We start from the raw sequence: 72089 nt of genomic DNA on the forward strand, positions 1-72089 counted from the left end.
GCAACCAAAAACAACAAATGTGAATGCAACTGAAAATAAATAAACTTACTTTTGAAGTGTTCAATCTGGAATGAATGAAATAATTGTAATGACATCAATGAGATCAAACAGTATAAGGGACCAACAGACACAACATCAACAATTTTCAAGTTCCTTTCAATGTCGACTCTTTAATTATGAATTTTGATCAAGAAGCCTACCATTTTGTGAAGCCTATAAAAACTGTCAAATAGCTCATTTAGATTACCCACCTTGAAAAAAATCAAGTTGAATATTAATATTTTTATACACTACACACTCTATGATGAAGGGCCATCCAATTTCAACCACCTCTTTGCTGAAGAAAATAAAAGTTATTAATCTTCCTTGGGGTCATCCATCTTTCTCACAAATAAGATGATGAAGAACAATCTTCAACTGTACAACTAAAATTTGGCCTTTTCCTTAATTACAACTCTTAGATAGCCTTTTCTTTTGTTGAACTCTTTGATATAATGTATTTTTTCGACCAATTTGTTTTGTCCACATGGAAATCTTGATTTTTTCTAACACACGTTTTCAATTGCTCCTAATGTGATGGTAGACACCAAAGTGATTTAAGAAGAGCATTAAAATGAAACCCTTGATTCTCAATGAACAGAACAAACTTTAGACATTAACAATGAATTAATATTATAAAAAAATTCAACAAAAGTCTAAACATGAATTTGCAAAGATTACAAGCAAATATACAAATAATATAGAATGCAAATATCAACCATTCCAATATTTAGGATAAAAAATACATTATAAAATATAAAATACAACTATATAGGCCTTTAAGAGCATGAATCAAGATCATGATAAAGGTCATTGGTTGAACTCACAATCACTCCCAATGCAAAGTGAGTTAACCCAATCTAATTAAAAGGTCAAATTTGAACTATCGATCAATGAATCAAATCAACTCAATATCACAAAAACAAAAGTAGTCTTGATTAAAGAGGTAACATGACTACCATCAATCAAATGTTGATGAGGCAATAGTAACAGTTATGCATCTCAAGTCATAATAAATATGTCATTATTGGCCACCTAAATAAAAATAATTATATTCTTAATATCCTAAGCAATCTTACCAATAGATGCAATCTCACACCAATATAACCTATGTGAACGCAAGACAAAAGATGTCAATTAGTAACAATAGACACATTGCATTCAATTTCTAAAATCTATAACATGTAATTAAACAACATTGTAACAATAATGATTTTTGCATGTAAGAAAAATTAAATCTATTTTGTCATTGTTTTGCTAAAAAGGGGTATGTCAAATTAGAATGAAAGTTTCATGTACAATAGGCCCATTCAAGGGCAGTCAAGGGTAGATCCTTCTATCCTTCTAATGAGCAGAAGAATAAGGTGGGATGGGAAAAGCTGAATCACAAATGGGTAAAGATAAACTTCAACGATGCCTCTAAAGGAAATCGTGGAGTGCCCAAGGCTGGATGTGTGGCCCGAAATGAATATGGAGTGATTCTAGCAATCAAAGCCCAAAGAATTAAGGAGGGAACCAATAATGAGGTCGACACCCAAGCGATCTTGCTTGTAATTAGACTCGTGAGACACCTTGGTGTATCTAGATTACATCTAGAAGGCGACTCGCATGTAATTGTAAATGCTATAACATCAGGCGAAGCTCAAAATTGGAAGATTAATAGATACATCGGATTGATTCGAAACCTCTTAGAACAATATCGAGATTTTAAATTGTCCCGTATTCTAAGGGAGGGAAATGTATTTGTGGAGAGCTTCAAATTGGGGATGTAGACTAGACAAGGTGGATGAAATTCAATGGTGTGATGAGAAAGATGTTTCCCTTTCCCATTTGTTGAGGACGTCGGCAGTGAGAATAAAGTGATGGGCGAGGGTAAGTAAGGTAGAGCCTTTAATCGATATGAAATGGCATAAGTAAAAGATGCTTGCAAATCAAACTAACTATTGTATTATAATATAAAAAAGCATTGACATCTCATCACTATATAAATAGGTTACTTAAAGTCACACGTTTGACTTTTTAATATATTAGAAATTAACATGTATAGCTTCAAGAATCAACTGTGTGAATTTTTTGCTTGACATTTTGTATCAAACTCCATAATCTATCATGGGGAATAAAAAAGCAAAACAAAAAAAACAAGAATAGAATCACGGATCATAGAGTTTGATGTGAAATCTCGGGGCAAAAAAATTAACAGTTGATTCCTAAAGCTATAAATAATTTTGATTAAAAAAGTAGTGTTTACTAGGACACCGACCCCTTACATAGTTTGAGACTATAAAAAAGAAAAACCTGCAGGCAATAAAAATCAACACATCGAAGCAAGCCCGGAACAAGCAAGGCCGAACATAAGAAGCAATACATGTTTTCACTATATGTGGAAATTTATATCTACAATATTAGAAATTTAAATTTTATATATTTTAAAATTTATTATTATTAAAAATTAAATGGCTTCACTTATCAAGTATTGCATGTTCAAAAGACAATACAATTATTATTATGTAATAGTGACACTTGTTTTTTATTAGAAAAGCAGCGTTAACTAAGACACTAACCCTTAACATAGCCAAAGACTATCAACATTACAAAAACAACAGACAAGGTTGCTGACCCTTGGATACACACCCCTTAAGCAATAAAGAAAACAACAAAAAAGGGGTACGAACCCAAGGAACCAAAGTCAAATAGGTGAAAAGAACCTATCAAACCTGCAACAACCCAAAACCAAGCTCAAAGATGGGGAGAACCATCCCCAAGCCATACTATCATTAAGACCATCAAAAGGAGGATTGGGCGGGGAGGGCCCCAAAGAGTAACAGTCAGCATCGACAGTAGGTTGCTACAACAAAATGACAACAAGCTGCTACAACATATCAGCAAGCTACTGCAACAGAACAACATCAGGAGCAGAATCAACAGAAGTGGATCGATGATGTAAAACGGGGGCAACAATCATAGGGCCAAAGGAGGTCAAGTCAGTAGCATCAAGGGGTTCAACAGAAGCTTCAATAGCAGTAAGGCACAACCTCATCCCGAAAGAAGTCATCAATATCAGCAACATTGACCATCAAATGATCAGCAATAGCGTCCTTCCACCAAGTAGCAGATCTTGTGTCAAGAGAGAGAACAATCTGAGGCCAAGTGACCCATACAGAAGCACCTTCGACAACGAAAGGGGACACCCTCATAGTCCAATTATTGAGTCCAAAGCCTATCCTCAACCATAAGAACCACATCCCCAGGAAGAGGCATGCGGGCAAAGGTAGAATGACCCATGGAGGAAGTGGCATCATCAACCTTCAAGAATCGGCCAATAGAGTTACCAATGGCCTCATCACAGGAGTGCTCCCAAAAATGAAGAGGAAGATTAGGTAGGCAAATCCAAACCGGACCCACATTGAGTGGTTCGATAAGGAGGTTAAAGGAAGTTGACTGAGGTTTGGCATTGAGAAAGTGATCTCCCCAAGCCAACAGCTTGCCCAACAGCAAATCACGATCGTGGGAAGAAGCAAAAGCAGCAATGAAAAAGCCTTCAACACAAGGGAAAAGCTCAATACTACAAGCAACCAAGGGTTTCCAGGGAGCACTCACCCAACGATGGAGATCTGGGAGAGAAGGCCAAAGACCCGTAAATCTGCATTGCATTGGTAGTAATCAATATTCTCAGCAACTTCCAGACCATAGACCACCACAGAAGAGGTCTTCGCACAAGCAAAAGTGCGGATCCCCTTGGCAGGATGGGCAGCAGAATGAGCCACACGAGCAAAACTATGCCCACCGGCAGAAGGTCTAGAAACCTTAGAACCCGCAATATTGGCAGCAGCAGCAGCGGTATCAGATTGAGCAGCACCGGTACCCACGGCAACATCCTCAGCAGAAAAACCAGGGATCATGGCATCCCCAGCAGAAGGGAGGGCAGTATCGGCACCCAGCCAAGAGGATGTGAGTGCAGAAGGGTGAGCACAAGGCAAATCCCCACGGGGAATGGCAGCATCACCATTAACCCGGGGAGAATCACACCCAGACCCAGCAACACTAGCATCAACATCCACTGGCACGGCATCAGCAGGAGGGCACGCAGCACCAACCTGCGAGGCAAAAGGCACAGGCGGGAGCAATGGCAGGTCGCAGGAAGCAAAGGAGCACTGACCGTTGGAGCCATGCTGACACTATTGTTAAATAATCTTTTGAAATAAATTTTGAAAAAATAGAAATATTAAGAAACTTAGCCAACCTACTTTAATTCTTCTCTAATTGATTTATGCTTTGACATTTAAAAAACCTGATGAATGAACCAATAAAACGTATTGAACAAATGGCAAAAAAAAAAATCAATAACAGACATGATTTTGCCAGTTCATTTTAATAGAACTTCTTGGATAAAGCTATGTGCGAGTTTTTTAACATCAACAATACAGATACACTCCATAAGCCATCAACAAGATGAAGTAGAGGAAAAGTATGATAAAAGATGCAAACCAAATCCTAATAAAGAAAAGATGAGAGGAAACGAGGAAAGCTAAATCAAAAAAAGGTCTGTAAAGACATAAAAGAACTATCAGAAGATATCATAACAGGTGTCCATTCTAGATTTCTTACATATTGTAAAAGTGTAAGTAAAAATAAAGCAGATAAAATATATACATCGCCGAACAGCAAATAAAAGAACACAGTTTCACATAAATACAGCAAATTACATTGTTCACCAATATTGATTACATCCACAGGAAATGCAGTAATTAATCTCTTTAGTGATTGCAGCAAATTACAGAGAAGTTCTTTTCTTCAAATCTTACAAAATGTCTCAATCCCCGAAGAAGAGTTCAAAACAGGGAAGGTGAAGAGTTTTATTGACTCAATGTTTGACAGTATGACTGATTGAATTCACATATCTGAACAAAAATAAGCCCCCTTATCTTTATTACTCAACTATATGATAAAAGTTAAATGCATGTTTGTATGTGCAAATTCTTCTTGTCCATTAAAAAGTAAAATTTTGTGTGAATCAACAAAAACCCTTCCCGACATGCTGAATATATTGCTGTCAAATGTACCAAGAACTTTCTATTAACCAAAAAGATATCTATGACATACGATTACTACCATTCTATTTTTCAGTTGTAGAATAAGATATCACAAAGCTTTATAAGATAAACATTGACGGGCCAAGAATTTAATATTATCATAAATTGCTCAACGCAAGTTTATGGCACTTTACAATATAAGCACGAGAAAACCTCAAGTAATTCACCTGCCCTCCCTGTATTCTATGGTTCAGAACTCCAAAAAAAATATTTCCGAAGGTGCATGCTGATCGTAGTTTTTGGTTAAATGTATCATGAATAAGCAATCAAAGAATTATCCTGCATCAGTCAAAATTTGAATTTCAAAGTCTGCTACAGAATCGTTAGGTACTCCGTAACATGTAGAGGAGTTGCTCAAGATACGTATCATGGCAATAATACATGTAGGAGAGAAAAAATTACTCCATCAAACTTTTAGGGCCTTACAAGTACATAAAACTATTAAACAAGATTATAAGGTTTATGTTCTGTTCTGCTGAATATCACCTGCAATTTCAAAAAAAGAATGGAGACTACAAGGCAACAAGACTTTTCAACCATCCAATACTTTTTCAAATGGGCAAAACCTTTTTGTCATCTAACTTGCGATAATTTTCTATTTCCTCATTGATCTCTTTGTTTTGTTACAGCCACACTGTAAAAACTGACATGTGGCAGATCTTGATAGTTGTCAACTCTCACATGGAAAGGGCCATTCTCAAGAATTGATTTATTTCTGAATTTGTACTTCTTCATATGCACCATAATGATAAGGATCAATTGAAACATCAGAAAACTACACGGACTTCTAAGTACCAATTGAAGTGCCCAGCACGAAATAAATATGGTTACCTGTCTTACACAACTTATTCAAGACCTTTCGTTCTAACCTTTGTTTTGCAATTGCCAATTCTGACAAAGTTATTACATTTTGCAAGTTGCCTGCTTGGTTTGACAGCTTGGCCTTTGAGATTTCTCGTTGCTCCCTTTTCCTTCTGAAGGGAGGCTTGACATTCTGCATCATGTTCCAACATACCATTAATACTCTCATATTCATCAGAGGAAACTCCAAATGCTCCAACTATATTATCCTTGAGACAGGCAGTAACAGGTGACTAAGACAGTAGTTGGTTTTTGTACTGTCAAGTTCAGATTATATATATATAATTAGCGAGCTAGAAATTTAGGTTAAAAATTATAATCATGTTTTTGTACGAATGATGCTAATAGGATACATACTCATTTTATTTCTCAGGTAAACCGGTACTGATAAAAGCTTCCTTGACCTCTTTCATGTCACACCCAGATTTACCATGAGACATGGGTGTCACTCCTTTTGCCGAGATTATGCTTTTACTGTCAAGAATATGCACACTGTAAGAGTAGAGGTTACTTAAATACACATGATTATTTGTACGCAAAGGCAAGTAGATATTAGATAGCCATAACAACCTGTCTTTTTGCAGACTAGCCTTTCTGAGTTCTCCCTTTTGTTGAAGGTTGGCATAAAACTTTGACAGCATACTTGACCCATTTTCTTTCTCAGCCTGCCAACACAAAACATCAAAAATTAGCTGCACATTTCATATTTAAAATACAAATACACCATTCTGCTTGCAATAAGGCAAGTTTACAGACAAGGACTACACACCTGAAGAAATGAGCATACAGCTGCATGATCTTTTGGAGAGAATGATACCTCCTCACGCTTTTTTTTCACATACTCAACATTGCACTGAACCTATGACATGTGAGAGCACTTCAAAACCCGTTGATGAAAAAAATAAGTAAATGCAAAGGCTCTTTGTTTTTTCTCTTTTAGGAAATATTTTATCACTACTGAATGCTTTGAGGAAAATAGTTGCACTTGAAGGAATATTTTTACTCTTAATTAAAACAGCATAACCATACCAATGGAATACTCTGTATAAAGTGTTTATACAAATTTTAATTCATCTGGATATCACACATATAATACCTGATCCATTAATTGTTTTACTTGGCGTCGAAACCTATCAAGGTTGGTCTTTTCATGGAAGCGCTGTAAATGAATGAGTGTGATAAATGCTAGCTCCGGAAAAGCTATGTCATGGCTCCATTGAGCTAAATGTTCAGTAAGATGATTGAGCACAGAATACATGCATTCCTCTTGGAAAGCATGAGCTTTTAACATTGCTTTTGGTACCTATTAGGATAAACATCCAGTTACTTCATGAAAATAGGCATTACCAAAAACACTGACATAAAATGTTAAGAATTATAAGATACCAGAGACTAAAATTATCCTGTTTTGTCAACCTTCAGCATTGTTGAAAAGTCACACACTATCCCAGCTCCACTTGTGGTCGCTTTCTCCAGTTCTTTACACTCTAACACTTCAAATAGTAGAGAAGCAACAGGAATAAAAGTTCCACTAGCAGATGCAAGTGTGTTTAACATTTTGACACAATGCAGTTTAAGAGGAGCATAGTGTGTAGTAGTCACTAAGCGAGAAACTCCAATGATAATCTGAGCCATTGCATAGGATAGTGACTTAAGATCAATGCTTTTGGCATATGCACAAAGAAATTTAACCCAAAGATCAAGGCAATTTATGTATTGCCAACTGCAAGCCTTCTTAATTGCTTCCTGGAAACAGTTCATTGTGAGTTCTGTATTAGTTCATCACAGAAAGAAACTTATATATATAACTGTATCTGTTAAAACCTTAATTACAAAAGTTAACATTGTAGAGCAAGCAATAGTAACATCAACCAACATATCAGGAACTCTTCAACATGAATCTATTTTCTCACTCATGGATGATAGGAATTCTTTCTATGAAGATCGGATGATTTTTATGTGGCTTTGTGGAGGTGTTTTGGGTAATGGCCAGCCTATGGTTTGACCTGATGAGATCGACTTTATGTTAACTGCTGTTATGCATAATTTATGTTTGTGAATTTGCTTCAGACAATTTATCCTTTTAAGACACTATAGTCTAAGGTGTATTGCTTAAGATGGGCTTTATAGCAAGATCTACACCATCTAATTGATAGTGGTAATCCCTCTTGACTGAATAGTAACTTGAAAATAGAATGTGATATTGAAAATCTGCATGTGTTGCATGATATTCTAGATAGATAATTGTAAGGGATCTTGGATGCTCCCATTGAACTTAGATTAACAATAGTGAGGAGGTCCAGGTTGAGATCTTTCTATCCTTATTGAAAGTTCTTAGCATAGGTTTGCTCTAAGCTGAACTTGGTTCCCCAACCTACTGTTAAGCATTATTAGTTCATGTGAATTATTAAATGGAACCTTGTCAGGATACTAAAAGCATTCAATAATACTCAATTGAATAGAGCCATATTGTAGTGGGACCTTACTTGAACCCGTGTCGAAGCTTTTGCATATTTGATGCATAGTGATGACATTTTAACTACTACTTTATATGCATGTACACAGCTTATCAATGTCCTATTCTTAAATTCAGTCGGGAATACCTAGAAACTTTGTCCTAGGTATGGTTGGATCTCTATGCCTAGAGAGAGATATCTTGGATAGCCTTATAATTGACAAACCCTAGTTGGCCATATTTTCATTCATAAGAGAATTAACATTAAGAAGTATAGAACCTTAGTAAATAAGGAAGACAAAATGACTATTATTTTGGTGAGGTATCTTCCTTATGCATTTCATAGAAGAACTTGTGGATACAATTAACATATCTACACTAACATATCTACACTGGTTCAAGTTCTATTGTACAGTAATGAAGGAACCAGGTCCCACAGCACTAGAAGAGGGATATTAGCACTCGAAGGAGATGTGGACTCTCGGAGGAGAGTTGTTCTCTCATTGTGCAGCTCTAGAGGAGAGATTTTGACACACTTGAGGGAGGTGTGGACTTTCAAAAGAAAAGTTGTTCTCTCATTGTGCATGGAAGATGCAAATATTTTATGTTCACTCATGTTATACAGAGATTTTGCAGGTTTGACAGTCAGGAGATCCAATGATGGAGTCAATTTGGTGTTTCAAGGATGAGTGAGGAGAATAAGTGAAGCCGAAGTTGTTTCATCAAAGTATTCAAAAGGGCTGTTATGTTCAATCCTTGTAGGGTTTCATCCTTTGCTTGGATTGATGTAAGAGGGGGAATTTTGGAATATTACATTAGTAGTTAGATTATAGAATAGATAAATAATGAATAAATTAGAATGTTAATAAATAAAAAAATAATCTTAGTTTTATTAATATTTTTTGTGAATAAAACAAATATTAGTTTTTGGGAACTTATTCCCATTGGGTAGTTGGTAAGAAAATGAAAAGAAGATTTATAAAGCCAAATCTAACGAAAAGAAATCATCCGATGGAAATCAAATTATCTTTTGTGTTTTGATATTTTGTGCAACAATGGTTTAATCTATGGTTGTTCTATCATTTTTTCAATACTTGGTAAGCTCCCAAACAGCCCCACATATTTTTCTTTTTCTTAGCTATAAGTACTTCATGACTCTACATTCACATAGAGGTGTTTTGTTATTTTCTCTTCCATACTTTCGTTATTTCATCTGCCTTAAATAGCATCGACTGATTTTTATCATTTCTAGACATCTCTTTTGCTTCCCATTTTGTGTCTTGCTTTCCTTGCGTACAGACAAAGCAAGCTCAAATAGAAATGTGATTTTTCTATCATCCTAAGAAGATAGCTCACAAGTTTGAATCAATGCAGAAACAAAACAACGGTGTGACATGCTAGTGTTCTAGCCAATGAGCCCCATCAGTCCTATTCTAGGTTCCTCATCAGTATTTATGTTTTGTAGTTACGTTTCAGATTCCATTTATGTACTTCTAAGTCTTCCTTGTTTCCATAACCCAGCTCTACTAATGTAAAAGTTTAGCAATAGCTTAAATCCTTATTTACATTTTGGTCAACCTACTATTTCAATACACACGAATATTTCTTTTCTCCTTCCATTTTCTTCCAAAAACAAAAACAAAAAATTTCCTCAAGAAAAGAGATTTGAGGCACTACCTGAACCCTATTCCATATAGTCCTAAAGGATAAAAAAGACTTAGGTCAGATTATCAACACCTTTGTTCATAAACCTTATCTTCTATTCTCACTATGCTTTTATCATGTCACCCATTACCATGAGTTGTTTTGTCCCTTATGACAACCCTCTCTTCAATGAAAACTTCTCTCTTACCAAAAATGAGTCTCTCTTTTCTCCTCCATCTCATTATATGACGTCTTCTCTATCTCCACTCATTCTCTTTCTTCAAAGGGGGCTCTTTCCTTTTTAAGGACAATCTAGAGAATAATAACATCATTGATAATGTCCTAAACATAACCTTGCCTACTCTTCCTGCAAATGATCTCCCACCCAATGATGAGGCATTGTTCGATGTCAACTCTCATCCCACATCAAATAATGTGCAAACGAATCTTGAACATACTTTTTAAGCTCCTTTCTACACCTAATGTTCCTAACACAGATTCTCTCCTAGTTAATATGTGCTTTGTGAATAGACTTATTGAACCTATTGTCCCGATGCTTAATAAGTACATCAACATCAAAAGTGCAAAATCTCCTGCTCTTCCAAACATTATTGTGTTAAATGCCTAATCCACTCCCACCTGCTCATCCAATTATCACTATCCAAGTTTTTCTTGATGAGCCCATGACTTCTCTTACCAACTTTCATGTTCTACAGCACAAATACAAAAACCGACAAAAGAGGCAAGTTAATCCTTTGTTTGTTCCTCTTCCTCCAATAGCTCCTTGTCTTCCCATTAAGAACATCAAAGAGTATGTTGATCAAGATCCTTCAGGAACCATTACTTTATTAATGTAATATTGTAATTAGTTAAAATGATCACATAAGTTGACGGGATATTAGTTTATAATGACCAAAAAAGTCATTGGGATAGACTTTAGGAATATTCTTGGTTTTCTTAGTTGTTAGTCTTATCCTCTGCTTTCTTAGTTGTTAGTCTTATCCTCTGCTTTCTTAGTTGTCAATCTTATCCTTATCAGATAGATCTTTGTAGCTGTTATTTAAGGAGTCTTTTGCTCCTTAATAAATATCAAAATATTCTGGTAATCATTTTGTGTTTGTACTTTCCGCAATATGATATTGGAGCTCGAGATTTTAAAAATCTTAGGATCGATCAAGGTGTGAATTCTATGGATTGTCGCAATGACGAATTGCACATAGGTACCACAAAAGAACGTGTTAAAGGAAATTGAACGGATTCGTACAAAAAAAATTTGCGAATTCTTTCAACAAATTAAAATGGGCTTCTCGGATTTCCCTATCAAAAATCACACTCCAAACTCAATGGAAAATTCACAAGGGTTGTTCAAAAAAATCACGCCTTATTTCTAGTGAAGATTGCAACATGTATTCTTGCACATCACAATGCCATTTTTAGTCAAATTTGCAACCTCCGATTTGTGAAGGAATCATGACATCAAGGTTTTCTTTGAGATCATGCGATTTTTTCTACACTTTTTTTTACTTATCAACAAATTGCACCAATTTTTTATTAAAAAACGTGGTGGCTAGAACACTATTTTTGTTTACTGAGCATGCCAAACCTGTTCAATGGGTTTTTCAAAAAAAATTTGGCGATTTTAAATAATAAATAGTGGGTTTTCTTTTCTTTATAAGAATGCATGACAAAGTCAATTCAACAAGACGAGATTTTTGTCAGCTTTTTTTTTGAAATGTGGCACAAAATAATGACATGCTAAGGCACGCCTAGCTTATTTCAAAAGCAAACATGGAGTTTTTCTATCTTTTTGCAGCTAAGATTTTAGACGAATTTCCCAAAAAAATTATTGCAGGTTTGGCCAATTTTCTGCTAAATCGTAGGTGTTGGTTGCTGCTTGGGTTTTGAAATTTTTTCGTAAAAAGTTGAATAGTCTTCTTCAAAAAGCAACAAGTTTCTTCATTTTTTGTGATTTCATATTGTGGGAGGGATGGCTTCAATACCCAACATCATATCGGAAGGCAGCCAATCATTCATTGGCAAGAATGATAACACCTATAAACAATGCATGCTCACTATCTTCAAGTACAAATGCCTCGATAAGATTGTCCTTGGTAATAAAACTTGGCCAACAAGTGCAGGTAAAAACCAGGACAAGTTCAAAGAGCGTAATCAGGAAGCCATCATGCTGATAAAGTTATCAATAACAGATGAAATGCTTTTAGAGGTTCCGTCATGCAAAACCTCTGTGAAGATTTGGAAGCACCTACATGATCTGCACAAGACATTAGATAAAGGCAAGGACTTCTTCCTTAAAAATATGCTTCTCTTCATCATGATGGATGAGAAGATGTCCTTGCAAAAACATTTAATGAATATCAAGGACATTTGCGATCAGTTGGCAACTATTGGTCACAATATGGAAGAAAAATATATGATGGTCATTACACTAGAGAGCTTATGACAAACATATGAGCATTTCATAGAAACACTCAATATCACATCTACCAATGTTCACCTATTGTTCGAAAATTTATGCAACACGCTCTTCCAACAAGACAAATAGAAGAAGCAATTTGGTAGTAGCAGTGAAACATCGAGTATAGAATAGGCCTTTGCAACCAAGGACAAGGGTAAAGGCAAGTGACCTCAAAAGAAATGTCAACGGAATTCTAATGATACTTTGAAGAATCTAAAAACTATCACGTCATTATTGTACCAAAATTGGTCATATGAAGAAACACTACAAGAAGAGGTTGGCTGAAAAGGAATCCAACCAAAGAGGGCCTCCACAAAAGGCTCATGTCATAGAGCATTCTGAGTAGGAGTCAACACTCTATGCTCTCATGGCCAAATGACAAGCAAATCAGTCAAAGTCTTTTGTGTGGTGCATAGATTTTAGAGCATCTTGACATTTTACTCACAGGTAATAATGGTTCACTGAGTATACAGGTTGCTCAAATTCAGTGATCTTTGATGGTGGCAAGGAGTATATAGTTCTTGGAAAAGGCAATGTCAAGATAACCTCTAGAGGGAAAAAGATTATTTTCCTTACCGTATACTATGTTCTACATATAGAGCTCAATTTGCTGTCACTAAGTCAAATTATGTGCAATTGTCCCAAGTAGGATGTCATTTTTAGCACACACAAGTGCTATAATGTTGCCAAGGGCTCCAGGCAAGAGTTGGCATAGAAGATGATGGGTTGTATTGGTTGGTTGATAATGGAGAAGCTCATGGATGTGCATGGGCAACCAAGAGTGCATCAAATATAATTACACTATGGCATTAACATTATGGGCATCTCAACCTATCTATTAAAATAAAATTGTAATATTGATATAATGGTCATCTTAGTAAAATAGTTAGTATTTAGAAACTTCCATTTATGTCTTTCATCTTTCGTCTAAATAAGAACTAACTACGAAAAGGAAGGATCCTAAAATAACTAAAGACAAAAGATATAGATGGAAGTTTCTAAATACTAACTAAATGACTAAGATGGCCATTATATCAATATTACAATATTATTTTACTACTATCTTCTCTCTGAATTGGCTCGAGAGAATTTGGTAAAGGTTCGCCTAAAATCCAACAACAAATACAAGGTGTTTATGAATCTTGCCAAGCAAAGAAGCAGCACAAAACTCTGTTTTCAAATGGACAGGCTTGGAAAGCCTTGAGAGTATAACAACTAGTTCATGCAGATGTTTTAGGACCAATAAATACAACATCAATCATGGGTGCCAAGTATTTTCTCTTGTTTGTAGATGATTTCAGTAGGAAAATGTAGGTGTTTTTCCATAAATAAAAATTAGAAGTGTTTAAGGAAATTCAAAAGTCCAAAGCATTAATAGAGAAAGACTCTAGCTGTTCAATTACTCTTAGGTCTAATAATGGAGGCAAATTTTGTTCAAACAAATTCATGATCTTTTGAGCTAAACACGGAATTAAACTTCAATTCACAACACCCTATACTCCATAGCAGAATGGAATAGTTAAGAACAAACCATACAATTAAGAAAATGGCCCATTGTATGTCGGAGAACAAGAGAGTTGCCCAAAAGTTTTGGGCTGAGGCAGTTTACACAGCAGTTTATATTATCAACAAATCTCCCACACAAGAAATGAAGGAGAAGACCTCAGAGGAAGCATGATCTAGGAGGAAACCAAACGTGAGCTTTTTTAAGGTTTTCGGTTCTACTACATATGTTTGGATTACAAATGCAAAGAGAACCAAATTTGACTCCAAAAGGCAAAAGTTTATGCTTACAAGGTACAGTGACAATCATAAAGCCTATAGGTCAATTGATGTTGACAATGACTAGCTGACATTCAACAAGGATGTAATTGATGAAGAAGTTGGGCCTATTGAACACACCCAGATGCTGTGAGGGGGAGCAATGAGGGGGATGAATCAGCATAAATCAAATTGTAACCATTCATTACCTTTTAAACCTTTAAAGAAGATCTGCAGAAGTAAAGAATAAAACACAACATGCACAACACAAGAACACAAAGATTTTTAGGTGAAAACCCGAAGGAAAAACCAAGATCAACTCACAATATAAGAAACAAGTTATTACAATGTTCGTTTTAGGCTCACTACTCCCTAAATGGACTTGCAGGCTAAGGCGCACTGCCCTAGGGCAAGATACAATATTTGCAATCTAAAGATCATTTCTCCAAAGCAACATACAATGAGATTACAATAGCATACATAATGTGAATTGTTGTAGAAAAAGCATCAAGCAAATGTTGGTAGTGCAATCCTCTTTGTGGCGCAATTACTCTATCATACAAATTTTGCACACTTCATCATCATCTAAGATATTATTGATTTATTTCACACATCACATCAACTCTCACATCTTCACAAGTGATTTAACCTTCCATATATATTCTTTCTAGCATCCAAAACGTCAATTAGGTCGGCTCAAATAAGACCTAACAAATGAAACGTGCGACCTAGAATGGGTAGGCTCCAGGCATATGCATCAACCACAAAATTAGGTTGTGGATCAACCTAGCACTTAATTGAACCTTAAGCATATCATAACACATCTTTCAAGGCCAATGAAATAGATCTAGATAAACCACAATTGAAGGAACATACCTAGTCGACCAAATATCAACACCATTGTCAAGATTGCTAACTATTTGCCTTTTTTACCATTAGGGAGAGACTCAAAACATCTTACGAACCAAGATCAAGGCATTGGAGACCATCTAAAACCTTTCTACAATATCTCCTAAAGAAATCAATCATCAAGTGCTAGTGCAAAAGAACATCATCACTCAATTAGTAAATACTATGCAGATCGGACCGACAATATGACATCAACATAATAAATACTATGCACCAGAGCACCAACACACTTGAAACTCATGTCATGTGTTGCGCTTTAGTGGATGTTGTTTAATGGCATGTGTAGTATTCTCAGTGTGTTTCTCAAATGGTTTCTTTGTTTCGCAAGAGAGCTTTGTTGATTTATGTTCAGGATATTCAATTATGTTATGACTCGGTGCGTCCGATTAAGTTATCTTGATTGGATCATATTCTTTTGGTCCAAATATGAGTTGGAAGTATTGAGATGTTGTTTTGAGTCTCACCAGGGCATGTGAAGATCCGCATGAAATATTTTGCATCATAAGATGTTTTGTGGCCAACTGATTGCTATATCTACACATTACGTTCGATAACGACTTCGAAGAATGTATTAGTGTGTGTGGATCATTGGATTAATCTTGAAAGGATGTATTTTGGTTCCCTCTTTCTCCTGGAGTGGATTGATTTGAGTATTTTTGGTCCAGGTGGCTTATTTTGTTTTAACTAACCCTCAATTAGGTTTTCAATGTTGTATCTAGTATTTAAGGAGTGCAGATGGATGAGATGAGTGTGTGGATTGTGTGTGAATTGATGAGAAGTGTATGTAAATGATATGCAAGCAGATTTGAGTTTGTGAATGTGCAAAAGTCAGATAGAGAAGAGCTTTCAAGGTGACATATTCAGCAAGACAGTGTGTTGTGACAGTATAAGTTTTTAGAGATGTTTGCCATGATGTTGGTTGCGTGATCCAGTTGTTCAAGGACAATTTCATGATCAGGAGAATCCTTCTCAATTTCAATTCAGCTATTTTCTTCATTGTTGATTGACAATGAGTCCTTTGGCAGCAATTTGTATCTTGCCCTAAAGTAGTGAGCCTTAGTTGTGCAAGTTCTTGTATCTTGCCCTGAAGCAGTGAGCCTTAGTCGTGCAAGTCCTTCAGATGTTGTTTCTCCTTGGCAATGAGCCTAAAACTTTGTAATCATTCATATTTATATTGTGAGTTAGATTCTCACCATAGTTTTACCATGTTTGGGTTTCCCACATAAATGGAGTGTTCATGTGTTGATGGTTGATGCTCATGTGTTGATGATTAATGTGTTGTTACTAAGTTAGTTAATGCTGTTTATAATTAATTTGTTTTGAAGTTCCAGACTGATTCACCCTCCCTCTCAGTCCTACCATGTGTTCAACAACCTCTTGGTGTTTACTCCATCCCACTCGTATAAATTTCTTCTTCTCAACTCATGTTTTGGTTACAAATAACATTCCTTAAACTATTGAACATAAGGTCGACCCTACTCACTCAGACATTCCTACATGGAACATGGACCCACACTCTTATGGTGGAACCATTCCCTCTTCCATCTGCTTCTCTAGCATGTGGATATGTATCTTGTTTTGACAAGCCCAATGATGTGGATCCTCCTCTTTCTGAATTGGAAAAATATTATGGATTTAGGTTGAAAATTCTTTTCTAAACATTGCTACAATGCAAATGGTCTTGGGTGCATGGGGCAAGGAGTTAAGATCCCTATGCAACCTACACCACACCTTTCTACTACAGGTTTAGGTTATCAAGCTTCACCTTTGTCTAAATACTTTCTTTCTCTATCAACTAATATCTCCATGACTTATTCTTTTTGTGAATTACACCTGTCTCCTCAACAAGGGTTAATTCCTCCTCCATCTACTTATTTTAAACCGGTTCAAAATATTCAACCTCCCATTTTAATTTTAGGTGATCAGATTAGATAGACAAGAATTAACACAATTGCACAAAGATTATCCTGGGAAAACCTTCCCTTGAAGGTGAAAAACTCAGTTATGAAAGATGTCTTTATTATCTTAATTATCCTAATAGTCTTTACAATAATTTTACTTCACACATGAAGCGACATATGACAACAATACATATACAGAAAGTCTGATCTGCACCAAAGTCAACCTCCCTGATTGACTTGCAAACTGCTGTAGATAGAGATCTGTCTTCTGTAGATGAATGTCACGAGCTGTTGTATGAACAAATACTGTAGAAAGTATATGCTTCGATCTGCTTAAGGTGTATAATTGATCTTCAAATGTATTCGATGTGGCTGAAGAATGAATCTGATCTGCTATGTGAAGACAATCTGCTGTAAGTAGAACACGTATTGTTTTTCACTTCTCATTGATGTCAAATGGAGGAGATATAGACTTCCCTTTTATATCCCACGATAGTGACCCTTCCTCAAGGGTCGGCTTTCTTCAAAGGAACACATCTCAATGAAAAGGTTTTGGCAGACTTACCAATCGACCTAATACAATATTAATTAATCATTAACAAATCGCATAAGTGTTAGTATCATTTCATATAATTAATAGATAGATAAATAAAGGCAAATTGGTATAAATAAATTCTCTAAGGCCGAAAGGCCAAATAGACAATTTAATTGTCTATGTTGGCCCACAAGGATTCTAACCGACGCTATCACATTAACACTCCCTCTTAGCTAGGGAGGAATCCTTCTAAATCTCTAAAGTCACATCACTTCATCGTGATGACTAACACAATGACTACACTCATGTGAATGAAGGAGGCTTATCACCTCAACACGATAGCATATGACCTAATCGTGATGTTTTGACCACTATGGCTACTCCCATAAGTGGAAAGGAAAGATATCACCTCACCGTGATATCAATCATCATGGCTTCTCCCATGGATGGTGTAGGAATAGATATCAACCATTATTGTGAGATCGTCACCTCACAATGATGGTAAAATGCACAAGTGTTCATCATTGTGAGATCCTCACCTCACAATGATATTCATCATGGCTCATCCCAGAGGATGAACACACAAGTACAAGAAAATCATCACGGACTCTCTCACATGATGTTGTCATGGTGTCACACACATGACATCCACCATGGCTCATCCCAGAGGATGGAAATAAGAACTTTCACCTCAAATCTCTCTCAAGGAGAAATACATTAACAAGAGCTTACATTTTTAAACTTCTCTCTCAAAGAGAAAATGCATTAGTATGAAATATAAATAGATCAATGATGTTGAGACTCAATCTCAACTAGGGATTCATTCTCCACCATACCAAGCTTATCTCGAAAGTAGTCAAACTTTAACCTGGAGAGAGGCTTGGTGAGCATGTCTGTCGTCTGCTCATCAATAATAATGTATCTCAGCTGAATAGCATTCCTTTCCACCATGTCTCTAACATAGTGATACTTGATCTCCACATGCTTTGTTCTGTCATGAAACACAGGATTGACAAAGAGCTTTACACAACTTTGATTATCACAATGGATAATTGTAGGCTCTAAGGATTGTCCAAACAGTCCTGCAGGAAGCTTCTGAAACCACACTACTTCTCGTGCTCCCACACATGCTGCAATATACTCGACCTCTGTAGAGCTTAGTGCCACTGAAGACTATTTCCTGTTGTACCAAGAAATCATGGCAGAACCCAAACTAAAACAACAACCAGAGGTGCTCTTCCGATCAGTGACACACCCTGCCCAATCGGAATCAATGTATCCATGCAGCTTCAACTCCGCATCAGAAGAATATCTCAGGCCATATCCAACTGTGTCGCGCAAGTATCTCAAAATATGTTTTGCTGCAACTAAATGTATTTGCTTTGGTTTACACATGAACTGGCTAAATGCACCCACTGCATAGCAAATATATGATCTAGTATTGACTAGGCACATCAAAGATCCAATCATCTACCTGTATAGTGTAGAATCCATCATATCCGAAATAGTTGCAGCCTCTCTTAACTTATGCAAGTTGGTCTCCATAGGAGGGACATAGATTTACAATCCATCATACCAAATCTCTTTAGAATGTCAATGGTGTACTTCCCCTGACTCAAAATGATCCCATCAAATTTCTACCAAACTTCTAACCCAAGGAAGTAGTGCAATAACCCAAGATCCTTCATCTCAAATTCAGAAGCTAACTCCTTGCATTTGATAATAAGATGATCTTCTCCAGTGATAAGTAAGTCATCAACATAAAAAATTAGGATTAATGCTTCCCCATTAATTACCTTGAAGTACAAGTTTGAATCTACATCATTCTTGGAGAAGCCCAAGCCTATCAGGTAAGGATCAATCCTTTCGTACCAAGCACGTGGAGCCTACTTAAGGCCATACAATGCCTTCTTCAGCTTGCAAACATGAGACTCCTTCCCATGTACCACAAATCCTTCAGGTTGCTCAATATATACTTCTTGCTCAATTACACCATTTAGAAAAGTCGTCTTTACATCCATTTGGTGAATCTTTCATCCTTTAGATGTTGCAATAGCAATGATGGTCTTGACTGAAGTATATCGGGCAACTGGAGCAAAGATTTCCTCATAGTCAATTCCCTCCTTCTGAGAGAATCCTCTAGCCACAAACCTAGCCTTGTATTTCTCAATACTACCATCAGTAGCATGTTTGATCTTAAAGAGCCATTTAGAAGAAACAACAGATTTACCTTCCGGTCGCTACAATGTCCCAAACATCATTCTTTAGAATTGATTGATACTCTTCTGCCATGGCATCTTTCCAAACTTGTTGACTAGTAGCTTCCTCAACATTGGTAAGTTTTGATTCAATGATTTGACTCATCAATGCAACATAGCTAGAGAACTTATGAGGTCTCTTACTTTCTCTAAATGTTCCTCTTGGGGCTGCAAAACTTTCAGCCTCTTGCATCATTTTCCTCGCCCAAAGAGGTCTTTTCTTACCAATCACAATGTCAGTAGGCCCATCAGTAGGTTTCAAGGGCTCATTTGGATCATCATCTTCTTCATGTTCATGAGTCTCCCTCTGAATCTCAAAAGTATGGTCATCTTCCATATTTTGAGGAGGCTCTTGATCTTCATTGTCCATCTCATGGATGCTCTTGGATATACTGAATGCAACATCCTCTTCAAATGTCACATCCCTTCTTAACTCAATCAATTTCTGCCCTAGAATATAGATTATGTAGGCTCTTGATGTTTCACTAAAGCCTACAAATATTCCCTTCTTGCCAAAAGGTTCCAACTTTGTCCTTTTATCTTTGGGTATATGTATATACACTTTACAACCAAAGATCCTCAAATGACTTACATCCGGCTTCACCCCTGTGAATGCTTCTTTGGGTATCTTATTCTCCAAAATACGGTGAGGGCATCTATTTTGAACATAGACAGCAGTTCTAGAAGCCTCAGCCCAAAAAAAAGTTTGAAGATTTTGATCATGGATCATGGCTTTAGCTGCTTCCACAATAGTTCTATTTTTTCTTTCCGCTACACCATTCTGTTGAGGATTATAGGGAACTCAAAACTCCCTCTTAATCCCAACTTCAATGCAAAAATTACAGAAGTTACCAGAGGTGTACTCTCCTCCATTATCAGATCTCAAGACTTTGATCCTCTTCCCGGATATGTTCTCTACTTGAGCTTTGAATTCCTTAAATCTCATAAGTACCTCTTCAAATTCTTTACTCTTCAAGAAATAGATCCAAGTCTTTCTCGAGTACTCATCAATAAAAATAACATAATACAAGAAACCACTCAAGGACGTAACAGACATAGGACCACATAAATCTGAATGAATGAGTTCTAAAATAAATTTGGAGCTACTTTCACTACTATGAAATGTACTTTTAGTATTCTTACCCAAGTGCCTTCATGCTCCTGGTTGAGTTTTGGAAGGCATGTAACCATCTTCTCCATTGTAGGTAGTGCACAAAAGTGAAGGTGACCCAATCTTCTATGCCAAATATCACAAGTACTTGATGAGTCATGAAGTAAGGCTTGAGGAGGATGAGTGCAAAGTCTGTAAAGACATCCATGACGAACTCCAATGACTTGAGTCGTCTTGATGTTTAATTTCTTTGGCCATGCAAGGAGTTTGCCATCTACGAATGCAATTCGATATCCTTTGTCTTCCAAGGCTGATATGGAGACAAGATTTCGCTTAATTCCCAGAACGAATAGTACATCATTCAATTGCAAGGAAATGACTGAATTTAAGTGAAGAGAGGAGGTCCCAACTCCTTTCATGGAGTAACTAGTATCATCTCCAATGATCACTTGTTCATTTGAATTTCTCTCTACCAAATCATTTAGATGTCCTCTAAATCCGGTAATGTGGCGAGATGCACGACTATCAATTAACCAAGTATTGTGGTCGGTAGGCACATTACTTGAAAGGGCTGAATAGAATATGAATCCATCTAAATCCTTTTGTGGAAGAGTCTCACCAACATCCACAATTAGCTTGAGGCATAGGCCTAGTTGGACATTCCTTTGTGTAGTGACCATATTTGTCACATCTAAAGCATTAGACTTTTGAAAGATTCTTCCTTCTTTTGAATGTAGGAGCATCATTGGATTCCTTATCTTTCTTCCTTTTGAAATATCCTTTCTTACCCTTCTTTGAAGAGTGTGAGGCAAGAACATGAATATCTTCATTTGTAGAGCTTTGGCCAATGCCTCTCGTAGCCAATCTTGACTCTTCTTGAATTCAGTTTGTCTTCAATCGATCAAACTTAGAGAGTTTTGATCTTGCGCTTATCCCTTGTATAAATGACTCCCATGATGAAGGAAGACCATTAAGTACCAACATGGTTAATTCTTTGTTATATATAGTGTGTCCAATGGTAGAGAGTTGATCTCTCAATTCGGTAATCCTCACGATGTATGAGATGATGGATTCTCCTTTCGTCATCTTGATGTGGTGAAGTTGTTGCTTTAGTGCAAGAGCTCAACTCGTGTTGTTGATCTCATACATCTCCTCTAATGTCTTGAACATGTCATATGACGTCATCAACTTGGAGATGATTGGCACAATGTGATCTTTCACAGAGTCAACCAACATTTTATTTGCTTTGGTGTTCTTTCTCTTCCATTGAAGCTTCTCATCCTCTTTGATTGGTTCTGGCACAGCTTTCTCCACGAATCCATTTAATTTGTTTTCCTCCAAGGCAAGCATAACTCTAAACTTCCAAGAGACAAAGTTTGATGCACCCTCAAGTCTGTCTTCAACTTTAAGTCCATTCACCATCTTGACGTTGATAGATGTAATCAAACTCAAAGGCAATAATGGAGGATAACCCTGCTTCTATGAATCTGATCTAATCTTTTCTTAAGCCTTCTCTGATACCATGTTAATTTTAGGTGATCAGATTAGATAGACAAGAATTTACACAATTGCACAAAGATTATCCTGGGAAAACCTTCCTCTGAAGGTGAAAAACCCAATAATGAAAGATGTCTTTATTATCTTAATTATCCCAATAGGCTTTTACAAGAATTTTACTTCACACTTGAAGCGATACATGACAACAATACATATACAGAAAGTCTGATCTGCAACAAAGTTGATCCTCCCTGATTGACTTGCAAACTGCTGTAGATAGAGACCTGTCTGCTGTAGATGAATGTCACGAGCTGCTGTATGAACAAATACTGTAGAAAGTATATGCTTAGATCTGCTTAAGGTGTATATTTGATCTTCTAATGTATTCGTTGTGGCTGAAGAATGAATCCGATCTGCTATGTGAAGACAATCTCCTGTAGGTAGAACGTGCATTGCTTTTCACTTCTCATCAATGTCAAATGGAGGAGATATAGACCCCCTTTTATATCCCATGATAACAACCCTTCCTCAAGGGTCGGCTTTCTTCACAAGAACACGTCTCAATGAAAAGGTTTTGGCGGACTTACAAGTCTGCCTAATACAATATTAATTAATCATTAACAAATCGCATAAGTGTTAGTATCATTTCATATAATTAATAGATAGATAAATAAAGGCAAATCGGTATAAATAAATTGTCTAAGGCCGAAAGGCCAAATAGACAATTTAATTGTCTATGTCGGCCAACAAGGATTCTGACCAATGCTATCACATTAGCACCCATTCCATCCCAATAAGACGACAACTCCTACACAGAACCCATTCATACTCCTAAACACATTCTTGATCACTCTTCCACCTCCCACATGCATGAAGTATCCTAAACACAGACAATAAACACTTCCCTTCTATGCATATCATTCAATACTAGATCATTTCACCAACCAATGTTGAGTGTTGCAAGATAAAATACAAAACCTAATAGATACATTTGTCGTCATTGTTGTTTCCATAGATGCACCCTTCTCTTCTTCACATGATACAAGACATTGAGAGTCACCTTTGTCCCATTCATTCTAGACTATGAGATTCCTTTCTATACCCCCTCTATTATGACATTGAGATTCCCTTTGTTAGAATATTGAGATCACCCATATTACGCCATTAAGATTACATGTATTGTCAAAATGAGACTACCTCCATCATTTTGATTACTAATGCATGGCATTGATATTACCTCTACCTTGCTCTACCACTCGTTCATCCTCTCTCAAGTGCCTTAGGCCTCTCTTCATTTGTTGTGTTCTTACTAACTATGTGACACTCGTGCATGTTATCATATATTGTTGGGGCACAGTTCCAAGTGCAACCATAATCCATCTTATTTGGTATCATCACAAACATCTTCATATGAGTAGTCCTCAACTACATTTTGGGGGCACGCATCTTTCCTAAAGGTTCATTTCCTTTTCTCCCCCCTTCACACTACTTTTAAATATTTGCATATCATACATGCCAATATTTTTAGGTGGGGAGGAGAAGGCAAGAGCATGTATTCTAATCACATGTGCAAATATGTCTAAATTCACATGTGCAAACACATGATATCAACATGTTTTCCAAATTGAAGTGCAGGCAACTGATCGATTCGAAGTGTTTAATCCCTGACTATATATCTTGGATCATCTAGCAACAAAGCACACAAGTCTAAGTGATCCTGCATTTTGTCAAACATCACAATCACCTAGCAATAGAGAACACTAGCACTTGTGATTTGTTGATTCTCAGTATTCCTAGCAACAGAGTAAGCTAGACCTTGAATCATGCATTCTCTTCTCATAATCCCTATTGACAGAGTAAGGTGGATCTTAAATCAAGCATCATTTCTCTTAATATGCATTAGTTTATTCTTTCAAAATCACATGTTCTCTTTGTCACATTCTATTCATTGTAATTGATCTCCTCTATTTCTCTTTTCTATGTATATGTTTGGAATGATCTAACAAAATTTGGTTCATGTGTTGCCTAGTGTTTCCCTGTCTTTGTTTTATGTTTTGTTCCCATTTTGTGAAGTTTCTGAGTGTGTTGTACTTAGACGCTGGCAAACTGCTTAGATGTTTGTGTGACACGCTAATGACCTCCAACTATACAATTGTAGAGCATCTGTTTTCTAACTTGCTAGTGTCCCTTCAGCTTCCAAAAATTATTTTGTAACCATTGCCTACCTAGTTTTTGGAAGTTTAACAATCACTTCGGCATTGTGAATGTCTATTGTGCGTCTCTCTCCTTTCCCAAAAAGACTGATCCTCCTTCCTCATGCAAACTTGGGCTCTTCTATGCAATATACAACATTTTCCAGCACTTACAACACGTTGCAGCATTCCATCATTCTACTACACCTCCTTGGCCTCATGAGCATTCTCCATTGTCATCACGTAGACCAGTTTGCTTTGATTTATCCTTTTTTCCTTCATTACTTTATAATGCTGTTATTTGTTTCCTTTGGCATTATAGAGCTCTCTCCTACCATACACACTAGGATGTTTCTCCCAATAGGTGAATTTTTTAATAGTATCACTAAAGTCTATATTACAAATATCGGTGAACAGAGATTATTTGGTAAATTGGAGGTTTTCCCCATCCTATAAATCACTACTAAGTCAAACCAAAGGAGAACTATGTGGCCCACAAAAATTACACGGGACTGTCAAAATGTGGCCAACTCATTATCTTACTCAATGCAGTTAATGGAAACAAAAGTCTAGATAACTTGGTTAGCCTTTTAGAAACTATAATGTTGATATAGTTGTATTGATAAATGCAAGGGCATCTGAACATACATCACTTACAGACACTTGACATTTTACAGTAGTGCCCATACTTTGCTAAGAAAGTCATCTTCTTGAATGTGTACTACCTAAATTACCATTTACCCAACACTATAATTCTGGTTTATAGTTTTCACTTTTCAGCAGTCTCAGAAAAAAATTTACCGTCCAAATAATTATTTATTCCATTAAAATAATTAATACGTATCTGTAATTTCAGAGGTTACTGTTTGCTGAAGAGTAGATGTGAATTGTTTTAACTGTTCCTAATTTAATTAAAGTTCAAACTTTAAAGGGCTGGATATTGAATCTAGTTTTATGTTGGAAATAGTGTGTGCAATCACTGGAATGAAAAGCATGATTGAGACAGCAGAAATCCAATCGAAAAAAAATCATAGCACAAGGTATTTTAAATTTTTAACCCAGAAACCTCTAAGAAAAATCAGCTTGGAAGTGTCATTTGATCACTTCCTCTAATTCCTTTAATCTGGGCAATTAGAAAGAGTATATTATGTAGTTCGCTTACAACAATCAACTACTAGTACACTTGTCTCAATTTTCTGTTACCTCATTTCACTCAATATACAAACACCTGAATTCAACTCTACTCACTTCCTACACATGTATGCCTCCAATGGGCTGCATTCTTCTGACAAATGCTGGAGGTGGCCTTTCATGCACTAAAGGAGTCCCAACCATCAACGATAGGAAGACAGTTTTTTGACTGTTACTGAACTTCATGTTGAGAGAAGGTAAAATCACCACTTTGCAAGACAAGACTGTCACTTTCATGAACACCACCACCCATATTACAAACCCAACATCCACTTCTTCCAATCTAACAAGCTTAAACACTATGTCTCAACCATAGCCTCTGTGACAGAAGAAAAACTGCTGTGTAACAAACGTAACTGCAAGCTTCTCACCACAGGGACAGAACCTTGTTATTTAGCCGAATTTGATGGAAATCATAGTTGTTCACAGAGGAAAATGTTCTCCTGATCCTTACAAATCAAATTATCCAGTCCCCAAAACAAACTCATATTTCATACCAGTACTTTTTTCAATTCAGTTTCAATTATTTTTCAGATGTAGGATTTTTGCTTTGGATTTTACATACAAAAAGTGTTTATGTAGCTATCTCTATGCATTTATATCTTTGTACATTGTGCCTTTCAATTACTGTTGATCATGCCAGCAATTTTGTGCCACAGTCCAATATTTTTTGGAATTCATAAAAATAAAAACCTCTTAACAGCTACAAACAAACCAAAATGAAGGAGCTCACCTTCGTGTTCACTGTCAGAGCATGCTGCAAAACCATCCCCAACCGTTCAATGAAGACAAATGCTTGCTTGTAACCATTTGCCAAGTCAAATCCATAGAGTTCAACAACACAATTCTTTAGAAAGTGAATTTGTTGAAGGTTGGCCGCACTAACAATCTTGCAGTTTGAAACAAAAACTTTGTAAATTCTTTTCAAGCACAAATCAAGACAATTTGAGCCCAACAAGATAGCAGCATCTCTGATAAACAAGAAAGATACAGCAGAGAGGGATTCTCCTCCAGTACCCCACAACTGAAGTGCAACCTGCATTTAAATTCAAATTAAAAGCCTTCACACAATTGAAAAAGATGCACAGGCTTGCTGACTGTCTGTACATTATCACAATGATTCTCACCTTCAAGATCTTTTGTAAATAACTTGGAAAGGCTGCCAAAAAAATAATTGATCGTCTTAGGCATTGAAGTGTGAATGAAATAATTTGATTGTCAGCCATCTGATTCAATAAGTAAAGAGTGCTGACAAAATATGATTTGATGAGACGCCCAAGCTTCGTCCATCGGGCAGTGTCTTGCATTTCAATTATTGTTTCCCTCTTTCCACCCACATTAGGAAGCCCCAGAAATTTTCTGAATATACCATCCATCTCACAAAGAACAAATATCACAATCTTGTTGAAAACTTTGCTGTTTGTGATGATGATGTTTGATGAAAAATCATATTCTTCCCCATCACCATAATGACATGCAGTTTGGAAAGCTCGAAGAAGGCAGTGCAAAGCTCCCATGTTTTGCTTTTCTTTTATTTCGTCACACCAAGCATCAATTTGAGCAGTTGTCACAAGTTTCTTTGATGAAGGCCTCGGGATTTTTTGGTTGCTCTCTTCTCGTTTCCTGGTCTTGACACCTTCCTTGACATTCTCCTTTTCTTCAGAGTTCTGTTGTATGAAATAATTATAGATGTTCAGAGCACAAATGTTGGATAGCAGGACCACTTACCGAAAAGTGGGACGTTTAAATTGATATGAAAATAAAACAAGACGATAACTGCCGTCAGGATTGAAAGTCCATACATACATTGCCATTGTCATCATCATTGTCAGAATGCAAAAATTCTTTCTTGTGCTTTTTTAAGAACTTGACAAATTTGGGATCCTGCCATAACAAAACCAAAGTCAACATTATCTGGATAAATCCGAGGTTAAATGTACTGCTAATTGCTCACGCAGAAAAAATCTGTGGAATAAAAAACCAAATGACTAGAAAATCAGGAATAAGAAGCCAATAAAGAAATTTTACTAGAACCAGAGTGAATCCCCAGAACAAAATATTGGATATATTAGCAGTTATGATCAGCTAGTAGTCAGTCACAGTTACTGTTATTTATCTTAAATGTCCCATGTCCGTCTTTGACCTTATGTATCATGTCTATGGTCATTTATATCATTATTATTTCTCATTTTCTTTAGTCTCGTGCATATGATAATTTTTGCTTATGAATCCTAGCGGTAAAATATCAATTGCTTTAGGAACTGAATTTGTTGTAATGCTACAGTGAAGAAAAGTGCTGAGAAGTCCAAAGAGAACATTTGTTCCCACAATGCCAACGAAGCGACTAGGTTAAAAGGGTGAATTAAAGACAAAAGAATGTGAAGGCCTGCCAAGACTCTTTAATAGGAATGTTGAGGACATCTTTTTTTCTAATTCAACCCTAGGTTTCTGAAATCTTGACACTAATATTTTGCCTAATTGATGTGGCGCAAATGTCAGCTAAGTTGCATTCAAAAAATGCAAAAATCACTAATGATCCTTCCAAGTGACTATTGTTAACTTAGTATTGTAGATCAGAGTGAACAAACATGATATATTGTAGATGATATTTTATTTTACAAGAGACAAATCAAAAGAAGATATCCCTAAACCATTGTTGTTGTATCTGGTGGTAAAAATTATTGTGATAATGTATCTAGTTATGACAAATTCACCATCATACCCCTTGTTATGTTTCAAATATTAGTGAGACCCCTGTTCAATGCCATGTAAGTTTAGTGGTGAAGACTAGTGATGATTACAACAATAAAATCGCATATGTGATGCAGTTTGCCAGTATGGTACAGCTCCTTGCCCATTAGTTATACAATCCACATCAAAGTGAGATGTAGTTTCAACAACAATTGATAGATGATACAATGCTTACATTTCACCAATGCTTCCCAAATTCAAAATATTCCGGATACCATTTTTAGGAAACAAGGAAATTTAAAACTTGCCTCCAAATATACTGTTACTGGTTTTGACAGCACTATAATTTCAGGAAAACTTGACACGTAGCTTGATAGTTAAGAAGTATACTTCTAAACTCGAGTTTGCAGATCGACAATTTGGCAGGGATATACATACCACCAAGCAGATGAGAAAAATTTGGAAGCATACTTTCAAAATCAAATAGTAAGTAATGAACAAAAAGCAGAGGTGGAAACAGTTCTTACAGAAAGCCACCCATTAGATGGCAAGCAATAATGGCACCATTAGAACTAATACACACAAGATTTTATCTTCATCAACATATACTACATTTTTGTCAAATCACCTGTCAAAAAGTTTATTTTAGCAATAGATTGAATAATTGGTCAAACACATATTGAGCAGTTCCAAAAACTGCATAGAAAAATCGCCTGCTCCTCCATTATCCATATTTTATCAATTCTTCTATATACCTCTTAAGTCTTCCAAATATCATTGATGATACCTTCACTAGTTTAGAGAGAAATTCAATAACTAAGCACAAGACTAAAAATGAATAAGATTAATTAATTTTACCGGGCAATCCATGTACTCCAAAGTTAATAGAAACCCTATTTGTACAAAATTGCTAAGTTAAGGGCTATCTGTTTCTTTACAATAACAAAAAAAGGCAGTTAAAAAACTTTGGACTTGACGACATTCTAACTTCATCTGAGACATCATCTACGTCCCTAAATCTATGGTTGTGTCTATTAGTAAACAGATTTGTCACTTCAAAATATTCTACTATGTGCCCAATGGAAGAGTGACAAAAAGTTTCCAACAGTTGGATAGATCGTTCGTGGAAACACGATCTTCCTCTGCGTTTGAGAGGGGCAGCTCCCTCATATGATAGTGGTATTTGTATTTTCACGTATAAATAACTTTGAAAAGAAAATGAACAATAACTATGAATGGAGTTTAAAAAAATCTACACCACAAACATACGATTGCCATTTAGATTACACTGGCTTTCAAAAATATCACTATCAACTCTAGACTACGCATGAGAGGAGGGTGAAACAGAACATTAAGTTTGCATAACGCCTATATATTTCAGAGATACCAATGAAATCTATAAGGTTACATGACCATTGTCTTCATGAAACTGGGAAAGTAATTTGCAAGCTTGTTATTTCAATATCACACGATAATCACATAACATCAAGCAAATGAACACTTAACAATCATAGGAGCACTCCCAATCTGCCTTGTATTCAAAAATGATGAAATAATACAATTCAAAAAATTTAGCTGTCCAAACTCATAAAATCCAAAAAGTCCTTCCATCTATCTTTCTAATATTTATAGCCTCTCAAAATAACTACCTCATAACCAGCTTTGATTCCAAGTTAAAAACTAACTCATTTCTGCGCGAATTACAATGAGTTAATAACTAGCATATTTATGCGCAGAAAAAGTCAACCTATTAACCTTGACCCTATGAGATAGAAAATTACAACTTATACAATGAAACCAGAAATAAACTCAAGACTAACCAAGCAACACATAACAAAAGAGAATATACAAAGATATGAACATGGCGTTACTTTTCGATATCCCGAAAAGCATGCTGGCTGATTATTTGTTTCTGTTGAATTGGTGTTTTGGTCTTGAATGACTTATATGCTTTGAGCGCGTCCGCCATGAACTTGTACCTGGGAATGATCACATTATCCATTTTTAGTTTGGCAGTTGCTTGGTTATCCTGAATGTTAACCAAATCCTAATAATATGAAGGCATGTCACAAGCATCTAAGGCAACTGAAACAACACTGAGTCTCTTCATTCTATTTGCATCTGACACCTGTGCATCTGCTAATTCAGTATTAATTCTATCATGAAACTTGCTTAAGAGCAGTTGACTGTCCATTTGCTGAAATTGCTCTTTTACTAATACATCGCCAATGATATTCATTGTATCTTCTATTATCTTCATTTTTGTTTGTTCACAAGCTATCAAGAGTTTTTGATACTCATCCAAGCATTGCTTGATATTCTCCAATTTCCAACTTATACTTTTGCACCATGTATTGGATTGATTTTCTTCTTTATGAGAGAAGACCTTCTCAGCAATGAGTACATTCAAATCTGCTTTTGCTATCTTTTGGAATTGCTTCAAAGTATCTTGCCAAGACATTTCTTGTTCTTTAGCATTCTTCAATTCTGTTGCAATTTCTTGTTCATGTGCATCCAGCTTCATGTGAAGATCCTTGGCTTTCTCAATAAAATCTTGTGTTTCAGACTTCATTTGATTAATCCACTCTTCTAACATCCTACTCTGTTTCTTGCATTTGTGTATATCTTCCATCACCTTCTTCTCAATAATTCCTCCGGTGTGCACTAATGTTGAAGTCGAAGCTGACTCCAATTGTGTATCTAAAGAATCCACAATAGATTTGATGTAGGATGAAAGAACCTGAATTTGTTGCTTTAGTTGATCCTATGTTTCCTTATCCTTATTTGCTTTGTCAACAAGAATAGCTGCTGAAATTTGAAAATTATGGATAGCTCCCTCATGTGTTGTAGGACCTAGATCCACCCGTGTCATGCTAAAATCGCCCTCATTAGCTTCACTTACATCTTTTTCAACAATGGGCTGAGCTACTTCAACACATAGATTTCCCGATGATGGATTAATTCCCAATCTGGATGCTACTTTGGTTTTCTTGGGCTTGGCTGTCCTGTGAAGTACATTTGCAACTGCATCGAAACTAGGAGTTACCAGCTGAACATTCCTCTTCTTATTCTGCAAACTCTGTTGTAACCAGAATGATGAAGATGATAGCAATGGTTCTTGCTTGCTCACATATGCAGAGGTTAAAGATGTTAAATTATTTGGGAAAAAAGGAGATTGGATTTCAGCATGAACATTATTCATTTCAGCTTCTTCATGAATAACAAAATCACCATGTTGAGGAGATGAAATAATGATAGATGGTGAGACGGAAGGAAATTGCTGGCTTTCAACATTGGGAGGATGTTGAGGTGAAACACTTTCCAACTCATCTTCAAGCTCCTGGGCAAGATTCATTGTTTTTCCTTTTATCTCCGATCTCTTTTTCTTAGTGACAGTACTAACTTCACATGCCTTTGCAAGATCCTTCCCTTTTTTTGGATCTTCTTCATCATCACCTCCTTTGGAAATATTTTGTTGTGGACTCGTCCCCGGGTTTGATCTTTGCGAATTAGCTAGAATGGAAGAACTTCCCTATACTCCATTTCTATCCTTTGAGGAATTAGCTTTATTTGAAGGTCTAGTTGCCGTAGACTCAATCCTCTTACTTTTAACCCATTCAAGGATCCTTCGAACCACATAAGCCGATCTTTCTTGAATACTTCTTATTTCTGAAATTGACCAATTGATGGGTGGAAGTGGAAGAAGTTGAATCCTTTCAAAGTAAAATCCACCAATCAAATCAGATTCATCATCCTCAATGCTATTCACATTTATTTCAATTCTATAGTCAATTATCCCTTTGATAGAAAACCTCATCCAGTCCCTTTCCCGCACTTCAAAATCATCTTCACAGTCTTGCCAAAAATCTTCTATATCAGGAAAGTGTTCAAATCCGACACCGAGCTCTAACTCTCCTGTAGCATATCCTTTGCTATCAAAGGGAAATCTCATTTCATAAGGATACAAGGGAATCTTTGCTATAGACCTCTTGATACTTTGAGCATCTGAATAGCTCTCACAGCTATAATAACCAAGTCCAATGGGAAAATAAATGATACCCTTTCTTTTATTCTGGCAAATTTTGTTTACTTGTGCAATCTGTCAGCATACCTCAATGAGGATCAACTTATCTTCAAACAAACCTTGGCAACATGAGAGGGCAGCCATCATAAACTCCTATCCGAATGTATGTGAACTTCGGAAGCTATATAAAGTAACTACCATATTTCTGAATCAATGCTACTGCTTCTGAGGATATTCTGAGTCCAATATTCCCTGCAGCTCTCTTACTGTTAACATAGTGAAAGCATCATTAATCCTCCTAAAGTGAGGATAACTTTCCTCCAACTGCAATTGTGGATGATAATTGTAAATTTGAGTCGCATCATCATAAATGCCTTCAACATTCAATCCTGGCCATTTCTTCATCCCAGCAATGGCATAAAAGAGGTACGATGTCATGTAGAAGTTATAATTGTCCTTTAAATTGAGTAACTGATCGCAAAGATTATTACTAATAATCTCGGCCCAATTAATAAATTGTATGCCCTCACATATGATATTAAAGAACAAGAACATCTATCCCTCCAAGTCATTTGAGTCTTCATTTCCTGTGACCCGATTCAAGAAAATGAACATATTAGCAATATTTTCCATCAACAGAGACCTGTGAATTATTTTCGGAAGCTGTGTTTTTCGTTTCCTTGGTTTTGCCAACCACTTCCTGGCTATGTTATTCAAACACTGGGTTTCGTTATTGATAAAATAATTTTCTGCATATTCCCTGTCTACCTCTGTGAACTGATCTCTGAAAGGTAATTTGAAAATTATGGCAATAGAGACTGGATCAAGTTTGGCGACCACATTACCTTCTACTATCCTAATTTCTTTTGTATCTAGATTAAATGCTTTCATGCATTCCAAAACTAATTCCAGACATTGCACTAATGTGGGGTATCCTGCTGCGTGAGCTAATCCACTATCTAATAACCTCTGAGTTGTTGAAGTCTTATCTTTCCTTTCCATTGATTTCCAGAAATCTAAAAGACTCACATTTCCCAACTTCGTATCCCCAATATCTGAAAGTGAACATTTGAGAATGGGAGCATAATCAGGGCTATGAAACTTATATTTCATTATGACAAATAAAAATAATGCTCACTCAACTCTATTTTGATGAATATTTGAAACTTTGCCTAATCAATTTATATACTTTGTCTTTGTATTTAAAGTCTTCAAATATCTGGACATTTCCAATTATAACATGTGACATAAATCCTGCTCTCATTATGCTTCAATAGCTGCCCATTTATCATAACAGTACCTCCATTATTGACCCTACAAAGACTATGATGACAAAAAGTTATCGGACTCATCTCTATATCCGCCCATTACATACCCTGTGATTTATGCTCCATGCTCTGCATACAAATCTTCTGAAACAGTTGCAATCATGACATCTGGAGAAATAATTTCATCTCTATGCTTTGATGAATGTCTACACCCTGTTTCAAAGCTCTCATTTTGAAACGGAGGAAAGGATGTTTTATAAAAGGTTATGAGATTTGGTTAAGCACCTGCTAATTACACTTCATAAGGCGACATTCTTCTTGAAACAATCTGTCAAACATCTCACACACTGTCTATGCTCCATGATACATGCATATCTACCAAAACAACTGCAACTACATCTGCTGTAATTCCTCCATCCGTTATGCTTACTCCACGATGCACATATCTTTTGTCAAATATTTATCATGTAAATTATGTCAAAGCAGTTCAAGTGCCAAAACGATGCCTTCATTTTCTGCAATTTATATGGATTTGGTTTTCACGGCAGGCAGATTTGAATACAGGTCAGCCAAGCAGTTGCAACGACAACAACTGACGAAAACTTCTACCATTTACACCTTGATGAGTGTCTACGACATTTCAATGTATATCCTACGATTATTGCAGTTAGTGCTTAACGTGCAGATTCCATGCTAAGTCCGTTTGGTGTTCATCCTGCAGTCTTTGCTCATCGTGATGAGGTGACATCTCTTTAAGGCATTCTGTCAAACAATTCGCATGCCACAAATATGCTCCTCGTTCTGCACACAAGCTTTCCCAAACACCTCGTGGTATATTTCTTTTTGCCTCTACGGTTTACATGTGTATCAAACTCCAACGTTTGACAAAAACCAATGTATCTTCAACCTGGTTCGAAGCTCCCATTTTGCACAGGTAAGGAATTAGCAAGGGCGTGGAGAAATTTAGCTTAATATTTGCCAATTGCATTTGCTTTAATGTTTTCAAAAACTCTTCAACAAACCTGTCATTCTATTCCATGAATCTCCATTACTTTGAGACATTTCATCAGATGGTTCAAATGCCCTGTCGATGCCTTCATATCTCGCATACATCTACAACAATAATTGCCAATATGAGATATGATAAAATCTTACTATCCTTTATGTTGTGATGAGTGTCAATGTCGTGATCCAAAGTTCCCATTTTTGCACAGGCTGGGATAATGGAGTCAAAAGTTACTGAGGATTTCATTAATCTTACCAATTGCAAACACCTGAAAATTTCCAAAATCTAGTGAAATACAATGTGTGTATTCTGCCATCATTGCAACCACCAGATGAAAATCACTTGCTTTTCATTACATCTAACGAACATTCATAACCTGGAATTTGAAGCTCTTTCTTCCCTTTTTTTTTTAAATTTTATGGAAGAGGTTAAGAAGGGTTAAGAATGCTCCAAAATGGAGCATTTCTAACCTTTTTTTCTTCTTTTGTTTTTGCAAAGGTTATGGTTAAGGGTTAAAAATGCTCGAAAATGGAGCATCTTTAACCGTTTCTTTCAAACATATGACCTTGACTTCCGGAAACCATTCACCACAGAGAAGAATAAAAGAGAGATGAAAATGACATTTTAGACAGACTTTTTCCCTCAAATGGCCACAATATTTTTAAAAAATCTAAAATATTAAATTATTTATTTGAAAAATAATTTAAATATTTTAAATTTAATGCACAGGCTTGAGAAAAATGACCATATCTTCCAAACGGTAGGGAGTTAAGAGCTGAAATTTGAAACATGCGTTGATGATAGGGAAACGAGCCAACAACACCATTTACTCCTCATGACAAATCCTAAAATGAGAGATTTTAATCATTTCTAGGCAACAGACACCAAAAATTGAAGGTTTAAAATATGACAAAGTATAACTAGGTTCAAGTGAAAGTTGGCCACGTGATACAAAATGACACCTAGATCCTGACTGTCAACTGATTTCCCTCAATTTGTGGTAATTTTCAAAATTCTTCCATTTTTCATATTTTGACTAGCAATGACCTTGGACAACGTGCTCATTACTTACGCATAAACACCTATTGGATCTTTACTCGACACTGAGACTGATTTGAAGTTCAATTTTAAGGTATGCCAAAGATGGGGGCAACAGTGTCAATGCTAATGGACTACTCAAAAAGGTTTTTAAATGTTGCAGGACAACCTTTGCAGTAGAAATTTTGTAGACAAAGGGAAGTATAGCCTTACTTCATGGATTATTGCTCTCTCTTCTTTAGTATAGCCCTATCTACATGATCAATGTGTTGTTATCGGTGTCTACAATTACACATGCAAGCTAAAAGAACATAGAATTTCTCGCTTTCATCCACTCTAGGAAACATAAGTGTGTTTAGCCAAACAAGCGGAATTCTCCAAAAAGTTCTCATATAAAGCTTCACAAAACAATTAAGAATGTACAAGTTCTCCTTGATTTCCCTATACTTAGCATAGGCAACATCTGTCAATTCCGTAGTCTTCTACTTCTCGATTAATAAATCACAACTGTCAATGCTTTTAAAACCCAACTAATATAATCAAATTTTTTTATTGAACCATTCATCAGCTTCTTTCTTTTGTGTATCTATGGCATTGTGAATTTTACAGTATCTCCATTGCACCCTCTGCAGTATGAAATACAGGTTATAAGATTATTCCATCTATTTCTGAAATTGAGGATACTTCCTCTCAAGACGATACAATATGATAAGAGAATATTTTATTTTATGTCAGCTAATGGTCACTGGTCATTGTTTTGATTCTTTGAATATGTATCCTATTCCTAGAGACTGCACAGAATTTCTTCAAGTTAGTATCTGTCATTGCATGCTAGTCACTAAGTTCTTGTTTTACATAATTATAAATAGAATCGAATTGACCGGCCGGGAGTGACCATGCTCAACATCCCAGTGCAATCTAAATTCATTCCTTAAGTTCTTGTTTTATGTTACATAATCATAAATAGAATCAAATTGACTCGCTAGGAATAACCACACTCAACATCCCAGTGCAGTCTAAATTTGTTCCTTTACACTACCTAAGTGTCAACCCCATGCACATCCAGGGAAAAAGAACAAAATGTTTGCAAAAACCCAATGGATAGTTGGAGAGTGGGTAAAATAAAATGTTGGGAAAGGCAGCATCTGCTGATGATTGAAGAGGCATCATGAGAATAAAAGATTCATGGCAAGTTTTTGTGGTTCTTAATTGCAAAATATTGAATCATATCTACAAAATTCTGGCCAAGTTCTTTCCAGGCAACTAATGCTATCAATGGCTGTGGCACAGCTGCTTGAATAGATAGATTACCAAAGGCAAGTTCAAAAAGATAACGTTACTGCAAATGGGAAAGGGATAATGGGCTTAGGAATCAGGAAGAATCTCTGTACTTCTGAAGATAAGAATTTGAAAATTCATATGGCAGAATATATTAGAAATATATTTCCAACATTCTCTGCTAGGTCAGGTTTGGGCATTACTTTATCAAAAGAGTGGCCAGTCTTTTCTGATTGGCTTCCACTGGTTTATGGAGACAAGTGCTAGACAAATTTGAAAAAAAAATAATCAAAAGCTTGTTGGAATAGAAACCTTTCTTTTGCAGAAAAATTAGAAATTATAAAAAGAATTCAATGTTCATTTTTCATGAAACAGCTGGGACTTGAATTTAGGACCTCATATTCACAGCTGGGGCTCTCTACCATCTACTTAATGATTTGTCCCTTTAGGGGTAAGGGTGTGATTTGTATTTGGGTCTCCTAGTCTGGCTCCAATACCAAATCAAATTTCAATGGACCAGCTAAGATTCAAACATAGGAACTCCCATTTGCTACTGGGGAGCTATACCACTGAGTTAATTATTCCTTTACGGTTCAGAGAGAGGAGTATTTCCAACATCTAAGAGTATGTAATATGTCTTCCTCTGTGCCATTTCTCTTCTCTATTATGGTTCCAAAATTAGAATAAGTATCAAGTATCATGAGGGAATCAAGAAGGCTCAAAAGGGCTGTGTGCACCACGTATCTTGGGAATTATGAATATTTTCTCAGAATAGTGAAAGATTTATCATTACTGGCATTACAGGCATTTAGCTAGAAAGCCGATGGATTTTGCCATTATTGGTGAATATCCTATGGCAGATACCCAGTCAATGCATGATTTGTAGCACCTCAAACAAAGAAGACATCCAAGGTCCTTTGAGCTTTCTAATGTCCTTGGTAGTTAGAATTTATATCTCCATGATCCTCAAGAGAATTTGGCAAGCATAGCAGTTTGTTTCTAGATAAATGCACTGGAAATATTGATTTCTCTAGTGCTTGGGAACAGAGGCACAGAATATTTGGACAATTATATTGATAATTTTACATTCAATTGAATTCAGAGTCAAGGATAAAATTTGTCCAGTATAAAGCAAATAGTATCCAAGTATTTTCTCGCTCTACAATAAAAAATGGTCCTGTCCACCTTGATATGTATTTTGGGACATGAATTAATATAAATACACAATTTTATTGTTCCCTAGTAACTATTTATAAAGGATGACTTAGGAAAACTATTTTCATTCATTCATCTCTAAGGTACCAGAAGTGAACAACTCCAACATCCCACCTCAAAACTTGACCTGGGATCAAAAGGATCATAAACATAACATACTTCCAATAATAAGACAAGAATCAATGTTTGCCTATTAACATCCCCCTAAAACTTGAGTTGAGGGTACAAGGTAATTGACTATACGTGTCATTATAAAACATCCCCTCTTAATGACAGTTCCCCAATATCAAGACATTTCTCAGAGGATGATGGCAATGTCAAAATCCAATATCATCCAACTATAATACGTGACTAGCAATAGCCTAAGCCAAGCAACGCGCATGCATTCCATAACAAGGTGTAATCCAAGGAATGTCTTCATACCAACATTGATATCGTCAACAAGAAACGAAGTCCCCCCAAACATGGCCACCATCGAAAATGAGATGATCAATAACAATATTGCACAAACAATCATGTCCAAAGATTGTTTCCAAGAATTATAATGACTGAACAAATGATCCAACAAGTCACATACAATAAGATGGCCTCCCCACCAATACATGCACCTTCCACGATCTCAGGTGTTACAGAAATTAAGTAACAACCAATAGAGGCCACCACAACTATCCCAGACAAGTACATGGTCAGCCAATGCAATAACGAATGCCATAGGAACCAACTAGTTATACTATTAAGGAAACTAAAGAATAAATTTTCCTCAAATAAGAACTCAAATGTCACCATGAACAATCATAATGACTTCAAACAATTGCCCACAATCAATCCTAACAATCAGTATCAGTCGATGATTTTTCCATCCAAGCTGCTTCTTAACCAGTTAATAAACACGGCAGCTAACACACCAATATTTTTGGTTTTGAAATGTTAAAACCAAATTGCAAATGCAAATTCTCCCTATCCCAATCATAGGGATACTGATGTGGCTAGCTGTGAGTACAATACTCTACTTTCTATGTATCAAATCAGGAATCTACTGATGGTTCAAGATCTGATTCCTTTTGATGAGAAGAATCAAATGAAGATGTAAAATGTATCTTCGACTTCTATCAGGTAGTGGGATAAAAATAATGTTTAGGATCCTCTACACGCCTGATCTTAGGGTAGCCAACCCCTGTTCTTTAGTCTATTATTCAGAAAATAGGAGCAAGAATACAATGTGTCCATCTTTCCTAAGTCCACTCCCTGTCTAACTCATTTTTCAAAGCAATTTGGAACCAATGCCTTAAATATACTCCTCAAATTCACAAATGCCAAGATAAGATTCAGTCATTTACTGACAACAAAATCTTCCTTCTGGAAAAAATGTATCAAAAGAAAATAGACAAATAGCATCACTGGACTCCCGAACTCTCCAAACTCCTTGGCTGAAAAGAATATAGACAAAAAGCATTATTTCCTCAGCTCAAAAAGGGAACATGACTTCTATATCAAGTTGAGTCCACTTGCCACTGACTCCCATGGCGAGTCTGGAAGAGTTTTGTGGAGTACTCGTCCAAGTCTCGCCCCAGGACTCTTCAAGTCCCAGACTCGGACTCCAGAGTTTTGGGCAAAGACTCTTGGGTTCACTTGAGTGTGGCTAGGGAAGGGAAAAAAACATTAAAAACGACCTTTTCTGCACTTTTTTTGTCCAATCTTGTCTAAAACAGGTCTGAACAGCAAAACAGAAAAGGAAGGAGAGGAGAAGAGGAGCAAATGAGATCTGTGTTGTGCGTTGCACACGCCCCCTGTCGCCGACAGGGTCCCCCTTTCCAGTTTTGAGTTTTTTGATCGTCATCCCGAGAATCGAAACAGAGTTTCTCGTGTCTCCTCGAGCGAGTTCGTGATCAGTCCGTAAGCTGATCAACGTTGGAGTAATGAACCAATGAGTCCTTTTGACTGATCTGGCTTTCGGGCGTAAATACCGAGAGTTTGTTCCAAAATTTCAAAACTTAACGCAATGCAAGCATCTTTTCGGACTCCAGGTCCGAACTTGGCGAAAGTCAAGTTGAGCCGTTAAGTTTAAAACGTTGTGCGCTCCCCCCCTTTTGGATGTAAGCGTCCGAAGGTGAAAATTCAAAATTTGAAAGCATAAGGTGGCAATCGCATTCCGGACCCTAGGTCCGAAATTTCCAAAAAATTAAAGTTTCAAAACATAACACTGCCCAACAACGTTTTCGGACCTTAGGTCCGAATTTTAGTGAAGGTTAAGTTTAAAACACAGTGCAATAGCATACTTCGGACCCCCGTGTCCGAATAACACAAGCTGTTAAGTTCTAAAAAACATATCAAACAGCGTCTTCGGACCCTAGGCTCCGAAAAGAGACAAAGTTAAAGTTTTTTTAAAGCAACATCAAAAAACCACGTTTCGGAACCCCGCGTCCGAATATCGACCAAGGGCGAAGTAAGTTTTAAAAAAACGCATATCATGCATACTTCGGACCCTAAGCTCCGGAAAGGGCGAAGTAAGTTTAAAAAAAAAAACGCATATCATGCATACTTCGGACCCTAAGCTCCGAAAAGGGCGAAGTAAGTTTTAAAAAAAAAACGCATATCATGCATACTTCGGACCCTAAGCTCCGAAAAGGGCGAAGTAAGTTTTAAAAAAACGCATATCATGCATACTTCGGACCCTAAGCTCCGAAAAGGGTGAAGTTGAAGTTTTAAAAAAACATATCAAACAGCGTCTTCGGACCCTAGGCTCCGAAAAGAGACAAAGTTAAAGTTTTTTTTTAAAAGCAACATAAACAGCGTTTTCGGACCCCCGCGTCCGAATGAAAAGGGCGAAGTGTAAGTTTTAAAACACATCAAATAACATACTTCGGACCCTAAGCTCCGAAAAGGAAAGTGTGGTGTTTCAAAAACAACGTCGAGACGCACTTCGGACCCCCGCGTCCGAATGACCAAGGGCGAAGTAAGTTTTTAAAGGCATTTCTCCAGCATCGAAATGCATACTTCGGGCCCTAAGCTCCGAATGAAAAGGGCGAACTAAGGTTTTAAAAACGCAGCGCATGGCACACTTCGGGCCCTAAGCTCCGAATGAAAAGGGCGAAGTGTAAGTTTTAAAACATATCAAATAACATTCTTCGGACCCTAAGCTCCGAAAAGGAAAGTGTGGTGTTTCAAAAGCAACATCGAGACGCACTTCGGACCCCCGCGTTCGAACTTCAACAAGGTCGGGCAAACAACGTTTTCGGACCCTAAGCGTCCGAAATTCCAAGGCGAAAGTTTAAAAACGAAGTCCAAAAAGCAAGCAAAACATTAACGCAGAAGGCACGGTGTGTAACGCGGAGGTCAGGACGAGCAAACCCGCGAAGGTTAGATTCGAAAACCTCCAATTCAAAATTCGAAAGGAACTCTTAAATCCGAAAACAAGGAGGTAAGACACTGCATCATCCTCCCATCAACCATTTAAAATTCAGGTTGCTAGGCACAGAACCATGTGAAATTGATAAATCCTCTTTCATCCTCCAAACCGCGAAAATTTGAACAGGAAGGATAACCGTTGGGATTCAAATTTTGCAGGGTCATCCGCTCGCCCCGCGCAACAAGGTCGGGCAATCACCCATCATTCGCTCCAATCAGGTAAGTACGCCTTATCGCGTACGGTCATTTAAAATGTGTGAATCAAATAAGCAAATACGCAAAATTTGAAATGCTTAGAGTCTGCATCTCCGTTATTCGAACATCCAAAATTTAGGACTCATTCCCGAGGTTTGGTCGGAAACTGCATCTCTTTTCTAAATTCTCATGTTTTGCCTTTGTTAAAATTAATCCAAAAAATTCGAGAGTAAGAATGCTTAGTCATAAATCTTCAGGAATATGATGCTGTAGAAGTTAATCAGATTGTTAGCCCAGAGTGATATTTAAACTAATCTCGGTCTGTTGAAACACTTCTGTTATTATCTAACCCGCATCGTCATTCTCGTGTCACCTTGTAATCCGTGTCTGGCTGTGCAGGATAAATGCCTAAATCAGCGGCAGAATCATCAAAAACACCCGCTGCAGCAGAAACCTCACAAGCATCCAAATCAAACATCCCACGGAAAGTTGAAAGAATGAAGTATCAGTATCAGAGGGGAGGGTTAAGAGAGTCAAAGGTCCAGAGTATCTGGGACAACATTGGTGACACCGACCTTGGCCACATTGATATTCAGGATTTCAGGGATCGGGTCTTCTCACCCAATGCATATGGCAGACCTAGGCAAATGCTGGAAAGTGGCATCGCCCAAGCAGCAGGTTTTCCCCCAGCAATCCAGAACTATGAATTAGTAGTGGAAGCTGCTCGGCATTACGAGCCAAAGTCCAGATTAGTGCTTCTGGAAGATATCACTATTGCCGACTTCTCCCCTGAGGCTATCGGCGATGCATTTGATATCCCCTTTCCAAATAATCCCATAGCTACAACAATGGACGAGGCACAGGGGGCGTATGATATGAACCCAGCTCGATGCAGGGCACTAATTAACGAAGAATGGTTCAAAGAAAAAAGGCCTTCAAGCACCAGGATTGTGAAAAAGACCCCCAGAAGTGACTTTCATAATGAACATGGCGATATGGTCACCTTACTTAGCCGAGTCATGGGACTCCCTAAGTCCAACTACTTTGAAGAATGGATGTTCTATTTTACAGAACAGGTCTTTGCCGGAAAGTCTAAGTTTGACTGGGCCCAGATCATAAGTGATAACATCCACGCTCAGCTGATTGAGCTTGAGACAAAGAAGTATTTCACCATGACCTCCTATTTGGTCTATATGTTCGCAAAGAACCAGCCACTGCCAAGATTAATAATGAAAGGTGAGATCGGGAATGGGCCTGGTCAGGTAAAGGTTTATGATTGCTACCCGCAGCTGCACTACCAGGATATAGCTCAAAGGGAAAAGAGCAGCCCGGCTTACGCGGTTGGACAGTACGAACGTGTCAACGACGCCTTCACAATGCGCCTAGTCAGGCTAATGCAGGGAGGGTTACACATAAGGCTCTCGGAGCAAGCTACCATTTTAGTGCAGAGGTATGGGGCCTGGTTTATTCAGTTCCCAAGATTCTCCTACATCCGAATTGCTGGCTTTGAAGGTGCCCCCCTTCGACTTCCGCGGTACCCAACCGATAAAGTAGTCCTCATGGAGGTGGCAAGACAATCACGCCCTGCCGGCATATTATTACGAGAAAGCAAGCAGGCTGGATTCGCATTTCCAATGATCATAGGCAACCATGATGTCCAATTGAGAACTCCCACCCTAGCAGAAGAGTCCCTTGCAGAGCTAGCCTCTTATGGCCTACAGGAACATTTCCCAAGAAAATTTTTGATCATGACAATTTGGCAAAGAGAGCTTACGGTAGGCGCTACAGAGCAAAGGAGTCAATTGAAGATTACTGGAAAAATTGCTCCGATGACTACGAAGTCAGGCGACGGGAATATTCTAGATTGAGTGTGCAGCAAATGCGACTCTTTGAGTACCGTCGGGTCCCGGATCAGCTCACAGACTCGGGGAACTGTCTCCAAGTCCGGGAATTCGAAGCAGTAAGGCATCTCTTGCCAGGCGTTGATTGGTCTCAAGACCCAATCACGGATTTCGAAGCAGTCATGGCAGCCCCGGCAAGATACACAGATCAATGGTTACAACACCAGATCGAGAGGCTAGTCCATGAAGGGGTCCAGTTTACTTACCATCTGATGGGCAATTTCGACTCTCAGTCTTCCGAAGATGAAAGGACATCAGCTGAAAAACCAGAGAAAAGGAAGAAAACTAAGGCTTGCAGAGGGACTCGGACGTCCAAAAGAACAAGAAGGGAGAAGATTCCCATAAGAAGGCCAGAGACCACTTCATCTTCAAAGGACCCCAGTTCATCCGACGACGCCATAGATTTGGATTGCATACCTGCTCCGCCTTCCTAGAGCGACATAGAGGCATTCCAAGCCAATGATCCTCCTGCTCCAGATATGCCGGACACCGAGCAAAAGGGCCCCAATCCGACTAAGCCGGGTGACCAGATAGAGGAAGGAGAAATCCCATCCACCCAGGGGATCGAAGTGCATGAACCTACCCAGCAGAGCCGCCATGAATTACTACTCCTCCATGCAGCCAAGGACGACTCAACTGTCAAAGGGGAACAAAGAACAGACGAGATCCATGAGCTCGAGGGAACCAAGGAGCCACCATCACAGGAAGATGTCAGACAATTATTCAGTGAGATAGGGGAGAACTCAGATGCAAACAAAGAGCTTCCTCCTTCTTCCACCCCTCCGATGGCGGGACAGCTGTTAATTTGTGATCAGCCAGTTGGAAGTATGGGAGCACAAGGTGCTAACTTAACCCTATCCTCAACCCAGACGGTGCCTCAAGAGTGGCTGATCGCCAGAGCTCAGCGCAGGGCCGCCACCAAGGCGCCCATCGACCTTGAAGACATCTTCTCACGAATGGATCAAACAAAAGCAAAAGGGAAGAAGAAACCGAGAACATGCTCTAAGATAACCAAGGATGGGCAAAGGAACCGCACTCTTCATATTGCTACCCCGCCCGTAAACAAGCCAGCAGATCAAATAACCCTGGCAGATTATAGCATTACGACTGTCCCCATCGGACGAGCTACAAAAGAGCAAGAAAAGGAGGAATTTAAGGACTCGGTGCAAAACATACTCAGACAGCTCGAGGAAATCACGACTGAAAAGGACATGTATCGGGCCCGTGCTGAACAAGCCGAGGGATACATCGATAAGCTCCTACGGCCACTACACAACCCCTCTGAATCCCATATTCCCCCAATGGCATTGGCGCAGAGGACCACAACTGAATTTGAAGGAATCCGGGATACCGCAAAGGCCGTTAAGGAATGGGTGCAAGACATCAAGAAAAAGGGAGAACAGATCCTCAAAGAAGTAAAGGAAATGGCTCTCCATCGAGAGCTCACTCTCGTCAGGCTGTTGGAAGTAAAGAGAGAATCCCTTCACATGCATGAAGTAGCGGCCTCTACCCTTCCCCTCCTAAGAGCTCTTTTCTGGACACATACACAAATTCCCACACTGCCTGACATCTTGAATCCCCATAGCATCAGTGTTCTCAAGGAATGGTATTGGACCGTCACCATGAAGAACGACGCCCAGGAAATTATTGACAAAGAAATGACGCGTGTGAGGCGATTCTGGGGAACATGCAAGAACTAGGCAAGACCATCCTCCGATCAATGGTTTCGGGGTGGATAAATGACCTGTCCGACAGTGTAATCCGGTCGGATTGGGAGGGAAGATTGGGAGCAGATAAGGCTTCTTATTCCATTGAAGACTTGAGTTTTGCTGGTCAGTTCCATTCAGACATATTATGCTTCGAGCGTAATCGCTCCAGCTGGAAGGACGGTTTAAGGCACGTGGACCAGTATCTCGAAGGCATGCAATACAAAATTCGCCACCCTCCCATGCCACCTTTTAATCCCCTCTTCCAATTATGCATCAAGTTTCAGGAATATGTCCGCGAGGAACGAGCAGCAGGTCGTGATTTATGGCGAGAATACCTGCATGGCGAAGACCAGTTTCTGCAAAAGGAATGTGAAACCAGGATAGAGAAAGTAGTTTCTCAAAAATGCTTTTTTCCCTCCAAGTCTTAAAAAGTGCACTTTTGTCCCAAAAGGGTGACAGTTGACTTTTGGTCAACATATTGTAAAGTTTTTTGTGCACCTCCCCTTTTTGGATTATTTCAAAGTTGTAATTATCCTTTGGTAGTTATTGCTCCTTTTGGGGTAGTTGTAGATATTTATCTCCCTATTTATGAGTGTGGGTCCCTCTTTTTGTAAGGATGAATCTGAGCCACTTGTTTAGATTAGATCTTGGCCATTCATCCATTTTTGGAAACCTATTTAAGGGGACTGGTTTTCCCTCATTTGAGAGGAAGTTCTTGAATTGTTGCGAAAGCTCTGAAGAAATTTTGCAGGAATTAATACAATGGATTGAAATTACCTTCAAATTTCCTTGTGAGTGCATGGTCTCCTTCTTCATTTAAATTAGAAAGCTTTTAAATTATGTCTGTTCATTTTACACAGCAGTTCTTACCAAGCATCTGATAGAATCTTCACAGTCCATACCATTAGAGGATAGCTGATTGCTTTTTTCCTTTCTGCATGGTTAATCTGGGCTATTTTATGATTCAGTTCGATTATCAAAAGTACACATATCATGAATGTAGAAGTTCTAATATTGTATTTGGTAATATGAAAATCTAGTTTCTCCTTTGAAGATTGCACTAAGTTTATGCAAACATTGTGTCTGAATGACTGATGATGCTTAACCTGGTTTCCTGGAGGTGTCTGTCTGCTTGGGTAAATCTGTTGTCCTAGTTAACATTTACTGTTCTCTCTCTCTCTACCCTTCCTTTCTTTCCTCCCAATTTTATCCCCTTTTTTAGAAATCCACAGTCTTGCTAAATCAGCTTCAAATAAATCAACATCACCTGAAAGAAAACCAAAAGAGGTCCCTGGGAATTCGTATATGAAATTACTAATCAAACGTAAGCCCCCTTGTGTTTCCAGCATAAACACATCAAGCCACTGAGAGATCCCGCAGTCAAGACCTGACAAAAGAAACCTTGAGGTAGTCTCCTTTGATCAAACTTAGAAAACAGCATTAGAGACTTCCTTATCTCAAGAGAGAGTAGGATAATCAGTCGGCTATTCTATTCTGCGTTGGCCGTATGAAGTTTGCAGCAATGCGATTTCAGACACGTCAACAATCTGAAAAGACAATGTTGTCGTTTTGATATTGTTGCACCCTTTAGTTCGAGGCCTAACAAACTGAGTTACATTAGGAGGGGAAAGAGGAAGATGTAGATTGTATTTGGTTGTTTTTTTCATTTTGATATATCATTATATGTAAACATTTATAAACTTATGATGCTATTATACATTTTAAAGTTTGAAACTATGAGTATGAATAATGAAATTTCAAATATTGAGTGTTTGAACAATGAGATCATATGACATGTGTAATGTTTCAATTATGACAAATTGATAGTCAAATTAGACTTTTATGTTCTCTAAATTAATTAATTTCTTTTTTGTAAACTACGGTTTTTTTTTTGTGGAATCCTTGCCGATTCCTATTTTGAGCTGCCAAGTCTGCACTGAGTCCAAGTTTTCAAACTTTGGTCCAAATAACTTTATGTTATATTCATAAAAATGCAACTTATGTTTTATTAGTAAATAGATCTTGTTTAAAAAAGGGTCATTAAAATGTTGCTAGGACTAGGATCCAAAAATAATCTTTAATTAGGTCTCTCTAAACATTTTTTAAAATGAAATTTTGGAGGGAGAGGGAAAAAAATATAATATTAAATTATAATTCCCTCGAGTGCCTATATAAGGAGTTAAGCATGGAAGAAGGTTATGAATATTACCCCGAGTTTCCGAGATGAGGACAGCAGGGGACAGCAGGACAAGTTTCTGAGATGTCAAATTTTTTTGCCAATTTTGGGGACGACGGAGGGACAGCAAGGGGATGGCTATATAAAATATAGGGAAAATTTTAAATATATAGGGAAATTTTAAATGTTCATATGAAAAATAGAATTAAGCATGTATATATACATTAAATTCATATGAAAACATGAATAAAGCAGGTATATGTACATTATAGAACCTTAACCTACCGCATTTGTGTTCAGAACTCATTGTCAATACTCAATATGCATTCATAACCAAAATTCATCTTCAATACTCAATATGCATTCATAATTGAAAATTCATTGTCAATATGCCAGCACTTGTTTGCATGTAGTTCATTGTTTCTTTCTGGTTGGAGGATATTTTGATAGTCTTTCATTACTATTATGACCTACAACCGCTTCTTTATGCATTACAAAGTTTTAGGTGTTTGTGAAATTCATTACCAAGCTGTTATTCATATTTCTGAGTGCTTTGGCTATGATTCAGACCTGTTTACCTTTCATATCAGTGAAAAGTCCAATATTGCAGACCTACAACCACTTTTTTACGCACTACCGAGTTCTAAGTGTTTGTGAAATTTATTACCATGCTGCTGCTCATTATTTCTAAGTGCTTTCAGAAGTAATCCAGACATGTTTACCTGTCATATTAGTGAAAATCCAGTTGCACAGACCTATAATAAAATTAAAAAATGTTTGTTTTTTTTGAGCATTTGAGTCTTTTTTTTTTAAATGTGCTGGGAAAAGGGGGATGGCTGGTCGTCCCCAGGACAGTTAGGGGATGTCACAGACGTCCCCAACCATATTGGGGACAGGGGGACATCCCATTTCAGAATCACTGACATCCCCAAGTTTCCGGGACATTTCCCACAGATTTTGCAATTTTGGGGACAGCAGGGGGACATCCCCAAGTCCCAAAAACGTCCCTGGTACAGGGACTGAGGATTTAAGCCCGAGAACGCATCCCTCGGTAACGTAGATTATTTATGAAACCAAACCCCATTTTTCTAAAGATCAAACATATGTTCATCTTTCTGCCAAAGGACAAACCTTTTTGATAAAAATTTAAAATGAATTCGAGTATAAGAACCCTCCCATTCATGTGACTAATTCCTTCCAAGGATTACCAATGGGCTAATACTTTGCAGAATAATTTCCAATTTTAGTTGCTTTGGTGTGTTGTGTGAGATTTCAGAGCTTGTTTGGTTTCCAGATTTTGGGTTTGTGTGCATTTTGTAGTGTGATTTTCAATTTTGGTAAAGTTATAAAATATTTTCCATTTTCCAGGTAGCAACATATATAATCAATTGGTTCCAGATTACAAGGCTTTGTGTTCATACAAATAAATATTTGGAAGGCAAATCTGAATGTTGTATTAATTATTTCCTGGTCATACACTTTCTAACTTGCCATACAGCTAATAGCTATTTGCAAGACATATCTGAATGTTATATTGATTATTTCCTGGCCATACACTTTCTAACTTACCATACAACATTGAACAGTGTCGTGCGATATAATACCAGCTGTTAGGAATTATCAAATGAGTCGTAGAATATTGGAAAGGTTGTCATACACATTGTAAAATGAATCACATAAGTTGAAGTGTGTTCACATAAGTTGAAGTGTGTCATACTTTCCCAAACGCAAACCATTTAAAAAGCATTAGCTGCCGTACCGAATATTGGAGGGGATTTTATCAGCTTTTTGGTTGTTTATCAACTTTTGGGGAGTATTTGCCTACCATACAAGTCAACTTGTCTTTTTGTGGCTGCTGTTCCATTTGAATTTCAATTGCATCTTTTTGAGGAAGGTTGGAGAGCCAAACAGGAGGCCATACTCAAATGGAATCAAAATATATATATATATATATATAGTGTACTGATTACATTCTTGTAAAATGCTATTTCAGTATTATTTCCAGCCAGCCATACACTTTCAAATTCAGTTGTACAATCCAGTTTTGCAACAAGTATTTTGGTATATTCAGAAAATCTAATTAATCTTCAGGATCTTTGATATATATTACAGTTGAATGATATATATCTATTTTGCTTCATAATTTCAGTCTCTGCAGTTTACTGCGAAAAGTAATATAAGATTTGTAGTTGAATTCAGTATTGTAAGTTTGGAACGCTATGCTGCCAGACATTAGTGAATCAATTTCATTTCCAGCATTATTAGCTCTGATGTTATTCTGTGTGGTTCTCCACTAAATTTAGAATTTGAAATCATTCTGGAAGGCTTCCACCAAAACTAGTTTCAATCATTTTCAGTTATAAGCTTGTAAAATATGGAAAGCTTACTACCAAAATAAGCATATCTTTACTTCCAGATTTTGTAATATTTTGTAATATTGTGTTGTGTGAATTGTCACCAACAAGCATATTAATACAATATTATTCTAATCCCTTTCACCATATGCTCTCACCTTGCCCACATCAATATCCCGGTGATCAAAAGGAGCTAAGATTTTCATGCTTTTGGCCATTGTGAAATTGAAAAAATCAAGAAAATCCAATTTTGAGCATTACATACCATCACTTGACTAGAATTGAAGATGAGTACTGAATGTTCCAAAAGGGTTCAATTGCTATTCCAATGTGTGTGCAAGAGCCCATTCACAGCCAAGAAGTTCATAGAAGAACGGTAAGTTATTTTGGTTTCTTTTTCTGCATTTTTGTCTTCATAAACGATCTCCTTGTTTTTTACCTTTGTTTTCAATTTCTTCTTTTGTTTTCATTCTTTTATGAATGTATGCTTAAAGTAATAAAGTATGCAAATCCAACTTAGTGAAATTTCGACTTTACTCATCCACAAGAGCACCATGTCAACTTTTACAAGCACTGGCATCCCTAAAAGAAAGGTTTAGTCAAATGAACTCTTAAGAAAAGCACTTATCTCAAAATTCTAGCGATTAAGTCAAACACCATGTTATATGCATAGATTGGCAAGTTTTAATAAATTCATTTACTCACAATTTTTGAAAGGGTATTCTTCAAAATGCCATTGTGAAGAATTGAGGTCAAAGGACCCATTGCACAGATTGGAGATAGAGTAAGTGGAAGTGGTTCTATTGATGAGAAACTATAGATATTTATGATGGTCTTGGGCCAAAAACTCAAAAATACTCCCAAATAAACAAAAAGTAGAGAACAAGAGGCCCTAATAATAGTGGTTGTTCAAGTGCAGTAAGATAGTTAAGACAAGTTTCACAAAAGTTGCTCTATTATGAGAGCAAGGAGAAGAAATCGTGCATATACTTTGGCGAGGAAGTGGATCCAAGAGAAATAGGACATGCTTTTTCTTCACCCTTGCACTTCCAACTTTAAGGCACATGGGTGATTAGATAATGGTAAAGAAGAGTAGACAATTTCCCATCTTCTAGCAATGTCTTCCATTAAATTAATTACATCCGAATGAATACACAATAGTAGCATGGGGAATTGAAAGTGGATGTCAAGGAAATCCACTTTTTTCTCAAGGATAAGATAACGATTGGAATAACATAAAATAAAAATACAATAATGTAATAATATAATAATAATTTAATCTTAATAGTTTTTTTGCTTTTCTAAAGATTTTCATAAGAATATAATCATATAATAGTCATAATTATCATAATTTAATATTAATTACAATATCCTAATATAATAATTTTTCGAGTGGAATATTAGTGGTGTCATAAAATAGCGACCCTTGCAATTTTCGACCACATTAGGGTCTTCACGTTGGCGAATCGAATTCCCAAACCTGATTGGAGACCTGAGACTTACTCAATCCCCGAAAACTGCACGTTTTTTGCCCCCCGCACTACTTGAACCTGCTTCCTGTCCTGAGATAAGGGTAGGGCCCAATTTTGGGGCCCCCTTTGTCCTATCTTTGCATTGGTCTTTGCAATTTTAGCGGGAAAACTTTCCCTATATCGTCCTATGACGAAAAAATCAATCAATTAACCCTAATTGACGAATATATATGTCGCATTTGCCCTCCCATTTGCATAAGTTCAATAAGCGAAGAGTGGGCATAAGTTCAAGCAATCAAGCATACAAGAGCATTCAAGCATTCAAGCATCCATTTCAAGCATTGAGCATTCTCAAGTCTCCCTTCAAGGCTAGGTGTTGTATTCAAGTCAAGGATTCAACCATTGAAGAGGAGATCCCTTTCAACATTCAATTTCACACAAGCAATTTTATCTACAACCTCCCTTGAGGTGATTTACATTTCAATCTTTCATTTACATTTACTTGCAAGTACATTCTTTCATCATTTGGTTAATTCCAAAACTGGGGTTTGACCTAAAGGCAAACCCCCAAACCCAACCCCTTTTTCTCTCTTTTCTGTGTGTAGGTTGCAGGTGCGCAACTGTACTTGCAGATTGCAGATTTGGATTCCATTCACAAAGGCGGAAAAACCCTTTTCATTTCGTGGATTTTTTGGAGGACCATGTGCATTTTCAACACGGTCCCGGCAACTTTTCCTCAAATTTGCAAGGCAGATTCGTCTCGACATATTATAGCTAGATCCAGGTGCACAGCTTCATCCCACGCTTCCACTTCAAGTTATAATCAATTCTTTACTACTAAAACCCTTTTCATTTCGTGGATTTTTTGGAGGACCATGTGCATTTTCAACACGGTCCCGGCAACTTTTCCTCAAATTTGCAAGGCAGATTCGTCTCGACATATTATAGCTAGATCCAGGTGCACAGCTTCATCCCACGCTTCCACTTCAAGTTATAATCAATTCTTTACTACTTTTACACTTAGTCTCAAAACACATAATTCAACCATTACTCATTCTAAAAGAGGGGTTAGCTTGTCATCTTCACACCATTATCAATTCATTTAGTATTCAATCTCTCTCCTAGATTGGATCTAGTGAATTCCCCCCTCTTTTAAATGTAATGTGGATAAAGTGTTTGAAGAGAAATCTGCAGTGAAACTTTCATCTCTCCTCGAAGGGAAGAAAAGCTTTCCTCTTGATCTCTCCATCATTCACTTTTCACCCCATTAAAATTAGAATGACTTAATATTAATTACAATATAATAAGTAAAAAAGTTTCAAGTAGAATATTAGAATAATATAAAATAAAAATATAATGATATTATAATAAAATAATAGTAACTTAGTCTTAATTTTTTTTGCTATTTTTTGTTTTTGTAAAGAGTTTAATACTTTAATAGGAATATAAAAATATAATAATAAGAATAAAATAATAATATAATCATAAATATGATTATCATAATTTAATATTAATTGCAATATAATAATATAATAATTTTCAAGTAGAATAATGGACAAATAAGATAACTCTCCATAATGATATCTTCAAATGTCTTTTACATAAATTTTTCAAAATATAGATAAGCTAGTTTTAATCTAAAGAAGATTAAGGTGAACATGTTGCCTCTATATTGAATGTGGTTGGAAAGGATGTTGACTCCTCGCTTTTAGGCACAATGCAAATATACTTGTCATTATCACTTTTATGCTAAGTTGTCGATTCAGGTTCACATTCATATTCGAGTTCGAGAACCGGATTCACCAGTTTGGCAAAATTTTGAAATGGGTTTTGAGTTCATTTGGATTCATTAGAATGAATTAAGATTAGAATGTCACATAGCATCATATATACAACAAAACTACCAAAAACTTGTAATCATAGCATCACGATCATACCATCATATACTTTAAGTGCAATGTCAAAATAATAATATCAAGTTCAAGAATCATTGTTTCAACAATTGGAACTTTAGTTTAAAATTTTAGTCATCAAATTGATTCTCTAAATCAACATCATCATGATCATTGACATTAGATGAGCCACAAGCAATGCCAATGCCACTTGCACTAATAGTATTCTCACTTTTTGAGTCCTCAAATGCAACAAGCTGAGAAGTGGAAGCATCCAAGTTGTATCCTTTGGCTCTATATCCCACATCTTCGACTCCCCTTGCTTGTAGTCATGATGCTTGAATGAAAGCAAACGCAAGTTGAAATGCACATATACTAAGTTCTCTGCTCTTTTTTATTGCAATCTATTGCACTTTACTGATTGGATGAAAAAATATGTGCCCCAATTTCAATCTGATGCAGATGAACTAGCAACTTATAAAGACAAAGTAAATTTATAAAGACAAAGTAAACAATTAAAATTATATGTTTATAATTTTATTAATAGAATTTTCAATTTTGAAAAATTAAAAACTATAAATTAAACTTTAAAACTAAAAAATAAAGAGGCTGCAAGTTTTTGAAGCATTGACCATGAAAGTACCACCAACTATGAGCATCCTTCTGATACCTATGGCGACAAGTGTCAACACTTAGACAATTTGCGTTCACAAAATCCATGAACTCATTTGAAATCAAATCTTGCAAATCATCTTCAGGGAAAAGTTTAAGGAATGCCACCTTGTACTCTTCAAACACTTCTAAAATCTCCATATGGGGCAAGCCTTCCTAGCATATCAAGATATTGATTGTTGTAGTATTTTGCAGTCAATGCATAGGGAAGGAGATGTAATAAAATGGTCATCTTGTTCCAACTTCCTTAAACGATTGCATGCAATTGTTCAAAAAAAGTCTCCTCAGGTTCTTGCTCTTTTGCGCTTAGGATGCACTTCATCTTCTCAAGCATTGAGGTGATGCCATCATAAACCTCTCCAATGCAAGGCCTATCCATGTCAGTATAGCGAATCATGCTCATAATGGTCTTGGTCATACCAAGGAGATACTCCACATGATCCCACCATGAATCATGTAATATCCTTTGCTAAATTTTTGTCACCCTCCCAATGTTGCTTTGCTTCCATAAAGACCAATTTTGGTTGATCACTATATTACAAAGTGCCACTTTAACTATAACAAGTCATCTCAAGATGATTATGTTAGATGCATAACGAGTCTCTAACCTATAATAGAAATTCAGGCCAAAATGATTAAAAATTCACGACAAATTTTAAAGAAGAATACACATTACACAATCAAATTATAAAAAGCAAAAAATCAAAAAATGTAAAATTGAATTACTACTTCACTTACCTTCAATAGCTCCAAATTTGAAAAAGATCTAAAACTTTCTTGAAACATGTGGTGCTTGGTGATGAACATCTGGATGTCCTTAGCCTTTACATACACCTCTTTGATCTACTCAATTTTATTCTCAATCTTTAGTGGCGTAAGATTGAATGAGTGGACCGGACAAGGTGTCCAAAAGATATGTTGATATCGTTCCTCAATTAACAGCTCTACAATTTTTTGCATTGTCCATTATGACTTGAACAGTGTTACAAGGTCCCACTATCTCAATGGGAGAGATGAGAATATCAGCAATAAATTGCCCATCTTTTACCTATCTCCACGGCTTTCAAAAGAATTGCCCCTTTAAGGGACGTCGCTATGACATTTATCTAGAGTCAATTTTTTGAATCTTTCCACCCATCTGAAACAATGGATACACCTATCTCAATCATCGGAGCCGCAAACGAACCAAACTAGGACCGCGACTAGGTTAAAACCAAACCAGGACCTTGCAACTTTGCTTTTATGTAAAGAGGAGCTCTTGAAGGCCACACTTTTAAGTAAGCCTAGGACCGCGACTAGGTTAAAACCAAACCAGGACCTTGCAACTTTGCTTTTATGTAAAGAGGAGCTCTTGAAGGCCACACTTTTAAGTAAGCCTTTTATACTCTATAAAGTAACAAAAATGCCTATTTGTAAAAAGCTGATACTCTTTTAGGGTAAAAATTTATGGTCAAATTTTTTTGAAGGAGTTGACAAAAAAAAAGTTAAACAACTTATCTTTATATTCTCCCTAAAAGGCACATCCATGATAAATAATAGTTAAGGCTTCAGAAGAGGAGGGGTATATGACACTCTAGATGACATATCAGACATTATCCTCGCCATTTAGTTAAACCAAACACTTTAAAAGTTTCATTATTTCAACTCAAACATCAGCAAAATCTTACTATAGGTAATACTCAATAGCATGAATGCAATAGTAACCAGTGATTACCTTTTCTTTAAGTTTCTCTAATTCCTTCATGTGAGTATCAACATCAGACCAAAGTATTTTATTTTGACCTCGTAAAGCATTATCAGCATCCTCCTCTTCTGCAAACAAAACCAGTTATGCAAGTGCACCCTGACTCATGATAAAATATTATTTAACAAGATATTTGGGATATGCCTCAACAATAAAAGAGAAAACATGCCTACCTTCTGACTTATCTTCGTATTCACTTGGTAATATGTCAAAAAAAGTGTTCTCATCCTGTAAATAAAAAGTCAAACTACAATTTTATCAACTGGATAAGATTTTGCTGACAAGTGTCAACAGAACAAAATCTTACAAACCTCTGAGAGTAAATCGTCACTTTCTGAGAGATCCTCATCAACTGAAATGTCATCTACAATGCCAGTACCATCCATTAAGTCATCTTTCATAACTTCAATCCCATTCATCTTTTGTGAATTCCTGAACAGCCCAATGAAAAGATATATAGCCTTGACAAATTATAGTTGGCGGGCAATGGTACTGTATTCCAATGAGCATCTTGCAACTAAAAACAATCTTATATAATGCATCATGAAAACCACAACATGATAAACCATACAAGATCAGTAATTCCTCTCATACTTGTCTTAAGTTTAAATATGGGGAGAAGAAAAAAAGAAAAGAAGAAATGCAAACATTTTCAGGGTCAAATTGCCTGCATCTTTTCTTGCACGTTCTGCACCAACTTTCATTGGTCCTGACATCAAAAAATACATGTTATTTTCAGTGAATGTATCCACCACCAGAATAAAGCCTTACAGAAACCTGATAAATCATTGCAGCAATATGTAACAGACACATTTTACAGACATCATAAAGCACACAAATGCCGTAGTCTCTAAGCAGTGTTTCCAAGAGCACTCGTGAACAAGAGTAAAAAAAATTCAAAAAGAAACTTCCGGACATGAAATAATAACAATAAATGCAAAGCTGAGTTTGAAAACATTAAAATAGGTCTAAGGTTCTTTTCGAGAAAAACACAAGTACCTAATTGTAAATCCCGCGAAGCTGTTTTCTTGCGTTTCCGCGCCTCTCTCAAGGGTTTATACTTGCGCCTTTTGTCTATTACTGATTTCAGGTGCTTCTTAGCAAATTTTCTCGTGTTTTTTCCTGGCTTCCCCATTTTTCCTCCTCCTAAACCCTAAAATTCAACAATATATATCGAGTTTTCAAATTTTAATTTTGAACCAGAAACTTGCCACAATATATGAACTGCGAAAGATTTGATTTCTAACAGACAACATTGCCAAATACCAGATAATCTTTACATGAATCAAAGCAAACAATACAATTCACTGTAAAGCTTATTAATATAGAATAATATGGTTAGAACGTCTTCATGTTTGCACATTTACATTGAAACAAACTCACTTGTTTGATCTCTTGTTCTAGGTGTTCAGAAGGCTGAAATATAACAGGGCGTTAAACCCTTATAAAACCCTCCGAATATCGTGTTCTGAATTATGATACCAATTTAATACAAACCCTAACTTCAAACATAGGAAATTTATAAATGAAATCTGTGGGAAAATAATTTGGTGCATGCTTTCTCCCTCTCCGTTGCACTCCTATGATAGTTTATTCTATTTTTACTATTATTAATTGTTTTTTATTAAGGGCAAAGCGTGCTTTGATTAATTGTTTTTTATTAAGGGCAAAGCATGTTTTGATTAATTGTTTTTTATTATTTTTAATTCTTTAAAATAAAGAATTTCTTATTTAGTGTAAAATGAAGAAGTATTTTGATATATGTATAAAGTGATAAATGATATGATCTTGCATGAAGTTGGTTCACTCCTCTCACTTTTTATGTATTTATATAGACATATTTTATACACTATTTGTTTATTATGTCGAAAGTCGTCCTCTAAAACAGCAGTAGGGAGATTGTCTATCCCTGTACATGATAAAGATTGTGTGGTAGTTACAATTAGAAATTTAATATTTGATGCTCTTCAAAAATCCAACGAGGTGTCCTTATATAAATGATCAAGATGAAATGAGTGTTGAATGAATGCTAAGTAACTGGTGAAGTTGAAGCGAATTAAATGTTGCTACTACATATACAACTTCTAAAGACTCACTTCAATTATATAGATTTTGATGCTCTGCAAAAAGGGAAGGTTAGTCAATGATAACAAAACACAAACAAGAAGAAAAGCCAAATTGTTAGTGTCAAAAATCATAAACAAAATACTTTCCTACACAAGCATATCAAAAGAGATACCAAAAGCATGAGAGAATATCTAACTAGGAAGGTAAATATGATGAGACATCTCCAAATGCCTCCTAACATGCTCTTAGCTTCTTCTCCCTTGTTCCTCTCCTCTCCAAGTTCCAAACTAGTGTAGCTCTCAGAAGCTTTTTGCACTATGGATGCTTATGGAGGTTCGAGATTGAAGTATTTGCTCTAAATGTGAATAAAAAGCTAATACTAGATGCTATGATGCTAAAATGATTTATTTTAGGCCAAAATGACAATTATATGAGTTATTATGCTAAAATGCTCTCTACAATTCACTATAGATTAAATGCATACAAGTTTTCAAGATTATGATTATGAATGCTAAATGCTTGAGGATTTGAAAATGAGGAATGTGAGCTCTTATTTATAGGTAAAATGAGCAATGGATGGTTGAGATTGAGTAATCTCAACAAGGGTCAGGATTGAATGATTTGAGATCCATGTGAGGGCTTTCAACCCAATCTCAGGATGACAAGTGTCAATGTGAGATAGGTTGAGAGGAGAGGGAATAAGCATTAAATGTTTGACATGACCTGAGAGTTAACTTGGGAGTTAAGATCAAGGTTAGTTGAATGAATAAATTCTTTATTCAAAGAATAAAGTTTTTATCCAGTGGATAGACTATTGTGCAAAGGCAAAAGGGATAACCATGGTCAAAGCAATAAATGTTTGAGGAGACACATGAGTGCAAGTTGAAATAACCATAAATGGTTATGTAAGAGCCATTAATGGTTATGTAAGAGCCATTAGTGGTTTTGGAAGACTTTGGAGGTTAAATTGTTGAACACACAAAGCATTAAATGCTTTTCAAAGACTTTGAAGTCTTTGAGAAGTGACTCCATGTTGCTTAGGAATGTGACAATAATTAGGGAATGGATTAGGCTTATTAGGAAGGGGTTAGAAGAATCTAGAAGGGGTTTAGGTTTGCAAGTGGATTTGGTGGGTGAGGGAAAATAGGATTTTTAATTAAAATAAATTAATTTATTTCAATAAATGTGTGCAAGTTGCATTTGTAGGAAAATGCAAGTGTGGGGATAAATGATTTAAATAAACGTTTGATTTAATTTATTTAAAAGAGGAATAGGGGATTTAAATGAAATAAATATGATTTATTCATTTAATTGATTTGAATTTGGTTTAATGAATTAATTAAAATAAATTGAATAATTTATTTAATTAATAGGAGAATGTTTGGAGATGAATTAATTAAATATTAATTTAATTAACTGATGGCTAGTGGATTTTTAATTAAATAAATAGCAAATATTCATTTAATTAGAATGGACAGATTTATGTGACTATAGATTTCAATTCAGACAAATTCCCTCTCTCGCTTTAACTATATTCATTTCAATTCTGACACATTCCCCTCTCTCGCTTTAACTATATTCATTTCAATTCTGACACATTCCCCTCTCTCGCTTTAGCTGTATTTATTTTCAATTTTGCAACCTTGAAGATTGTGGATTGATTATGTTATCGGAAAGTTGGATTTGCCTTGGAATAGACTATTTGTTTTAAATTCAATATTTATTTTAATTAACTAATGGCTAGTGGATTTTTAATTAAATAAATAGCAAATATTCATTTAATTAGAATGGACAGATTTATGTGACTACAGATTTCAATTCGGACAAATTCCCCTCTCTCGCTTTAACTATATTCATTTCAATTCTGACACATTCCCCTCTCTCGCTTTAGCTATATTTATTTTCAATTTTGCAACCTTGAAGATTGTGGATTGATTATGTTATCGGAAAGTTGGATTTGTCTTGGAATAGACTATTTGTTTTAAATTCAATATTTATTTATTTTTATAGAAATTAATGAGTGTGTTTAGTTGTAGATTGAAATGCATCATAATTAGAGACCCTTTGCCACTTGCAACATTATCAGGATTGATTCCTATAAAGCTATCAATCACAGGTAAGCTATCATGCAAGCTTCCTTTTTTTGAATACAAGGGGTAAAAACTTTATCGAAACTCAAGCACAAGAAATACAAAGAGAGCCAGAGCCCCGAGGCCCCAGAAAAGAGCCACCAAACCAGCCCCAGCTTATCCAACTACATATCCATCCATGTCCTCAGTAAAAATCTTTTGCAAGTCCTGACAGTAATCACCGGAGAGATGCTCCCAACCTTCAACTTTCCAATCACTATCATGTTCTGAGGCCCACTTGGCCAAACAATCAGCTGCTCTATTCCATTCTCGAGGGATGTGGATGAAAGACACCTACTCCATTAAAGAGCTAATTTGAAGAATATGTTGAACAATCCCTGCCAACTGCCACTAAACCCCACTCACCTTCTGTTCATTCAACCAATTAACAACAATTTGTGAATTTGATTCACAAATCACCTTCCTTCGACCCAATTCCCAAGCCCGCTCTAGGGCATAGAGAATCGCAAATCCCTCCATAAAGTTATTAGACTGCCACCCTTTATGCACCGAAAAGAGGAAAACTACCTCCCCCCTATTATTCCTGCCAACACCTCCAACTCCAGTCGAGCCTGGGTTCCCCCTAGATGAGCCATCAATGTTAATCTTGATAATCCCTTCAAGAGGGGGTATCCACCTTCCCACCCTTTGCATCTTCTTCATAACCCATCTACCTCTCCTGACACAAGCTGAGACAGGAGACAACTCCTGTAGGCCAAACCTACTCACAATATTTGCCTCATCTCTACTCAACGGAAAATTCACCTCACATTTAGCTTCCACTGTCTCCTGAATCATAGCAATGATCCTATTCCAAACTTGTTGAACAAACAATCTGACCTCATGAAAGATCCTCTTGTTCCTCTTGAGCCAAATCTACCACAGAATGAAGATAGGCCCGGTATACCAGACAGTCTGGAGGAAGGAGGACAAGATAGGAGGTCTGCCCAAACTATTCCAGAACTCTACCAGAGAATCCGCATGGACACAAGGATGTTTCCACACCCCCCCACCAATAATGCCAAATAAGCAAAGAGAAAGGGCATCTGAAGAACAGGTGTGAGGAATCTTCCTCCCCATTACCACACAAAACACAGATAGAGGGCCCCAAGAATCCCCGCTTGTGGATATTGTCCCAAGTTAGACATCTATTCAAAGTCAAAGTCCAAGCGAAGCAGTTACACTTCGGCCAAGAAACACCATTCCACACCTATTTCCACCAGTTCACCTCTCTTCCCTCAAGTCTTCGGTTCAATAATTCCCGGTATCTACTAGCCACAGTAAAAACACCCTTAGGATTTGGAGACCAAGCAAGCCCATCCCTACCCTTGAGGGAGCTACAGTGTCTACTCACCAAAATGCCATGCAACTCAGCACACTCTTCCTCCATCCCTGCAACCGGCCACTCATTAGGAGTCTTCCACTACTCCAATTCCAGTCGACCACACCTATAAACAGTCTTAAAGTCACTCACCCTTGAACATCCCGCCTCCAAAAACCTCTAGCACAGATTCCAAAGGTTAGGAAACTAATCAAGGATGGGAAGATAGCCATCCCAAGAGTCGTTCCAGAAAAGGACCTCTTCCCCCCTTCTGCAAATCCAAAATATCCCAACCTTAATGAGTGAAGCCCCCCTCTTGAGAGTATACCAGATCGATGAACCTTTTCCCTCAAGCGGATATCTAGGGATTTCCTCCATCGGGATCCTCTGCATATATTTGTTGGCCAAAATCTTAGCCCAGCCTCGATCCTGCTCTACACACCACCTCCAGTACAATTTAGCCGCCAGCACTTCCCCAAAAAGAATAGACTGCCTTAAACCAAGCCCCCCCAACTACTTCGGGCTGCACACCAGGTCCCAATTGACTAGACTCCATTTGGAAGAGGAAGGATTGCCTAGCCAAAGAATCCAAACCCTTCAAGAACCACTTAGGAGCCACATGAAGCATACATCGATAGATCGGAAGAGCCTGAACCACCGACTAAATTAGTTGAACCCTCCCAACAAAGGATAGCCATCTATGAGTCTAGTGTTCAACCTTCATGCGAAATTTATTCAAGATACCCTACCAGGACTCCCTAGGAGGGTTGCCAGGAGAAATAGGAATACCCAAATAAATCAAGGGCAAGGAGCCAACTTGGAATCTCAAGATAAGGACAATCCTCCTTTGAATAGTATCAAGAGTGTTGAAAAAGAGGATAGAATATTTATCCTCATTTATCAACTGGCCTGAGGCCGCAAGATAAACATCCAAGACCTTACATAGATTAGTAGCTTCTCTGACCCGAGCAAGCCCCATAAGGGTCGTGTCATCCACAAACTACAAATGGGACTGCAACTGCAAGTCATTACCCCATTTCCAACCCTGAATAATACCCAGACCCACATTATACTTAATCAGCCTCCCCAGACCCTCAGCTAGAAGAATGAATAAATAAGGGGAGAGGGGGTCCCCCTAGCGGAAACCCCTAGAAGCACCAAATAGCTCAGTATGGTCACCATTGATAAGCACAAAGAAAGAAATAGTCATAACACAACTCATAACCCACTAGACCCACTCATCAGCAAAACCAAAAGCCCTGAGGATTTTCTGAAGGAAGGACCACCAAACTCTATCATATGCCTTAGCCATATCCAGCTTGATAAATATAGCTTTTTCCTTGGCTGACGCCATAGAATGAATGGTCTTCGTAGCTATGACCACACCATTCAAAATTTGGCACCCTTCCACAAATCCACTATTCTCCTCAGAGATAACATCCCCAAGCACTTCTTCAATCTATCCGCTATCAGCTTAGAGATGATCTTATAAATCACATTGTAGAGAGAGACAGGGCGGAACTGGCCTAACCGGTCGGCCCCATCACACTTGGGGATTAGAGAAATGAAAGTCGCATTCAACGTTTGAAGCATCTGCTTATTCCTTTGGGACTCCTGGACTACTTCCAATAAATCTAGTTTGATAATATCCCAGAACTCTTGAAAGAATTCAATCAGGAACCCATCTGGTCCAGGAGTTTTACCTTTCCTCATGTGAAAGACAATCCTCTCAAGCTCTTCCAGCAAAATAGGACACAAAAGATGCTCATTCATCTCCCCTGTGACAAGAGAAGGAATGCAAGCAAGAACCTGATTCTCCGCCACGGTTTCCCCCTAGGAATCTTCCCTGAAGAGGGCCTGGAAAAACTGAAGCGACTCCCTAGAAATCTTATGCAAGGAAAGGCACTACTCACCTCTATCGTTAACCAAAATGGGGATGGAATTTCCATGTCTTCTTGCTTTCACAAAGTTGAAGAAGAAAGCAGTGTTCTTGTCCCCTTCCTTCAGTCAATCAATACGAGCTCTCTGCTTCCAGTATATTTCTTCCCTAAGCTCCCATTCCTCCACCACCTTGGCAACCCTGTCCTCCTCCCTAGCTAGATCCTCAGACAAACCATGCTCTCTGATTTCACTGGTGATCCCATTCAACACAATTTGAGCAGCTTTCTTAGCATGAAAAATGTTCCCGATTCCCTGTCGGTTCCACTGTTTAAGTTGATACATAAACAAATTGTAGTTGCTTGGCAAAAGAGTACATGGCAGCGCCAAAGGTCGGCCTCCCATTCCTCCACCACTCCGCTACAAGAACCTATAGAGTAGGATCCCGAAGCCACATAAGTTGGAATTTGAAAGAAGGTGAGCGAGATACCCGAGCCAAAGAAGAAACCATCTTGATGGGCCAGTGATCTGACCCTCTCCTGTCAAGAATCTTAGAACTTGTGGACCACCCCCCACCAATCCAAAAACTAGAGACCAAAAAATGATCCAACCTCTCTGCAATCCAATACTCTCCCATCCTCCTATTGTTCCAAGTGAACAACCCATTGCCATGCTTAATGTCAACAAGTTGCAACAAAGATATACTATCCTGAAAAAGGAAAGAGGAAGGTTCCAACCGCATAACCCCTCCCTTCTTCTCACTCAACTCAAGGATGGCATTGAAGTCTCCTACCATAATCCAAGGATGAAAAAGGACCAGCCTTCGCATACAAGAAATATGAGACCATAAGTTTTGCTTACCTTGAAAATCGGTAGGGGCAAAGATGTTGGAAAACAAGATGAATTCCCCAGTCTCAAGACTAGATATAACCCCGGATAATGAATATCTGGAGGCAACCCACCAAATAGGGTGAAATCTTAAAGGGTTCCAAAGGCAGGCCACCCCTCAAGAGGAACCAGCTGCCCCAACACATTGACACTCGCCTCGCCCCCATAGCTTTGGCACCAGACCCATCATATTGTCCACTGAAAGTTTAGTTTCTTGCAAGAATAGGACAGCAGGTGAATGATTCCTAATCAAATCCCGAACAACTTTTTGTTTAGGGCGATTGTTCAAGCCCCTCACATTCCATGAAAGCACAATCATTTTGGAGGATTGGAAAAGTGAGAATCCAAAGTCTTTACTGACCTTGACTCAACCAAATTCTCCCCCATCAATTTGATCTTGTCAAGATCCTTCTTTTTCCCAACCTATGAACTCTTCTCTAAAGCACTTTTCTTAATATCTTTATGATGCAGACCCAGGTGAGCGGATGACTTATTACTTTTAACTCTGGCCAGTTCTAATTTCAAAGCTATCGGAGAACCCTCCCCCTCAACCAAATTCACCTCAATACGAGGAGTGAGTCCCAGCTGGACCCCTACTAGTTGATCCATCTCCATCTGCTTGCTTCCAACCACTAGCAAGGCCTGGGTAGAATCCTCAATTACTCTTTCTGGAGCCCCCCTGATGACCTTGATCCAAAGTGGTAAACATGGGATTTACTTCCTGATGGATAAGGTCATCCAAGACCTCAAATTTGTTGAAGGAATCCTCCTACTGTCTCTTCTGTAAGGATCTCTTTTGTCATCGGTTCCTATTCTTCATCTTAACTAAGACAAAACCATCAGCACCCTCAACCTTGAACAACATGGCAGCTTTCCCTTTCTCAGCCCTATCCAAGCTCGAGTCCGACTGTTGAGGTTGACACATCGCCGGTTTATATTTAGGGTACTTTCATTGTAAATGACCATACTCATGACACAAATGACATAAAAATGGTAAAGTCTCATAATCTAACTGTTGAACCCAGCAATGAGAGCCTGTGCACATATCTATAGCATCTGGCAAAGGCTTACTAAGATCAATTTCCACATAGATATGCACAAAGGTCATTACCTTTCTCCCCAGGGTTTGCGTTGAGGATCCCACCGACCTCCCAAGCAAAGCATCAAGCATTTGTAGCACATCCTTCTGACAACATTCCATGGGAAAACGTGGTAACCAAACCCACACTGGAACCCTATTTGGGAGCTCCTCTAAAGGGTTAAACCCCGCAAGCCAAGGCTTGATGAACAATCCCACCTGGTTGTAAAAATATGGGCCTCCTTCAAAGACTCTATTGTGATCCTCCATCCAATGAAAGTAGCCATGAATTAGTTATTTGCCAAAAGCATAATCTTCATTTCCCCTTCCGGTGCCCAAGTCCTCTATGCCTGGTTTTCCAAAAACTGCAAGGAAACCCTCATTCCCAAAAACTTGCAGTATAGCGAGTGTTTTGAAAAATATTAAATGTCTTCAGCTATCATCTCAGGAGGGATAATCGGATTCGGCCTCTCGCTGCATCTCTCCAGACAACCATTAATCTTCATAATGTGGGAGCTGCCAACACTCCCAAACCCTGAATCTGATGAGAAAAGATTATTGTTAAAAGTCTTCATATTCTGAAGTGGGGGTTTTGAGCCCACCGCAACACGAAAATCCATGGCTGGAGCAACCTGCGAGGCCTCACCACCAAAACTCAACATTGGAGCACAAAAAAAATAACACAAGAGTGCCAAAAATCCACACCCCAAAGGGAAACTCAAGGAGGCTCGACACCCAAGGCACCACCCCTCCCAAGAACCATCGAAGAAAGGGGCCAGCGAATACCCCAAGCTCACGAGAAACCCTCGGTCCACAACCAGCCGGATCTTCACCCCCACACATCCTAAGCTCCACCCCCGCACAGCCTAAGCACCACCCCCGCACAACCAAAGCTCCACCCCCGCGCAGCCTCAGCCCCACCCAACGACCCCCGCAACTCCCCCCACACCCGTTGTCATTTCATCATGCAAGCTTCCTTCATCGAAACATTGAGCATTGATTTTATTTTCATATGCTTAGTAACATTAGTTTATGACTACAAAGTGATTTTATCACATTGAATTCTCAGCAACAAAAATTATTCTTTAGCTTTATCACATTCAAATCATGACGTTTGTAGGCTTTTATTGATCCATTTTTTCCTTTGCTTTGTATATTAGTTGTAGACACATAAAATTTTCCTAACCTAATTAAATACGTATTTTATTTATTTAATTAATTCATCTATCCTCTTCTAGCCTTATCCCATTTAAACATATATTTTCATTTATTTAAATTATCTTTTTCCCTAAATTAAATAAATATTCTATTATATTTTATTTATTTAATTGGTCCCACTTCCTCTATTAATTAAATAGATCTTTATATATTTAATTAATTCATTAGCTTTTTCCCTCCATGACACTTGGCATTCATCTCTTGATTTAATCCTAACTACCCCCTTCATATTTTATTATTTCCTCCACCTACCCTTTAATCCTAGTCGACCATTTATCCTTTCACCTCTTAATCCTATCCCTCCATTTTCTAAGGTGTCTTCTATATAAGAGGATCATTCATCTTTATCAACCCTAACTAGCTAATGTGATCAATCAACTTTCATGTGATCAAGCAATCAAGCGTCTACACAACCACAATATGTTCTTTGTTGAGCTTTTGTGCACAATACAAAATCCGAGAGCAATCATATCAAACAAGATAAATGAAAATAGGAAACAATGGAGACCAAACCCTACTAAGCATTTGAATGGTATAATTTTTCATGTTTTGATATTTTACATGGTTTAGGTTCTTCATTGGTGTATGGTGGATTCTTAATTATAGAACTAGGGTTTTATGTGGTTGGATCTTTGTTGTTTTTACAATAGTTTATCATTCCATTTTCACCATATACATTAGTATTTGTTTCTTGTTCTTAAGTAGAATATAGTATCCATGTTTTTTTATAATTTGTTAGTAATCTTCTTCAAATAGGTTGTAAGGATTAAGAGGCTTCAATCATCACAAAAGTTTATTCCATTACAAATATCTAATCCAACCAAATCATATGTTTTTGAACTAAAATTATTTGTAGACAACATGCACTTTATTTGTATAGGAAATTTGATTGAATAGGATGTTATTTTTCATATCATTTAACATTGTGTGATATAGTGATTTTTCATTCATTCCAATTTGGGGATAGTAGTCTTTGTTTTTCTAATAAAGAAGTCTTAAATTGATATGTTTCTTCGATGTACCATTCATGCCACTTTAATTCCTCTTTTACCTCAAATGGGTATTGTGCATGACTAGATTGTTATCATTGCTCTTGAAACCATGGTGAGCATTGTCAATGCAAACATTCCCTTCAAAAATTATAGCCTGCCCAAAAAAAATATATTGTGAAAAAAATAGTAAAAATATAATGCTTCTAAACTCAAAAAATCAAAGTTATGTACATACAAAACATTTCAAAAACAATATATAATTTTTAATTTTTAATTTAGAAAGATCAAAAAGAATTTGTATTTGAAGAGGGGAAAATGAGCAAACATAAGGATTGATGGTTAGTATTCAAATAAAGCATTCAAACACATAATAAACCATTTATACCTTGCTATCTTGCCTCCTTTGGATTAGACCTTCGGTGAAGTGAAGAATGTGCCTCTTCCTCACTTGAGTGGATTGGTCCTTTATGGGGATGTGGATTGCTCTCCTTTGCTCAACAAGAGGGATTGGATTTGATAGGATTTTGGATGGATTTGGATTGGAATATTGAAGGAAGAAGAGAGAGGAGAAATGGGCAGCATGAGAATGCTATGGAGGAAGTGGATTGAAGAGAAATGGGCAGCATGACCATGTACGAGAAGTCGATCCTTTGTGAGGAAATGATCATCCAACTTATAGATTGGAGGAGACCAATGAAGGGCCAAGATTAATTTGCTCATGAAGGGATGAGATTGATTTGAAATGGAAGGCATAGATCAAGGATGCCTTGGGAAAATAAACAAGAATATAAAATTTCTTGAAAAGAGGGGGGAAAAGGAATTTGAATTTCAAAATGAGGAATTAAAAATTCCAAAATAAGGATGCATTGAGGGATTCAAAGAAATTTGAAGTTCTTTGAGAGGCTCAATATTGATGTGACATGAGTGGGAATATAAAATTGAAGGATAATGATAAGTATATAATTATGAGAGATTCAAGAAGGATTAGTTAGGTTAAGTGGGATTAGGAAAAAGTGATTTGTAGGAATCACATGACTAGGTTAATTAATTAGAATTAATTAACTGGGTGGGTTTAGAGGAAATAATTATTGGAGGGGACTTTAGGAGAATGGGGGAATAATTAGACCTTTGGTGAAGTGAAGAATGCACCCCTTCCTCACTTGAGTGGATTGGTCCTTGATGGGGATGTGGATTGCTCTCCTTTTCTCAACAAGAGGGATTGGATTTGATAGGATTTGATAGGATTTTGGATGGATTTGGATTGTAAGATTGAAGGAAGAAGAGGGAGGAGAAATGGGCAACATGAGAATGCTATGGAGGAAGTGGATTGAAGAGAAATGGGCAGCATGACCATGTACGAGAAGTCGATCCTTTGTGAGGAAATGATCATCCAACTTATAGATTGGAGGAGACCGATGAAGGGCCAGGATTGATTTGCTCATGAAGGGATGAGATTGATTTGAAATGGAAGGCATAGATCAAGGATGCCTTGGGAAAATAAACAAGAATATAAAATTTCTTGAAAAGAGGGGGGAAAAGGAATTTGAATTTCAAAATGAGGAATTAAAAATTCCAAAATAAGGATGCATTGAGGGATTCAAAGAAATTTGAAGTTCTTTGAGAGGTTCAATATTGATGTGACATGAGTGGGAATATAAAATTGAAGGATAATGATAAGTATAATTATGAGAAATTCTAGAGGGATTAGTAAGGTTAAGTGGGATTAGGAAAAAGTGATTTGTAGGAATCACATGACTAAGTTAATTAATTAGAATTAATTAACTTAGTGGGTTTAGAGGAAATAATTATTGGACGAGACTTTAGGAGAATGGGGGAATAATTAATTTATTTGATAAATCGATTAATAGACAATAGAGACATGATTAATTAAATTAGATTTAATTAACACCGGGAGGAATAAGGATAATGCAATTAAATCAATTAATTATGTTGACAAAATTAAATTAATTAAATATTAATTTTAGGTGTCTACAATATTATATAAAAAATATTTATTATTAAAAATATTGAAATAAGGAAAAAAATCATAAGAAAATTACATAATAATGAGGATTTTATTTTAATTTTTATAAGAAAATGATAATAAGTGTTATAAATGCATTATCCTTACCATAGTATAACCCTAATATTAGGCTAACCTTAACCCTAAACCTAATCTTACCATAATTGAAACTCAACCCTAAAGTTAACTATAACCCTAAAATTATGCCCCCACCTATAACTTGGACCCTAGTTTAACCATAATTGAACCCTAATCCTATTTGAATCCTAACACTAACTTTGACCCTAAATAAACCCTAATTAAATTGTAATACTAACCCTATTCTTGATTGAACCCTAGCCCTAACCCTCACACTACTTCTAAGTGAGCCTCAACCCTTACCTCAAGCATTATCCCTACAATAGTAACCCTAATTTTAGCCTAACCTTAACCCTAAATCCAATCTTACCATAATTGAAACCTAACACTAAACTTAACTATGACCCTAAATAATTAAACACTACGTATAACTTAAACCCTAATTTAACCACAATTGAACCCTAACCCAATTGAACCCTAATCTTAATTGAATTCTATCCCAACCCCTAACTCTAATTGAACTCTAATCCTTATTTAACCCTAACCCTAATGTAATTGAATCATAAGCTTTATTCTAACTCTGATTAAAATCTTGTAGTAGTCCTAACTATGTTTATACCCTTATCATGATCAAGCCCTAATCTAGACCTAATTGAACCCTAACCATAACCTAATCTTGTCATAATTAAAACCTAACCATAACCTAACCCCAAACTTAACTATAATCCTAAAATTAATTCTTAACAACAACTTGAACCCTAATCTAACCATGATTGAATCCTAATCCTAATTGATATCTAGCCCAAACCCTAACCCTAATTGAACTTCAATCGTAATTGAACCCTTCCCCTAATGTAATTGAATAATAAACCTAATTCTAAATCTAATTGAACTCCAATACTAAACCTAACTACAATTAAAACCATAACCCTAATTTTAAAATCAATATTTGTTATATAATCCTAACTCTCACACCATGCTTTATCCTTAAACCCTAACCCTAATTGAATACTAACACTAACTCTATCCTTAATTAAATCTAATACTCATTGAACCCTAACCCTAATGTAATCGAATCATAAGCCTAATTGAACTCTAGCCCTAACTATAATTGAACCCTTATGATAACCCAACCATAAGATTAACCCTAACCGTAATCAAACCCTATCTCAAACTTGAACACTAACCCTAAAGTAACCTTAACCCTAAATCCAACCTAATCTTGACCCTATCCATAATCTAAACCTAATTGAACCCAAATTGTAATTGAATATGTATGCCAATGTAACTCATAACTCTTATTAAACCTTAACCCTAACCTTGAAACCAAGCTAAATTAATAGCAAACTAACCCTAACACAACGCTTTATCCTTAAACCCTAACCTTTTTTGAATCCTAATACTTTCTCCAACACTAATTAAACTATAATTTAATTATTATACTAACCCTAATCCTAATTAAACTCTAGCCCTAATCCTAAAACTAATTCTAATTTAACCTCAGCCCTTACCCCAAACATTATTGTAGAATAAAAACCTTAATTGTAGCCTAACGTTAACCCTAAACCTAATCTTAGCATAATTGAAACTTGGCAATAACCTAACAATAAACTTAACTCTAACTCTAGAATTAAACCCTACCTCCAATTTGAACCCCAATCTAGCCATAATTAAATCCAAACCATAATCAAATCATAATTGTACCAAACCCTTATCATAACCAAATCCTAACCCTAAGCATACTCAACCCTAATCTAACCATAATTAAATCCTAGAAATTGAACCCTACCTCCAACTTGAACCCTAATCTAACCACAATCAAACCCTAACCATAATTGAATCTTATTTCAACCCCAACCCTAACCTAATGTCAACCCTAACTCTAATTATGCTTGAGCCATAATGCTAATTAAACGGTAACATGAACCTTATATGAACCCTAACTATAATTTTACCCTATCTATAAATTAAACCATTAAGGTTGAGATAGATTTAAGTATTATTCTTTAATATAAATTATTATCATTATCATAATCTAGCATAGTTAATATGATTATAATATTATTAAATTAAAATTATAATGTACATTAATATTATACTCATAATATAATATAATATTATATATTATTATACTAATATGATTATAAGTATTAAAAAATAATTATAATATAATAATATTATATATTAGTATAATTCTATTTAATAATACAATACTATATAAATATATATTGACTTCTTCAATGTCTTCCATGTTGCATTGTGATCGCTACTAGCTTATATATTTGATTTTATAATATATATCTCAAGGTGCCTATTAGAGTTCAAGGTGAAAAATATTAAAAATAGGCACCTCAAGAAGGATATCTCTCAGCGTATTTTATATATATTATAAAATTAAATATTTGTAAGATAGTGGTGTATTAGATACAATTGTCTTACTTGTCTACTTATTCTATG

At 36.9% G+C, this 72089-nt stretch overlaps 1 protein-coding gene across 6 annotated transcripts; it reads right to left on the bottom strand.

Moving 5' to 3' along the window:
* Nucleotides 1-5202: 5202 nt before the first annotated feature.
* Nucleotides 5203-57543, bottom strand: LOC131050446 (nucleolar complex-associated protein 2). Of its 6 annotated transcripts, none has more exons than XM_057984619.2 (15): nt 57344-57543; nt 56960-57113; nt 56609-56669; nt 56272-56392; nt 56134-56188; nt 55931-56028; nt 27727-27804; nt 27048-27587; nt 26654-26956; nt 7407-7736; nt 7087-7293; nt 6760-6849; nt 6561-6655; nt 6348-6482; nt 5203-6123 (listed from the first exon to the last, which is right to left on the bottom strand). In XM_057984619.2, the coding sequence occupies exons 2-14, from the start codon at nt 57093-57095 to the stop codon at nt 6353-6355; spliced, it is 2244 nt and encodes a 747-aa protein (XP_057840602.2). In that variant the 5' UTR covers nt 57096-57113; nt 57344-57543; the 3' UTR covers nt 5203-6123; nt 6348-6352. The 6 variants fall into 6 exon arrangements, with proteins under 6 accessions (XP_057840602.2, XP_057840603.2, XP_057840607.2 ...); XM_057984620.2 differs by having other exon boundaries at nt 57328-57534; XM_057984624.2 differs by having other exon boundaries at nt 6348-6464; nt 57344-57533.
* Between the last annotated feature and the right edge of the window lie 14546 nt (nt 57544-72089).

The sequence above is a fragment of the Cryptomeria japonica genome, chromosome 1, assembly GCF_030272615.1.
Source record: "Cryptomeria japonica chromosome 1, Sugi_1.0, whole genome shotgun sequence".
NCBI lineage: Eukaryota > Viridiplantae > Streptophyta > Pinopsida > Cupressales > Cupressaceae > Cryptomeria > Cryptomeria japonica.

Excerpts from the sequence above, each read along its gene's own strand:
- LOC131050446 (XM_057984619.2), bottom strand. The coding sequence starts at position 57,095 with ATGGGGAAGCCAGGAAAAAACACGAGAAAATTTGCTAAGAAGCACCTG. Across the intron at positions 7,737-26,653 it reads CTCTGACAGTGAACACGAAG|GAAGCAATTAAGAAGGCTTG; the intron begins GTGAGCTCCTTC and ends AACTGTTTCCAG. Across the intron at positions 6,483-6,560 it reads GCTAGTCTGCAAAAAGACAG|TGTGCATATTCTTGACAGTA; the intron begins GTTGTTATGGCT and ends CTACTCTTACAG.